The sequence below is a fragment of the Pleurodeles waltl genome, chromosome 1_1 (assembly GCF_031143425.1).
Source record: "Pleurodeles waltl isolate 20211129_DDA chromosome 1_1, aPleWal1.hap1.20221129, whole genome shotgun sequence".
NCBI classification, from domain to species: Eukaryota; Metazoa; Chordata; class Amphibia; order Caudata; family Salamandridae; genus Pleurodeles; species Pleurodeles waltl.
Window position 1 is genome coordinate 675,242,228 of NC_090436.1, and position 72,089 is coordinate 675,314,316.

The following is a 72,089-nucleotide window of genomic DNA, read 5'->3' on the forward strand; positions in this document are numbered from 1 at the left end:
CCCCTTTGCACAGGAACCCTGTGATCCACGGACAGTGGTTGGACTACATTTAGTAGCTGTATATATTTTGTATATAGTTTATTTATTTATTGGGATTACTGGTGTCCATATTTCAATATATCTGCCCGTTTATGATCTCTTCTTTTGGTCTTTGCATTATTTCGGAGGGGGGTGGTTTGTGGGTTGTGACAGTGATCTGTGGGAATGCATTGATGTGTGTGTTGTAGTGGGTGTGGGTGGGTGGGTGTGTGCCGGTAATCTTTTCCCTCCCCTGTGTCGTAGGTGCAGTACTCACCGATGTCTTCCGCGCCGCCGGGCGTGCTCCTGGTATATGAGCAGGAATAGGAGTGCGGGGATGACCTGCAACTCTGGTTCCATGCTGCCGAAATCTCGCGTGGAGTGCGTAGAGGTGAGCGTTTTCCCGTTCGTAGTCTGTTTCCGCCGTGTTCTTATCGGCGGTGCTCCCGCCCTGGAAAAGGTGGCAGATTGGTGGGTCGTAATAGGGTGGGCGGTACATTGTCTGCCGCCTGGCTGTTGGCGGGAACCGCCGCGCTGTTTGTTTGGACCGCTGTGGCGGGCGGAGTGTTAAGTTGGCGGGCTGTGTTGGCGGTTCCCGCCAGGGTCAGAATTGCATATTTAAGACCGCCGGCCTGTTGGCGGCTTGGCCGCCGCTTTATCACCGACCGCCAGGGTCAGAATGAGGGCCATTGTTACTTTAGCACTACTTTCCATCGCAAATTATCATTTTGAAGTGGTAGGCAAATCTCATATAAGCATTTTGCGCTGATTTCTGTCACATTCGTAAACCAAACCTTGTGCAAATGCACACTTTACCCCAAAATTACAGTAATTCAGAGTTTACGTCATTAACTTTTACTGCTCTAAAATTGTTAAATCATAAACCGAATGAGCATTGTCACGAAAATACATCGTCAACACTTAAGGAATCGGTTTAAATGTGTGTTTTAACTTTCTTTTACCGTTCCGTGTTTAACTAGCATTTTAAATAATGATTAGAGATTGCCAACTTTTTTGAACTCCTAAAGTGATGAACCTTCAGTTGTTTTAAAGCTTGAGTGAAGTCTTTCGTTCAGATTTAGCAGAATAAGCACACACATTTCTGATTATGCATCTTTAGCATGTTTTGCTGTAACTAATACAAATTTTAAGAACCTACATTAGGCAATGAAAATTCTTTATGTTCACATTTCATTGAAAGCATTTAATTACAAAGGATTTAAGGGTGCAAATTGGATGGGGGCAGTATGGTGAAATACAAAAAAAAATGCATGCCTTGAGGCAGACTGAAAGTAATCAGTTTATATGTATCAGTTACTAGATTATGGGGGTCATTATAAGTTTGGTGGACGGAAACATCCGCCCACCAAACTCCCGACAAGGAGACTGTCCTGGTGCTGGCAGTCTCCCCACCGGCCCCATTACAACTGGGCTGACTGCGGGAAACAAAGGTCAGCCCAATGGGAAAGGTATGGCAGCGTTGTTCCCAGCTCGTAATTAAGCCGGCGGCAATGCTTCTGCATGCAGCATGCACCAGCACCCTTGAAATGCACATTGTCTGCACAGGGGCCATTGGCCTAGGCAGTGCAGGGGCCCCTGTGTGGCCCACTTCACTTGTTCTCCACCAGCCTTTTCATGGAGGTCAGACCGCCATGAAAAGGCTGGATGAGAACAAGGTTGTAATCAGCCGTGCTGCGCTGACTTCTGCTTCTAACTAAACCAAAATCAAATCATCGAAACTATGTGGCAGGTTAAATAGACGCCCCCTTATCAGCCAAAGTGAAAAATACGCTTGTAAACATGCCCCTTAGTGTGTTCTGAGGAACATGCTTCCTGCACATTGTACCAACCCAGCCATTAATCTTCTAGCAGCAGGGCAATGGGCAGGAATGCTTCTTCTTTGGCAGGCCTCAACAAGGAGACCACGAGCTGCAACTGAAAAGCAATTATTATGCTGCCGTTAGTGGCTCGGGTACTTTTTACTGCCTCTTTTTTTTTTTTTTTTTACTTTGCCAACTCTGCCATTTTGAGACTATGGAAAAGGTATTTAAAAATGTGCAAAGTTGTGAAGCACTTATCTTAAGAATGGGGTGCTACCAAAGAAGGTGTTTAACAATTCTAAAAGATAGAAAGAATAAACAATATTTGTCATTGTCTCTAACATTTTCTGAGCCTGGTGAGCCATCAAGGGGTTATGGTCATCCTAAAAAGAGGGAAAAGGCTCCAGGTAATAGTACTAATCGTCAAAGCTAGCATAAATAGAAAATAGTCAATAAATCCCTATACCTGATTGTTATTTTAGGAAAGGTTCCTTACACTGCAGATGTTAGAGCCAATCTTTGACCACCCAGGAAATGGGAAGACGAGTCATATGCTGGCCTCCCATATCCCTAGGCTCTTTCTCCTCTCACTCCCTGCCCCTCTTCCTCATCCTCAGCCACTGCCTCTATGAATATTCAACTGTTGATTAAAACACAGGAAGTGAAATCCTGACACCCTCCCTATCACATTTTAAACCCTACTTCAAGCTCTTTCCGAATATGAAGAAAAGATATGTAAGAGCTCCTCTTCCCCTTTCCTGTGGTCTCTAAGAGGTGCACTCCACTTCCACATACATATATTTAAATAAATACGCTTGATGACGACCTTACCTAATGGGGGATTCTAACCTCATTTCTTTTCTTCCAACTTTCAATAATGAGGTAATATAACCTATCCTTGAATGATGTTCTCATAATTTCAATTGGGCCTGATTTAGAGTTTGGCAGAGGGGTTACTCCATCACAAATGTGACAAATATTCCATCTGACATATTACAAGTTCCAGAAGCTATAATGGAATTGTAATATGGCAGGTGGGATATCCGTCATGTTTGTGTCAGAGTAACCGCCTCTTGCCAAACTCTAAATCACGCCCTTAGTTAGTGTGATAGGGGGCAACTATCATAATTGTTTGTTTTTACCTAAAGATACAGAGATAATGGAGCAAAATGATGAAATAATCAGTGATTTCCCAGAGAGCATAAGGTTTTCTCTTAGGATATTGCTGCTATTTTTCATCTTAAAGGTGGAAATACCTAACCCTCAGCATGTTTCCTATAGTTACTTTGTCAAGTTTAATTTGGTAGCTGCAGGATTATTCCAATTTAATTGGATTGGTTGTATCCTGTTTCTTCTCTTCTTAAAGACATGGTAACATGGATATCAAGTAACTTGTTAAGTGATCTCACTAGACTGCTCTAAGGTTCGGTATCTCACAGCATTCACCTCAAACTTGTTTTCATACATGTATTGTTTCTGTCATGTGATCTTTTGATTGTGAAGATTAGAGGTTCATTACAAGTTTGGTGGTCGAACGAGCTGACCACCAAACTCGCAGGGATGAGGCGGCGTCAACCCCTCTACCTTAGCCCCATCGTATTGCAATGTTCCCACTGGGCTGACCAGTGGGAACATTGTATTGCAAAATTTCCGCTGGTCAGCCCAGCGGGAACAGTGCTACGGTGTTTGTCTCTGCTCCCTTAAGGGAGCCAAGGCAAACAGTGTAATACAACACCCCTGTTATGCATACTGCCTGATTTGCATAGAGTGCGCATTCTGAGGGTATTGAACCGGGGAGCCCCTGCATAGCCCAGGTCTCATGCAGCTCCCAGCACTGTGTTTCTGCCAGCCTTTCCATGGCGGGGTCCCTACCATGGAAAGGCTGGTGAAAACAGGAGTCCTGATCAGCACAGCGGCACTGAGTTCAGCGCTGCCGTGGCTGACCACAAGTTGGACAGGCGTAGCCTGTCAGGAGCCATGTTCCTGGTGGTGATAGCGGTCCCCTGATGGTCCAACTGCCAGGGTCGTAATGTGGCGGTCAGATCACCTGGAGTGCACCGGTCCAACTGCCACCACAGTTCTGGTGGTCCTTGGACCTCTAAACCCATAATGAGGCCCTTAGCATTGCCCACTTGGGCTTTGTTCCTCATGCTCTTCGTGTGTTTCTTTAGCTGATCCTTGCATTAGTGATACTTTTCAATGTACAATTATTGAGCCTCTATGAACCATGACTGAGCTGTAATGGACTGCAGTGAGTTAAATCTGAAATGCCCACTATGCGCTATAAGGCTGAACATTGCTGTATTGTACCCAATTAAATGTTACCATTGATTAATAACAAACTTAAAAAACACATTTGAAATAAGAGAATTATCAAAGTAGTCGTAGAAGTATTATGAGAAAAAAGAAACTCAGAAACGGTATTTCATTTATTGTTATTTTCATTTTAAATACATGATAGTATCAAGATCGTTGCTACCTTGAGCAAGGCTTAGCCAGGAAGCAGAATGTGTTGGTTCCGCTATGCCATCTATTGTGTTATAAATAAACCACATGTATGATCATACACATTCATAGCTTCTCTGTTTTGAGTTTTTATTGGTTGGAAATTAGTGAAGTGTTCTACAATAGAAAACGTATCAGATTAAACAGTCCTTTAAAGGAGATTAACACCTTCCTGATCACCCTGAGTATTTCTTTAAATGCAAATTCCTTGAAAACTGATAAATGGATTTACACTAATTTACACTAAATAATAAAAACATGATTTCTGATTAGAGTTGTAGTATTCTGATAAATGTGTTGCAATTCCATTCAGTCCTGTTTTTCTGTTTTGGAAAGCTAAGTTTTGTATGGGAATTAACATGGGAAATCAATGTTTTGGGACTCCCTTTTTTCTCGCCCTCACCTTCCCCTTTGATGAATCAGCACACACCTTTCCAGAACGGAGCTGAAGTGAGTGAACTTTTTTTGGAAAATCTGAATACAGATTTGTCAAAAAGTGCCAAAGTTATATAAATGTTAAAATTAGGGAACCGTTAATTGATTGAGATGATGAGTAGGGCTAGTAAACAGATGTTTAAAGGGGATGCTGCACTAATGCAGACATCTGTCCTTTCAACTATTTTTAGCCCTTTTAAAAATACATTGTCTCAAATTAATAAAAACCCATATCTTCCCTCACATTTTAATTCCCTGGTGTCATATCTGCATTAAAATATCAGTGCTGGTGTACATCATTCTGCTCCTCTGGGATGTCTTGAAAATCAACAGCTCCTGTTACAAAAATGGCATTCAGGAGATCCTCACTTTTGTCTTGAAAACAACATGTTAATACTCTAGTTTTGCAATAGAAGACCGTGGCAAAGCTGCAGTTTAATAATAGTGATAGAGTGCTGCAGATGTTGAAAGAACATGTTTATCTCTCAGCACTTCCGAATTATTTACTGACATGCATGAGAATGCTGATTAAAAACCTATTGAAAATGTGTACTAATTTCTGCTTTTAAAAGCACTAGCCATCATTTTTTTGACAAATTCAACCTCCCCATTTAATTAATTTCAGAACAAACTGCTTTAAGTTTCACAGTTTTTATTCCATGAAGATGGTGTTCAGGTGGGCCATACGTTTGTCATAAACACAGAATGTCACTCTAGGTGTTCATTAGAAAACTGTGGGGAGGCTCCTGTAGAACATTGGCAAATCAACGGGCAAGTTGTTGCTGCTGTTCGAACTAAATATTGGGCTCAGAATATCAGAATTTATTTTCATATTGCTGAGGAATAGTGTGAACATTTAGAAAATGTATACTCTTTTTAACTTCTGAGGCACATTTGATAACCTCTAACAGAAAATTATGAGATAACCCAGTTTTCTCTCATACAAGGTTCATCAAATCACAGCAGAGGGTCAGCATTTTTTACAGGGTTGATTCACCTGACAACTAACCGGAATTCCTGAAATGAGTGCAAAATCACTAACAATTTATTTATATTGACACCAAAATCAATTATCGACTTTTATAGGTAATTCACTCAAAACATTGCATTTATTACAATGCATTTCAATGGGAAACGTACCCAAATCCTGTAATGGCTGCCACAACATGTTGTACATGTTGTGGCCAGTCAATCAAAAGTGGGGTCCATTTAGGCCCCGAGATGGTGATTAGGATGCGCCCACCATGTCCCCTTATGTTATTTTAATTCATTTTCTAGACACAGGAACCATGTTCTTGAGTCTGTAAAAGCTGCCACAACATATTCATGTTTTGATCAGCCAATCAGGATTGACTAGTCCCCTTTTAATTGGTCAATCAGTGCATATCTGGACATCAACTGTGCGGATATATCTACCTTTTAAACCCCTTCACACCTAAACTGCACCCTCTTTAAACACTACTTTTTCAGAAACACCTGAAACAGATGTATATAAAATCTCAAAAGGCAAGCTTTCTGAGTAAAATACTAACTTTGTTTCTGAATTTGGTGTAATCCTGTTCAGTCATTGTTTATGTAGTGGACAACAAAGTTTCCAATGAGAACTTACATGGGATGCTGTACTTTATGGTTGCGCCACCCCCCCTTTTTTCTTGGCCACCACTTGATGGATCAGTGTGAAATTTTACTCCAAAATTATTTGCAAAGCAAAAAAATGCTCTTCCTATGGAAACTCTGACCTAACTATAATTGCACTGAGGCAACCGCCATTTTGTAATATATGTAAATGTATAATATATATATATACAGTTGCCACTAGGTAGTTATATTTAGGCCTGCTGGTCCATAGGAAAAGCGTTTTTTGTGTTGCCAATAAGTTTGGCAACGTTTGACAAATCTCCACAAAACTTTCCAAAAAGGTGCTACTTTTTGACTAGTTTGCACATGGAAAGTTTTGGGGTGATCTCAGGGGCTGAGAATAAATGGGGGATCCCAAAATACAAAATACCCATTTTCCATAGACTTGTTCAGGCAGGGCTACAGCCAAACTGCTAAACAGAATCAAACCAAATTCTGCAGAACGTTAGATCATGGACCACATATTGTGCTTTTTGTGATTTTGTGTTAATCCGTTCAGGAGTTTTTGAGAAATTAATTGACAAAAATAATGGAATATCCTGGCCGTTGGGTCTGCAAGAGTCTTCAGAGACTCTTGCAGGATCGGCTATTAAAAAATAAAAAAAGAGCATTCTGATTGGCCCAGGGAGCTTTATTTCCCTTGGGATACCTTGCTCCTGTGGGAGTCAGACACCCACAGGAGTGAGTGCTGTGACTGGCTCCTATCAACATGAGAAAAATCTTGCTGGCAGCTATTACCGGACTCGGGGCCTTAGTCCCCTATCCTAAAGTTAGAGAAAAATAATAATGTAAGGGTCGGGGTAGGGACACCGTGACCCCTTAGGCTCCATGGGAGGGACGATGAAGGACCCCCCAGAACCAAAAAAAAAATTCTTCAAAAGATGCTGCAGTCCCACAGAATAGGGAAAAATGGTGGCCAGCCTGCATTCCCTATGTTTCTGCCACTGTGAGCCAATCACTGGGGCTGTATTCATAAAGGGAAGTCTGCATTGCCCCCCTCCCGAGCCTTCAGAGGTTTCAGTGAGCCCACCCCAAAGGCTGAAATTTGTTTATATGGGTAAGGGGAGTGCGACCCCACCTCCATGAGCCTCTAGAGGACCCAGGGAGTCCACCGCAGGGCCAAAACTACATTATATGGGGAGAGGGGCTACACAGTTCCCTTCCCCAAGCCTCCAAAGGCCCTGGAAGCCCATCCCAGCATCGTCAATACTTTTTATGGGGAGGGGGATATGCAGTCCTTCTCCCTGTGCCTCCAGAGGTCCCAGGGAGCCAACCCCAGGGCCTAAGTTACTTTATACGCAAAGTGGGGCAGCACAGCCCCCCTCATTGAGACTCAAAAGGACGTAGAGAGTTCAACCCCATGGTCGAAATTTAACAAAATGGGAAGGGGGCTGAATACTTTAAGGGAGGAGGTCCTCTTCCCTGAGCCAATAATGGCCCCAGGGACCCCATCCCCCAGGGCCAGCTCACTAGCTATGACCCAGGGACACTACCCCTGGGTCATAGTGGATCTCCTACCCACAATTTCACCAGCTGGAAGACCTATGTTTGCTCTCGCTTGGTGGGTGCATTTTGAATTTCCCATCAAGTGGGAGCAAACACCAAGTCCTCTCCCAACCTCACAGCCCTAGGGGATGTGGTCACCAGGGCCTTATTTTGGTTTGGGAGTGGGGCCGTGTGGCACCATTTCCCTTAATTTTTAGAAATAGCCCCAGAGATAGAGTCCCAAGAGCCATACATGGCTCAGAGAGAGAGGCCGCATGGACCCCTACCCTTTAAGTAAATGAGTCATCTTGAGGAATGGGGTACCCAGTGCGTTATCAAGGCTTGGGGAGGTGGGCCACATGGTCTCCTACTCTTTATGTAAATGAGTGGCCCTGGAGGATGGGATCCCTAGGGCCTAAGACGTCTTGTGAGGAGGACCGCACTGCCCCTCCTCACAAGGAGGGACCCCCTCCCCTTTACATTTAGCAATGGCCCTGGGAAATAGGATACCCAGAGCCCTTACAAGGCTCGGAGAGGGGGCCATGCACCCTCTCTCCCTCCCCTTTAAAGTAAATAAGGCCCAGGGGATTGGGGTCCCCAGGAAACATAAGGTTTGGGTAGGGGGGCAAGCATCCCCTGCCCCTTTAAAATCTATATGGCTCAGGGGGATGGGGTCACCAGGGCCATAATAGGTTCAGGGAAGGGGCCCACATGCCTCACCCTTCGAAAAAACGGTCCTGGGGGAAACTGCCACTTTATTATTGGCATACAAGCAAATTACATATTTCAATCAGGTGTAAGCCAATTCTACCATGTTTTAAGGAGAGAGCGCATGTACTTTAGCACTGGTTAGCAGTAGTAATGTGTGCAGAGTCCTAAGGCCAGCAAAAACGAAGTCAGCAAAATAGGAGGGTTAAAGGCAAAATGTTAGGGGAAAAACCATGCCGAGGGTGCCAGGTCTGTGTTCACCACACCAGCTGGACGAGGGGAGAACTACTCAATCCCTTGGGAGTCCTCATCAGTAAGGTGGAAAAACCTGGAGAGACCATCAGCATTGGTGTGGCCTGTTCAAGGATGTTGTTCCATCATAAAGTCCATTCCCTGTAGGGAGCTAGACCACCTCAACAGTTTGGGATTCTCACCCCTCATCTGCATTAGCCATCTGAGGGGTTTGTGGTCTGAACCCAGATTTAGGCATCAAACAGGTATGGTCTCAGTATCCATACCACTGAAAAGTCTTCCCTTTCTGTTACACTCCACCTTAGTTCCCTGGAAAGTAACCTCCTGCTAATGAGGGCTACAGGTTGATCCCAGACCATGTAATTCAGCTGTGAAAGTATGGCTCCTATACTATACTCTGAGGTGTCTGCCTGCACAATGAATTGTCTAGAGATATAGTGGGGCTTGAAAATGTGTGCTGTGCACATGGCCTTCTTCAGGATGTCAAAAGCATTCTGGCAAACCTCCGTCCAAATCACCTTTCTGGGCTTCTTCCAAGAAGTCAGCTCTATCAAGGGAGGAACAAAGGTGCCATACCTTTTGACAAATCTCCATGAGTACCGGTGAGGCCTAGGAAGGCTATCACCTCTGCCTGGGTCTTTGGGGGTTCCCAAGCCAGAATGTATGGATTTTGGCAAGAAGGGGCTACACCTTGCCTCTTCCCACTTGGAGGCATATTTATGAGCCACTAGCGCCACTGGAGCATCACTTTTTGCGATGTTCCAGTGGCGCTCTGACCTGTGCCGCATTCATTTACAAGGTGGTGTTAAGCAACTTTCTGTGGCTTAACACCACCTTGTAAATACGACCCCTCCGCATGCAGCCCTTTCCGTGGAAGAGGCATGCAATGGGTGTTGCTGTGGGTGTGCCACAGCAACACCCATTGCATTTTGATGCTGCTCAGATTTATGAGTTTTCGTAAACCTGAGGAAGTGCCAAAATCTATGCCACCCCAGTATTCCTCCTCGTTTTTTGCTTTTTCTATGTGTGCTACATTCTGCAGCATGCATAGAAAGACCAAAATGCCAGGCAGGATTGTTTATGTGTGGGAAGGTGTCCCTTCCTGGACATAAATGCAACAAGGCACACATAAACAATCACACCCCTCAACGCAGGCATCCTTGCACAATGGTGCAAGGATGCCTGCGTTGGTGCTGGCAGCTAAATTTAGCGCCAGTGCAGGGAACAACACTGAGTTGAGCCGTATTCACTTAAATACAGCGCATCCCTGTTTTGTGAAAATGATGGCTCACAGCACTGCCAATTTTGACACAGCATCGCTCTCCATCATTTTCCTTTAAATGTGAGCCGTGGTGTCTCAAGTAGACCGGGAAACGTGCCCCATCTGGCATCTACTGGCCTTGAGAGTCAGCCCTGCCCTACGCAGAGCCTGAAGCACTTTCCTGAGGCGGTACAAATGATCCCCCCAGCTGGAGCTGAAGAACACAATGTCGTTTAGTAGGCGGAAGTGAAGTTCTCCAACACAACAGGGGCCTGATTGACCAACCTCTGTAAGGTAGTAGGGGCACTTACCTGAAGGGATTGACCTAGAACCAAAAGTGTCCTTGTGGAATAGAGAACGCAGACCTCTCGCCAGTCAAGGTTCAGATGTTAAATCAAACACGCTGAGGAACTTGGCAGCTCCCAACCAATCTATGAGCTCATCAGCTCAGGGAATGGAGTGTTCTTCAGTCTTGGTGATGGCATTGAGCCCCTGGTAATCCATGCAGAATTTAAAATCTGAGGTGGTATCTGTAAGAGCAGCCTTGGGGACAAACACCGCTGGGCTGGACCAAGGACTGTTTGAGAGCTCAATGACCCTTAGCTCCAGTATTTTGGAGACTTCCTCCTTCACACTAGCTCTAACCTTATCAGGTAGCCGGTAGGTTGTACTTTTCACTGGCATACTGTCCCAGTGTAATTATCATGGGTGCGCCATGTAGTAAGTCCTGGGGTTAGAGAGAAAAGAGAGCCAAACTGCCCCAGTGGCAGGCAGCAGTCCCACTGTTGCTATGGGGTCAGGGTAGAGCAGAAACTGACACCCTCCAGTGACCATTCTTACCCTTTGGAAGAAAGGAGGTCTAGGAGAGGTCACTATCCTCCTCACTCCATCATCCATGACCAGAGGTATGGTTACCTTGAACCTCTCGGGTTGGGGATTGAGGCAATTGACATGTAAAAACCTCAAAGGGTTCCTGTGAGTCCTGAGGTCCACCAGTGATCCTGTAGGGCCCTGGGCTCCATAAGCTCCATCACATACACTTTTTGGCCCGGCTGAAACATGTCCAGAATGGCGTTCCGGTCATACCACTATTTAATGACCTCCTGGCTGGCTTCTAGACTATCTTTAGCCTTTTTCCATAAGTGCTTCATCTGGGTACGGAGTGCCTGCATGTAGCTGACCACATCCTGTGGGGATTTCCTGGGAGCTTGCTTCTAACCCTCCCTCACCAGACTGAGAGGCCCTTGCACAGGTGCCCATACAGAAGCTCAAGGAGGCTGAATCCACTCCTGTTCTGTGGCACCTCCCTGTATGCAATTGACATGCATGGCAAAAGGACACCCCACTTCCATCTTAAGGCACAATCACTACCCTCAGAGGCTTAGCCTCTGGGTACTGGGTAGCATCGTCCACCAGGATGAGAAAGAACATTTTGCTTAGGGTTGTTTTTGGGTGCAGGGGTCCAACAATGTCAATGCCCAATTTCGAAGGGGGTACCAATGACAAGAAATAGCTGCAATGGGTCTTGCGCTTCCCTCCTGACGTGTCTCTGGCCTGGCAGGTAGGACAAGACCTGCAGAATGCATCTGCGACCATCCTCATCTAGGACCGATAGAAGTGGGTGATAAGCCTTTCAAAGGTTTTGTCCTGATTTAGATGTCCTGCCAGTGAAACAACATGAGCCAGCTCCGATAACAAGGCCCCGTAGTATTAGGGACCACCAACATATTGGTTTGCACCAGGTTAAAAAATCTTGGCTCCCTGTACAGGAGACCACTCTTCCAATAGATCAGGTGATCACCAGAGGTGTCACCAGTAGGGTTGGGTGGTGAACTCTACTCCGCTTGAGGAGTTTGCAGAGTTTTTCCCACTCTGCGCTCCGCTTAGAGCACGGAGTTCCGAAAAACTCTACGTAGAAGAGTTGAGCAGAGTTTTATTCCTTGTTGGCACTTGCCAATGTTAAGTTGGTGAGCGCACGCGAGGAAAACCTTACCCCAGACCACCTCCCAGCAAGATTTCTCAACGCAAGCGGTTGCGGAGGGTCGCTACCTCTCACATTAAGAAACCTTCTGTTCGCATTGAGGAAGCTGCCATTTGAGTAGAAGACCTACTCGAGTGGCACAAAAGACACAGTACCCTCTTGCGCTGCACATGGTACCATTTGCGCTAATTTTTCAGTGCAGGACAAACACCTGGCGCTAAAAATCAGCATGAACAGCATGAACAGCACAACCTAACTCACTCCGCTGCTTGCAGAACTCCGCGTAGCATGGCAGAGTTTTCTGGTCACTCTGCGAACTCTACCCAGGACTAGTCACCAGCTGCCTGGGCCTCAGCCTGCACCGTAGGCCCTCCAGAGTAAGGCAATCCATCTGCACATTGCAGAACACCTCCCTGATGGGACCCCCACACTCCTTCTGGTAATTGGTCAGTTCAGGTATACTTCCTTGGGTGGAAATGTCTTCCCCAGTGCCTTTGTTGACAGGCACCTGGGCCATTCTTATAGGCTCCAGGTCCTCCTGACTACCCTCTTTGGCAGTCATGGAACCTATTGTCAGGCACACCCACTCAGACAACTCTAACATCTCCAGGTGTGACCTGAGCTCCACCTCTTGCTAGATACTGTGTTCTAGGTCATTGCCAAGCAGACAGTTCACAGGCATGGATTGGCTCACAGCTACCCTCAAGGAACCTAGGGCTCCCCCACTCAAAGGAAACCAGAGCAACTGGATGGTGACTCTCATGGTTGTCAGCTATAATAACCTGATGGACTGCACTAGGGACTACCTGTTCTGACGTCTCCATTTGACATTTAACAGTTGTCATGCTGGCTCAGTGTCTCCCAAAGCCTCCACCTTCTGCCCATAGATGGTGACCCACTGCATGTGTTTCTTAGTATTATCAGGCATGTGAGCCCTGGGCACCATCTCAGTCAGCCAGGGACACTAGGGTAACCTATAAACTGTCCCCCATAATATGTTGGCAGTCTCCCCCCCCACGTACTACACAAGCCAGCCCCATTGGCTGCCTACCAGTAGGGGGCAGTACCCAATTGGGACACTTGGCATCCCTTTTGTAGTGCTCAACGTGCTGGCACTCACAACACTTAGGGGTGACTTCCTTGAGGGAAGCATTTCATTTTCTGCTCAAATAGGGATTTGGAGTCCTGACCTATAGAACACATTTGGGGACATTTAGACAACTCCTTGTTTTATGTTCATTTCCATCCTCCTTCTGGTTGGGACCCTGCCCACCCTTGTGGTGATCCAATCCAAAATACTTTTTTGCGGACCCTGGTGCTGAGGCAGCATTCCACCTCCTTAAGAAGCTCCCTGGGGTCCGTGAGCTTACCATCAATCAAGTGTTGGTGCAGCCCTGGAAAACAAGTACTGAGCATGTGGTTTCTTGCAAATAGATCATACAGCCCTTTGAAATCATTTACCTCACTGCTCTTCTTCGAACCATTAAGGGAATTGTAAAATAATTCCACAAGAGACCTCTGGGGTAGCTTTCGGCTGTCCCTAAACTGCTGTCCCTACTTTACCAAGGCCAAGGGCACATTTCCTGACAATGGTTTCCTTCATTGGACAATAACTTATCCTATCTTTCTTCTTGGGGGCCAGTCCCTCCTGTCACTATGGATGTGCTTCCAAAGGCTAGCCCCCCTCAGGAATCCATTGCATCTGTAAAGCTACTTCATAAGTTTCAAACCACTTGTCAATGTCATCCCCCACAACAAAGTCAGGCACCAGACCTTTAGGAATGTGGACCTTCTTGTCTCCAGAGTGCGCTATAGGTACACTGCCACCATCACTGCTGAACCCTCCCTGTCTGGCCTTGAGGTCCAGCTCCTTCAGACTTAGTACGTGAGCCAACAGCATTTTTCTCTCCTCCAAGGCTTTCTCTGCCTCCATGGCAATTTTTTACCTCCATCCTAAATGTGGCCACCTCCAGCCTGAACCTCATTTCTGCTTTCCTCTCTACCACTGTAGGAGGCTGGCCCTCTATGTAGTGTGCAAAGCAAGGCACACTGTGCAGGGGCCCAGGCAACCACATGTTGATTTACATGGGTAAAAACGAGATCACCAAATGCTCTGCTTTTTAAGGGAGCTTGTTTGAACAGTTAGGCCAATCTTGGAGAAGTGCAAAGCATTTGTTGCACTTACAATATTAATCTTGCAACTCACACACTTAAGGGAATACCTCAAGACAAATTTATAAAAATACTTCAGATTTGTATGTAATTTTTAAGACCAACATTATCACAATTGCTTAAGTACCTTTTGAGATATTAATTTTTCAAGTTCAATAAAAATAGTCTAATTGTGCGTAATTATGCACCATAGGAATCAAAGGAAGACCACCTTTAAAAATGCATATAAAATCGTACAGTTGGTTTACCAAGTTCTTCTTTTGCAGGCTTGTCAAGGTTATCGGTGGGCACACTGTGCCAGCTAGAGAAGTTCAGACCACTGTTGCAGGGCCACTGCAGGGGACCACTTGGAAAAGCACAGCACAGGTAAGTTTAAAGATGGTCCTTGGGGTCCCCTTAGAGTTTTGAGGTTTTAAGGGGTGGGGGATCCTTACGGCACAACAGGTACTTTGTTGCAGGGCACAGGGTGGCATAGTGCAGAGCGAATTGGTGAGCAAGGAGCTGTGCACAAGGATGCTCTCTGGGGCAGGAGGTAAGTTGGTTCAAGGGTCGTTTGCAGAACAACGGGGGCATTCTGGTGGGAGGTCAAGGGTGTTCCTGAAGTCCCTTGACTGGGCCTTCTCCCTGGTCCTTTTTCAGCATATTTCATATTAGATTAGAATATGTTGCACCCCTGCGTTTCCCTCCGTGCTGCCAATAAAGTGAGCTGCCTAGCGCCAAAGCAGGCCTCCTTGCACCATTGTGACAGAATGTCTGCGTTGAGAGGTTTGGTTGATTATGTGCAGGAAGGTGTTCCTTCCTGCACATAAACAATCACTAATGGCAATTTGGCACTTCTGTGTGTGCTGCAGCATGCAGCACTCACAGTAGTGCCAAAGCGTCATTTTGAATGATTGTTTATGCGCGGGAAGGGATACCTTCCTGCACATAAACAATCATTTCTGGCATTTTGCTCTTTCTGTGTGTGCTGTAGAATACAGTACACATAGAAAAAGCAAAAAACGAGGCGGAATAAAAGTATTTCTCCTCGTTATGCAACTCTAACGCCACCCCTGGAGTGGCGTTAGATTTTGGCGCTGCCTCAGGCTTATGAAAACATGTAAATCTGGGGCAGTATCAAAATGCAATGGGTGTTGCCGTGGCACATACCCACAACACCCATTGCATGCCCCTTCCACGCAAAGTACTGCGTGTGAAGGGGCTGCATTTACAAGTTGGCGTTACGCCACAAAAAGTGGCTCAATGCCACCTGGTAAATAAAGTGCAGGGCATAGTGCCACCGGAGCGTCACGTAACGTGATGCTCCAGTGGCGCTAGGGGCTCATAAATATGCCCCACTGTATTTAGTGGTTGTTTTAGGAGTAACCTGGTAGTGACCAATGAGTCGCCTACTTTTGGGTGGCTACTCCCAGTACAGTGACCATTTTCCTGTGGAAAGGGTCTATTCCCTGTCCCTGGTTGGCTATTTTCCTTCCATCTCGCAGGCAAAACCTTAGGGGGTGTGCATGCCAAGTGCGACCACTCTCCCTAATCTTCGTTTGAGTTTCCCACCGTTGCTCCCACCAAAAGTGGGGATTTGCATGGGAATTAACATCTGCTGCTAGCAGGAGGCCTGGGGGTCGAGTTTCAAAGTCAGTTAGCTCTTCGAAGCTCGCCACCAGGGCAGTGCACATTACTGAGGGACGAAGTGTTGGCACATCCACCCGGAAAGGGATTTGTTCCACAAACCAGAGAGACGGATTTCTCCCCAAGGTTTGTAGATTAGGTGTCTGGAGGTGACAGGCTGGATAGAACCAGTTAGCAACCATGCCAGGGTAGTTAGCTTTTGCAGGGGCACCTCTAAGGTGACCCCTGGGCACATTTAGGGATAAATCCAATACTTTACCAGTTTGGAAGCATAATTCTGAGTTGTTTGATACCAAACAACCTAGGGTTCAGAGTGGTCATCATGTAGCTGGGAAACTCGTATTGACCAGTGCCCAGCACATGTATAAAAATGGCTGCTCTGTTCACTCAGGTTTGGCAAGGAAACAGTGGGGGCATATTGCTCATGCAGCTATGCCCTCACATATACTATGGTGCACCCTGACTTAGGGCTGGAAGGCCTGCCAGAGGGGTGTCTTATCCATAGTGTATGCAGTGTATGGGGGACAGCGCACACAGGCAGTGTGCCATGTCGAGTTTGTGTTTTACGTTTGCACCAGGACACCCAGCCTGCAATGGAAGTGCTGAGGGCATCTGAATGCATGGCCCTGGAGCAAGGGTCTTCAAACTGGGGGGCGGGCCCCCCTAGGGGGGCCTCAAGTGATTCCTGGCGGGCGCCAGGCTCTGGCCAAAAGAGGCATTATGCAGATAACACTGCTTTTAATAAGCAGAAAACCATGTATTGCATTTTTTAAAAGGTTACAGAACTTAATTGCAATGTCTAAATAAATCTAGACATATTTAAACATTGCCAAATAGACATATTTAAACATTGGCAACTTAATAGAATTATCGTGAAAATTTTTGAGGGGGGGCCCGATGATTTTATTTTCCCCACTGGGGGGGGGCACGGCATTAAAAAGTTTGAGAACTACTGTCCTATAGGGTGGCACAATCAATGCTGCTGCCTTCAGGGGCCTACCCTTAGTACCCCATGCCCTGGGTACCTAAGTACCTTTTACTAGGGACTTATAATTGTACCAATGCATCACAGCAGTTTTAGGGAAAGAACTCTGGCCCAGGGAACGTACTTAACAGGGGCCCTGGGCACTACAATTTCTAGGCTACATCATACATCAGGCAAACAGTGGGGGTCTGACCGTGTCAAAAAGAGGCCTTTTCTCACAACCAGCCCCTCTGGTGACAGGTCTCGAGATGACACACGACTCTCTGCTCCGGCAGGAAGTGGCAACTTAGGAAACATATCATCTCTCTCTGCAGAAAAATGTTAACTTTCTAAATGTTGCATTTTCACAATTGTGACTTGAAATCTGACTTTACCATAAGAGACTGTTTTTCAATACAATTTCAAAGACAACAAACATTACCTGGTTACCTGTTCCCATTTACAAGTTACAGGCTATTAAATGTAATAAGGTAACTCCAGCGTTATCTTATGGGGAAAGTAGGCCAGCAGTAGTGAAAAATAAAGTAGGAGGTTATCATTACTAGGACATGTAAAACTGAAAGGTATGTGTCCAGCTTTTTAAATAAACTTCATCATGCCCACTGGGTTGTGCAGGGCCTACCCTAGGGGTGACATATGTATTAAAAAGGAAGATTGGGTTTGGTTTCTTTTATCAGGTCAAAATGGCAGTTTTAAATCTACATATTAGGCTGCAATAGCAGACCTGAGACATGTTTAAAGGGCTATTTAAGTGGATGGACCAATCAGATCTGCAGGCCCATTACTGGCATTTAAATTGCAGACCATGGGCACGGTATTGCAAATTTACTGTGGATGTATAAGTAAATTAAATATGCCAATTTGGTAAAAGCCAACTCTACCATGTTTTAAGGAGAGAGCACAAGCACTTTAGAACTGGTCAGCAGTGGTAAAGTGTGCAGTGTCCTAAGGCCAGCAAAAATGAAGTCAGCAAAACAGGAGGGGTGAAAGCAAAAAGTTAGGCGCGGAAAAGGATGCTAAGTATATGTACTATGACTCTCACCCAGAAAGTAATCTGGACATCTGTGTCATATGCAACATAGACATATTAAACATTGTTGCATCTTCACCAATAAAAGCGTAGAGAGTACAAAAGCCTGGCAACTATTTGTGATGTTTCTTTATATAAATCTGTTAGCTGTGCTACTTATCTTTCATGTAGGCCACAAATCCTAGTACATTTACACATTCAATTAAGAAGAAGGAGAATTCGACTGACCAGCACTTTTGCACAGTTAGCCTCAAAAAGCGTCACATCAATGAATGCTGTTCAACACTATTGGCTGTTCGCAGTGTTTAAACTTCACTCGTCTCTAGAAATGCTGCAACTCTTTAATTGTGGCTTTATTCAAATTAGCCTTAGTGTCAAATCAATATGCAGTCCTGGCTGTCAAATCCTCACATCAGTGCGTTTGGAGATTTTCAAGGCTGTTTATATTTTAAAGTAATCCAGAGGTAACACAAAGGCTTTAATGACACTGCAGTCTTTTTGACTGGAGCACGCTTTTGCTTTGAAGCTACCTTAGAAAATCCAGCACCCCCACCTCGCAAAAAAAGAGAAAGCTCAATCATTTCCATAGGAATGGCTGTGCTATAGTGTCATGCCAATTTTCTTTACAGCTGCTTAAAATAAATTCACTCAACTGGTCATATAGTTATAGTACTGGACTACACTGATTTTAAATTCTCCCGGAATGTTTTGTGTTTTTTACAGGTTTACTGAATATGGTTATGAATCGCTGTAAAAGTTTTCAGACAGCAGAGGATTCATTCAACGCTGCTTTATTGTCCCTCAATAAAGTGGTTCTAGGGGCCTGATTAACAAAATCACTTTAGAGCACAAATAAGGTTGTACAGGTCTTTTCCATTTTTGGGGAAGCTTTGAAAAAAAAGTGCCTCTTCAGCTGTTTGTTTAGCACTCCCTGTATTATGCATAATACTGACACGGAGTTGGTGCACCCACAATGGAAGTTCTGCACAGTCATATCCCCATGCAAATGAGCGATTCGTTTCTACCAGGCACGTTTAATCTTATTGATGTTTCCATAAATGAAAAAAAGGCCTTGGGTATAGTCTGAGCCCGTGGCTCCCAAAAAGATAGGTGTCTAAACTTTGCACGCTAGCTTGGACGTCTGGAACAGTGGGGTCTAAAACACAGAAAACGGCCCTGGGAGGTTAGGCTTGGGAAGGAATTAATTGAAGCAAAATGGTAGTGGGGAGAGGATGTGGCAATATGGCAAGCTGCCCACTTTGGAACTGGAGAACTCTGTTCTGGGCTCGGGGTCGGATCAACATCTTATGATTTGGGGTAAATCACTTAAACTACCCCTGCCTAAAAAATGAACATGACCTCGTGTAATACCTTCATGCCGCGTTCGCTCTATATAAAACTGTAAGAAAAAAAGTACTACTGCTCATAGACCAAGATGATTTCTGTGAATCACAGAGAACCATGAGAAAGGTGTCTCTCGTTCAATTCGGCATTTACAAAAATTATTTGTTAAAAACAGCTAATTATCTGATTTTAAAAATGCTTAATTCTTTACAAAGTGCAATTATTTAATGAACCACTTGTTCATACGAGTAAAATGCTGCTACATACACAGAAAAAATACATTTAAAGTAGACAAAACACCACTGAACATAAGTGAAATCAGTGACAAAACAATCATTATATAGTGTGTTTTATATTATAATCAAATGACGATGAACAACATATAGGCAAAATATGACCATGCAGGTATTTTTTTTTTATTTTGGCAAAATGCCAGTTATAATTTTTTTTTCGAAAGGTGAAGGGACTGAGATGCTACTCAATCACGACTGGATAAACCGTACATGTAGCTAATCACAAATTGACAATGGGAGATGTGCATGGGTCTTCTGCTGGCGTGAGAACCTGGGCGTTCTGTCACAGGAACATCTGGACCTGACGTAAGGCCCTGGACATAATGGTGCTTGGCCTGTGATGGTGTTTTTCTAAATGGGGTTGTGGCTTCCATTTGATGCCAATGGATATCGATTAAAAAGAGACAAGTACCCGTCATAGGTGGTAAGTGATGATATTATTTATGTAGTTTCTTTGACTCTGTTGGCTGGTGCTTGAGCCCTTCTTGTGACTATTTTTAACTGGGTCCCTTTACCTGCTTTTATGGGAATTCAAGAAGGCATCTGGCTAGTCCTTGTGGGTTTGTTTAAAAAGAGCTTAGATCTCCTGTAAAGACATGGGACAGATTTCTCAAGCCCTTGCATCTCCCTTGCGTCAAACAGGGCCACGCAAGAAATGCAAGGGCCCAACTCAGATTCATGAAGTGATACAAGAGCCTTTCTGTGTCGTTTTTAGGGACTTTTGTCATGCAGGTGCTGCACTATGTTGGTCTGCATCAGGCAGGAACAAATGTATGCAAGGTAGGTGTTCCAGTGCAAAACCTAATACAACTGTAGCACAGTGGGATTTATCAAGATATCACTGCATGACACATCATCAGGCAGTGTATTGCTGCAATGGAAATGTGTCAGAATGATGCACATTGGTAACGCTGGAGTAGGGAATGACACAAGGGCATTAATTTAAGAGTTAAACCATCACAGAATTCCCTGGCAAGCTCATCTACGCCATCGAGTTGTCATCCTACAGTTCGGAATACATACAAGACAAGAATAGCAAAGGAGGATAGAACACATTCCGCCAATAGATCAACCTCATACATCTCAGGAAGAAGGAGGTGATCCAGTTATATAGCCTGAAGAAGGAGAGCATCCTGGATTTGCTGGAGAAGGTTTCTCAAAGTCTTCAACCAGCAACAAGACAGATTAATGCTATCCTGACACATGAGAAATTGATGACAGTCTAACATTTTGACCTCTGGCTTATTCAAGAGGGCATCTACAAAGGGTGCCTTCTCTGCATTCCTACCACCTGTGTTGGATATCGTCATCAGACTAACACCACAGCACCTGGCATTCCATAAAAACTAGTCAACAGCAACTAGCCACCAAGCAGGGATTTTATACCATTGCAGGATTTGCTCATGTGCTTGGTGCAATAGTTTGAACTCATGTGCAGCTGGTGCCAACCCCAGATACTGCAAATATTTACAGAAATCACAAGCACAATTACTCAATTAATGTCCGGGCTCTTGTGGATCACAATAGCCTTTTCACAAATATTCTGGTAAAGTATCCTGGCAGTGCTCACAATGCCTATATATTGATGCACAGTACCATCAATGTGCGTTTCAGGATGTCAGATGTGGAAATTGCCTACTCATCAGTAAGTTATTCAAAAGAGACAACTTCACCTTCTCCATATGCTTAACTGCTAGATTTATAGTAAAAGCACTGAATTAAAAAATTGTAGAATGAACACATAGGAACTCATGAACAAATTGTTTTTCATGTTTTACAACTGATCAATACCACTAGCTGTGCTGTGTTTCAGAGACTGAAGAAACAGTGATGTATTGTGCCAAATACATCAAGAGTTGATGCATTTCTGTTCTCACTTATCGTTGGTGCACTCACTCCAGTCTTGCACCAATCCAGACATTCTTGCAGCATGCAGTAAGGGTGACTGTGTGGCATGGAGGATTGGGTGTGTGCTGTAAAGGACACCTCCCTGCACAGAATATGTCTGATATCCTTTAGCCTCTCATTGACAGTTCTGGATAATGCATGTGCATGAGCATGATCCACCTTTGTTACAAATATCAACTATAGATGGTATGTAATTCCACAAACGGATGCTGGCGTGTGTGAATGTGAACAAAGAAAATAGTACAGCCAGTGTAAACAGGGAGTTTTGTTGGAATATTAAGTCATATTTAACTGTTTGTAATATAGCCCAGTCATCTGACTTAACTAAATGACAACAAATATGTACACAACTCACATATCAAGGACTTACAGTTGATGTAGGGTTACTACATATCCGGATAACAATCAGTCATACAAACTGTGCCATGTCAAGTTATGTATCAGCCTAAATGTTGTGTAACACATATATAATGACACATTAACAAACTATGCATGAGTGCATGTTCATCGAGCTATAACAATCATACATGATATATGGTTTGACAATGTTAAGTTTCACCTAAATTGTAACTGTTCCTCAGTTTACACAACATACAATAACATGTTCATGCTGAAGCAAAATGAAGAAGTAGCATGTGTACGAATGGGTTGTCAAAAGCTAGACAGCTGAATATAAAATGTGTGAAAAACCTAGTATAACAAGATAATAAGTATCAGTGGAGTAACAAAACTTGAGAGGGTTCCTCCCGGCCCACTGCCTACCACTTTACCCACCACCAAACATTCGAGCATATATAAGTATTACTAACTGGTCCAAGACCCAGTCAGTGGCTAATGTTACGCCGCTGGTAAGTATTGTGTTAGATTGTTTGCATTTGGCTGTTTCAAATGTATATGGAATGTATGTGTGAGTCATCTAATATCAGTTATTTAAAAAAAATAAAAACTGTCATATATGATGGGAGTAAGTACTACTAAAGACAACTCCACAACTCATACTGTACAATTAGACATTGTCTGTCAGGTCATGTTATCACTAAGAGTATTCAGATCAACTGTCTGTCATGATCTGTGATTTGGGATCTGAAAGGAGGTCTCAAGATTAACATGATCACAAGGCTTCCAGAAAAATACATATTTGTCAAACAAGAAAATCTGTTGTTAGACAACTATAAATACACTTGTATCTTACTTAGTCTGCATAGAAAGTTTGCTTAGAGATATAAGTACCCTACTAAGTCTAAAATGTTAATCTCCGTTTCCTTTCAGGAGGTCAAGGCTATGGTCTCCAGTCATAGATGACTGTGAGAACCGGTCTCTTTCTGCATGATTTGCCCCCAACTTTGTGCCTGGAAAATTATATGGTTTAAAAAATTGTAAGTGCCATGGGCCCCTGCTAAACATGTTCCCAGGGCCAGATCTCTCCCCCCCAAAACTTTACTATGTATTGGCACTTTCGCTACCCTTGTAAGTCCCTAGTAAGTGGTACCCCCGGTACCCAGGGCTTAGGTACTGAGGAGGGGAAGCCCTGAGCTGCAGCACTAATTGTGCCATCCTGAGAGGCCCCACACCAGCCTCATGCAGACTGCCATTGCAAGTGCATGACAAGGTGTAGTTAAAGTTGCAAACAACATAGCACTCACCAAGAGTACCCTGTCCCCTAACACTGCATGCACTATAGGTAAGTCACACCTCTGGCAGTCCTTACAGCCGTAAGGCAGGGTGCACTATAATGCACGTGAGGGCACATGTTTGCATGAGCAGATTATACCCCTACTGAGTCTTTACAAACCCTTAGGACTTAGTAAGTATAACGGGGAAACCATAGCAAGTAATGCACTGGACACTGGTCATTACGAGTTCCCCAGCTACACGATAGACTCTCTGAATACTGGGTTGTTTGGTATCAAACAACTCGGAATAACAAACCCAGATTAATACCAGTGTTGGATTTATTATAACATGTACCCAGAGGGCACCTTAGAGGTGCCTCCTGCAAATTCTACCAGCCTTGGCATGGTTGCTGAACTGGTTTTGACCAGCCTGTCACCACCAGACAGTCTTCACTCCTGAGGTGAGAGCCTCTGCTCTCAGAGCCAGAACACAAAGCCTTTCCTTGGTAGAGGTGGTACACCTCCTCCCCTAGGCAGGCACCCAGGCCCAGCGGTCAGCTATCAGTCACATAGTCACATAGTGGGTGTAGCCACTCTAAGGTAAATGGCCCATTGGCCTGACCATGTACTCCCATAAACACCCACTAAATGCAGAATTTAGAGGACATCCCTAGACCTGCAGATCAGATTTGATGGACACAGGAATGCCAGCAACAAAGAAGCCTCAAGGCTTGAGGACAGAAGTCCTGCTGCAAGAAGAAAAAGGTGCCAAACCCTGCCTGCTGCACCGAGGACTCAACAATCGCCACTGAGGGTTCGATTGGACATCAGACAGACTCTAAAAAAAAAACAGAGGACCTCTAATCTTTTAACAATTGCCAGGAACCTCCTTCCAGAGTGAAGGCATCACTCCCTGCACCCAGCAAGCAAGATCCAATAAAGTCCAGTTCACTGACCATCTGCTGACCAACAAATTGGACACAGCGGCCAAACCAAATTCCACCCAACAGACCTAGAGAACATACCCTGCCAGTGTGTTAGGTTTAGTGGCACTGCAATCTCCAGTGGCTGAAACGTGCCATAGCTTAGGGGACTGGACCCCCAATGTCAGACGCCCAGAAGAAAAGTCCACTCGGGACTCTCTGAGGGCCAGAAGGAAGCACCAGTCGAGGGACTTCAGGTCATCCAAGAACCACCCCCAGAGTGGCCCTGCTGTTCTGCAATCCACCCTCCAATTGACCTGCATCAGAAAAACAGCTGTGCTCTAAGGATCCCTAAACCCTTTGTAATCTCTAAACTCCAAGGGGACCCACCAGACTTACCTTTAAGCCTTCCTGTGCTGTGTATTTCCAAGTGGTTTTCTTCTCCATTCTGCACCAGCTCTAAGACTTTCAGCCACTGTTCCACTTGAACCGGGAACCACCTGATCTTCTCACACTGGCCCACAGGACATCTCGACAAACCAGACCTTAAAAACAGAAGGTAACACTTGTGAGAGCATTGCCTGATTTTATTTGCATTTTTTAAATTTTTGCCCATTGATTCCTATGGTGCATAACTACCCACAAAAAGACTATTTTTGCTAAATTTGAAAAATCAAGGTGGGGTTGCTTGGACTCTCTAAATAGTGCACATCATGTTTTTATACTATATAGATAGACAGCCTCCTACATTACTATTAGAAATGGGGTCTTTGGTTGGCAGTCAGGTTACCCCCTGTCCAAGCAAGGACCCTCACTCTAGTCAGGGTAAAGGAGAATCACCCTTGGTTAACCCCCGCTCACCCCTTTTGTAGCTTGGCAAGAACAGACAGTCTTAACTTCAGAAGCAATGTGTAAAGTATATGTACCAACACACACAGTAACTCAGTGAAAACACTACAAAATGACACAACACAGGTTTAAAGAAATAGGTATTATTTATCTAAACAAAACAAGACCAAAACGACAAAACTCCAACATATACAAGTCAAGTTATGAATTATTGAAGAATAAGAGTCTTAGGCCCTCTTAATGAACACAGCGGGATTTCCCGCCGTGTTCAGGCTGGCGGTCTAAACACAGACCGACAGCCCATTGAGGATCCCACCGGCCTTATAATCAACATTCCCCTGGGCCGGCGGGCTGAAACAGTGTTTCCTCCAGCCGGCCCAGTGGAATGCTGGGCTTGGACATTGCCGACGGCTCCACATGGAGCCGTCGTCAATGTAGCAGTGCGGCGGGTGCAGCAGTACCTGTCGTGCATACCACTGCCCGTAAATCGGGCAGTGACATGCGCGAGGGGACTATGCACGGGGTCCCCCATTCTACCCGCCTTTTCCTGGTGGGGGAAACCTCCAGTGAAAGGCTGGTAGACACAGGTTCTTTATCCGGCGGGCAGTGCTGCTTGCAGCGCTGCCCTGTCGGATAAGGAACTCGGCCTGGAACTCGGCCAGGCCGCAGTAGCCTGGCGGTGGCGGAGTTCCGCCTGTGGCGGTCCCGCCATAAACATAATATGGCGGTCCGGACCACCTATGTTCATAATTACCACCTTAATCCTTAGAAAACAGTGAGAATGCTGTTAGCACACAAAAGTATCTGGTTAGCATCAAAATAAAGCTGCCTGGGCTAGTGTGCGTCAGAAAAGGCCAGCGATGTGTCGATTTCTCACTCACAAATAAGACCGTGCATCATTCCCCCCTCCGTGCGTCATTTCTTCTCTTCCGCAAGAGAGCGATGCATCGATTCGGACGGGCATCTCGGGCCCGGGCAGGCTTTGCGTTGATTTTCCGTGCCCAGCGATATTGTGTTGAAAATCCTGTCGCACAGTATCACAAAACCACGCTGCGTGGGCTTTGCATTGTTATCAGCCTCTGTTAGTGCGTGTTGTGTGTTGTTTCTCCAGCTGCGTTACGTCGATCCTCCAGCCGTGATGCAGGTGGAGCATTGATTTCAGCCGTGAAGCCGGTGGGGCGTCATTTATCAGCCACATTACGGAAGGTGTGTCGAAAATTTCCCTGCACTGCGGTCTTTGCGTGGATTTTCAGTTCTTAACTGCCAGCTTCACCTCTCAAGGGCCCAGGGACTGGATAGGGCACCAGTTGGCAGGGCTGGAGTCTCAGCAGAGAGTCCAGGTCCTGGCAGGGAAAGTCTCTGGTGGCCCTGAGATTTCAACAACAGGAGGCAAGCTCAGCTCAGGCCCTTGGAGATTCTTCTCAAGCAGGAATGCACAATAAAGTCCAGTCTTTGCCCCCTTTCACAGACAGAAGCAGCAACTGCAGGATAGCCCAACAAAGCACAGTCGCAGGCAGGGGCAGCACTTCTCCTCAGCTCTTCAGCTCTTCTCCTTGGCAGAGGTTCCTCTTGATTCCAGAAGTGATCTAATTTTCAGGGGGTTTGGGTCCCCTTCTTATATTCCTTTCTGCCTTTGAAGTAGGCCTACTTCAAAGAGAAGTCTCTGTTGTTTTTAAGATCCTACCTTGGCCAAGCCAGGCCCCAGACACACCCCAGGGGGTTGGAGACTGCATTGTGTGAGGGCAGGCACAGCCCTTTTAGGTGTGAGTGACCACTCCTCCCCTCCCTCCTAGCACAGATGGCTCATTAGGATATGCAGGTTACACTCCATCTCCCCTCCCTTTGTGTCACTGTCTAGAAAGAGGTCCAAACAGCCCTACTGTCACACTGACCCAGACAGAGAATCCTCAAACAGACAGAGTCACAGAATGGTTTAAGCAAGAAAATGCCTACTTTCTAAAAGTGGCACTTTCAAACTCACATTCTAAAAACCAACTTCACTAAAAGATGTATTTTTAAATTGTGAATTCAGAGACCCCAAACGCCAAATGTCTGTCTGCTCCCAAGGGGAATCTCGCTTTAATAAGTTTTAAAGGCAGCCCCCATGTTGCCCTGTGAGAGAGATAGGCCTTGCAACATGTAAAACACATAAGGACATGTCCCACCTTTAACAAAGTGTGCATCAAAAGGTTGATCCTGGGCACTTATCAGCTCAGTCTCTCTCCTTCTGAGATGTGTACAGGCCCCTTCCTTGTGATCTATCACTGAATCAAAAACACTTAGGAATGCACATAGAGAGCCTGGGTCTCTCATCCTCCAGTGTATTCACCACCCATCTTACAGGTTTGCAGGAGCATCAAACTCAGCCTGTGGGGGATATCTGTACTCTTTGTGTTTTCACCAGGTAGGCTTGGTCTTACCCAAAGGGAAACCCAAGGCCTTCCATGTTATATAGCAGTGCAGACACTTCTGGGTTCATTGTACATTAACAGCACTGTCCAGTACTGTATTCCATATGTATTATGCTAGTACCAGGATACTCACATGCAGCACACACACTCAGGTGGCACACACTGTTCAGTATTACAGCCCCCCTGTGCTGTACCAGAGTGTGACACTTTGAACAAGCACTACCAGCACACACACATTTACGATGTACACATTGTAGCACACTTCACCCTTTGTGCAGTGTGTGTTTTGCACAGGCACATACATTCAGCACATGGTTTTATCACACAAACACTTCCACCTCAACCTGATGCTGGGCAGGGGTGAGTTGAACACACAGCAGCAGAACTTTAGAAAAGGTGAATGAGCCTGCAGGCCTCACTCCAGTGAGCCAGGGTAGAATGGTCATGTTCCCTACTACTGGTTACTACGTGGTATGCTGCCACCACCTGACTTGTGCTATTTTCCTTCTGGTTAAGACAGTAGCATGTGGGTGGCTCTTCTCATCCAACAAGACCATAAGCCATGAGACAGGCCTATGTTGTGGCACACATGCATAATCCATTGAAAACAAAAAAAACAGCATTAGAGATCGAGACAACAGTACAGTTGGGCATGCAGGGGTGCACATCTCTTACCAGGTAGGAGACGTTTTCGTCCCAAAACCATCATCATGCCATACTTCGCAAGATTAGTTTATGTCTACAAGCATTTGTGCTTGCATGTTGTTAACCATGCTTTACACATTGCACATCTTTATATTCCTGAAGTGATGTGATGCTTTGCAAACATCTCCCTGTCTTACTTTTCAGAGCAATGCTACTTTAGCAGTTTAATATGTTTTGATATGGGCCTTTGAGCTTCCTTGCATTGCTCCGCAAAGCATGCAAAATGTGTATTGTAGCATGTATGGCAAATGTGGACCTTACGTTAATCAGTCCTGAGAAGGTGTTACATGTGTGGTTTTTGTAGATCCCCATACATGCATTAATGCTAATCTGCCAAGTGATATGTTGACATCAATACCTGAGACTAGGTGTTTGGCCATGACAGAAGCCTCCCAAGGCCTGAGATGGTATCTGTTGCAATATTGGTTCCATTGAAGTGCTGTCACTTTTCCTGCATGCTCAAATCTGCAACACACATCATTATGCAGACTGCCGCAGGGACTGACTTAAGAGAATTGTGATCCATCATGCACAGATAGCTGCAACGAGCACACTTTTATGCAGCAGAGTACAGCAAGATAGCTTGCTGTGCTATACTCGACTGCTTAAGAGAGGTAGGACAGAAATGCCCCATACCTTTATAGTTAAGGATCTGTGGGAATGTATGAGTTTATTCTCAACATCACACGAATATGTATATAAAGAAAAGGGTATTTAATGATATGATACGCTCATATATGACAATGTTGAATTAACTGATGGTACTACTGGGAGGTAATGATTGACTCCAAGGGGAGTTCAGTTCATTGTGCCCTGGGGGTATTAAGAATGTGTGTGACATCTTGCTAAAAATCTGTGCCACATGGCTAATGCAGAAGTTGGTACAGACACTCGTGCAACCCCTTATGTAGACATCATGGGGCATATTTTTGATGGTTTAGCAGTCAACTTGTGCCATGCAAGAGGGCCAAAGTGTTATGTGTAGGAGGCTGGCCTGGCTTGTAGTGAGTACCAGTGGGTACTTACACCTTGCACTAGGTCCAGGAATCCCTTATTAGTTTAGAGGGGTGTCTAGCAGCTTAGGCTGATAGAAAATGGTAGCTTAGCAGAACAGCTTAGGCTGAACTAGGAGACGAGTGAAGCTCCTACAGTACCACTAGTGTCATATGCACAATATCATAAGAAAACACAATACACAGATATACTAAAAATAAAGGTACTTTATTTTTATGACAATATGCCAAAGTATCTCAGTGGGTACCCTCAGTATGAGGATAGCAAATATACACGAGATATATGTACACAATACCAAAATATGCAGTAATAGCAATAGAAAACAGTGCAAACAATGTATAGTCACAATAGAATGCAATAGGAGCACATAGGGATAGGGGCAACACAAACCATATACTCTAGAAGTGGAATGCGAACCACGAATGGACCTCAAACAATGTGAGCTCGTAGAGGGTCGCTGGGACTGTAAGAAAACAGTGAGGGTTAGAAAAATAGCCCACCCCAAGACCCTGAAAAGTGGGTGCAAAGTGCACCTAAGTTCCCCAGAGAGCACAGAAGTCGTGATAGGGGAATTCTGCAAGAAAGACCAATACCAGCAATGCAACACCGATGGATTTCCAGACGAGAGTACCTGTGGAACAAGGGGACCAAGTCCAAGAGTCACGATCAAGTCGGGAGTGGGCAGATGCCCAGGAAATGCCAGCTATGGGTGCAAATAAGCTGCCACCGGATGATAGAAGCTGTGGATTCTGCAAGAACAACAAGGGCTAGAAACTTTCCCTTTGGAGGATGGATGTCACACGTTATGGAAAGTCGTGCAGAGGTGTTTCCGTGCAGAAAGACTGCAAACAAGCCTTGCTAGCTGCAAGGGTTGAGGTTAGGGTTTTTGGATGCTGCTGTGGCCCAGGAGGGACCAGGATGTCGCCAATTGCGTGAGGAGACAGAGGGGGCGTCCAGCAAGAAAAGGAGCCCACTCAGAAGCAAGCAGCACCTGCAGAAGTGCCTGAACAGGCACTACAAAGTGGAGTGAACCGGAGCTCACCCGAAGTCACAAAGGAAGGTCCCACGACGCCGGAGGACAACTCAGGAGGTCGTGCACTGCAGGTTAGAGTGCCGGGGACCCAGGCTTGGCTCTGCATGAAGGAAATCCTGGAAGAGGGCACAGGAGCCGGAGCAGCTGCAAAACAAGCGGTTCCCAGCAATGCAGTCTAGCGTGGGGAGGCAAGGACTTACCTCCACCAATCTTGGACTGAAGAGTCACTGGACTGTGGGAGTCACTTGGACAGAGTTGCTGAGTTCAAGGGACCTCGCTCGACGTGCTGAGAGGAGACCCAGAGGACCAGTGAAGCAGTTCTTTGGTGCCTGCGGTTGCAGGGGGAAGATTCCATCGACCAACGGGAGATTTCTTTGGAGATTCTAGTGTAGAGAGGAGGCAGACTACCCCCACAGCATGCACCACCAGGAAAACAGTCGAGAAGGTGGCAGGATCAGCGTTACAATATCGCAGTAGTCGTCTTTGCTACTTTGTTGCAGTTTTGCAGGCTTCCAGCGCGGTCAGCAGTCGATTCCTTGGCAGAAGGTGAAGAGAGAGATGCAGAGGAACTCTGATGAGCTCTTGCATTCATTATCTAAAGAATTCCCCAAAGCAGAGACCCTAAATAGCCAGAAAAGGAGGTTTGGCTACCTAGGAGAGAGGATAGGCTAGCAACACCTGGAGGAGCCTATCAGAAGGAGTCTCTGACATCACCTGCTGGCCCTGGCCTCTCAGAGCAGTCCAGTGTGCCAGCAGCACCTCTGTTTCCAAGATGGCAGAGGTCTGGAGCACACTGGAGGAGCTCTGGGCACCTCCCAGGGGAGGTGCAGGTCAGGGGAGTGGTCACTCCCCTTTCCTTTGTCCAGTTTCGCGCCAGAGCAGGGCTGGGGGATCCCTGAACCGGTGTAGACTGGCTTATGCAGAAATGGGCACCATCTGTGCCCATGAAAGCATTTCCAGAGGCTGGGGGAGGCTACTCCTCCCCAGCCCTAACACCTTTTTCCAAAGGGAGAGGGTGTAACACCCTCTCTCTGAGGAAGTCCTTTGTTCTGCCTTCCTGGGCCAAGCCTGGCTGGACCCCAGGAGGGCAGAAACCTGTCTGAGGGGTTGGCAGCAGCTGCAGTGAAACCCCAGGAAAGGCAGTTTGGCAGTACCAGGGTCTGTGCTAGAGACCCGGGCAATCATGGGATTTTCTCCCCAATACCAGGATGGCATTGGGGGGGCAATTCCATTATCTTAGACATGTTACATGGCCATGTTCGGAGTTACCATGGTGAAGCTACACATAGGTAGTGACCTATGTGTAGTGCACGCGTGTAATGGTGTCCCCACACTCACAAAGTCCGGGGAATTTGCCCTGAACAATGTGGGGGCACCTTGGCTAGTGCCAGGGTGCCCACACACTTAGTAACTTAGCACCCAACCTTTACCAGGTAAAGGTTAGACATATAGGTGACTTATAAGTTGCTTAAGTGCAGTGGTAAATGGCTGTGAAATAACGTGGACGTTATTTCACTCAGGCTGCAGTGGCAGGCCTGTGTAAGAATTGTCAGAGCTCCCTATGGGTGGCACAAGAAATGCTGCAGCCCATAGGGATCTCCTGAAACCCCAATACCCTGGGTACCTCAGTACCATATAGTAGGGAATTATAAGGGTGTTCCAGTATGCCAATGTAAATTGGTAAAATTGGTCACTAGCCTGTTAGTGACAATTTGGAAAGAAATGAGAGAGCATAACCTCTGAGGTTCTGATTAGCAGAGCCTCAGGGAGACAGTTAGTCATAACACAGGTAACACATACAGGACACACTTATGCTCACTGGGGCCCTGGCTGGCAGGGTCCCAGTGACACATACAACTAAAACAACATATATACAGTGAAATATGGGGGTAACATGCCAGGCAAGATGGTACTTTCCTACACAACCCCCCCCAAACGAAGGACAATAAGACTAGCCATGACCTGATGAGTCTTCATTGTCTAAGTGGAAATATCTGGAGAGTCCATCTGCATTGGAGTGGGTACTCCCAGGTCTATGTTCCACTGTATAATCCATTCCCTGTAGGGATATGGACCACCTCAACAATTTAGGATTTTCACCTTTCATTTGTTTTAGCCAAAGTAGAGGTTTGTGGTCTGTCTGAACAATGAAGTGGGTGCCAAACAGGTATGGCCTCAACTTCTTCAATGCCCAGACCACAGCAAAGGCCTCCCTCTCTATGGCAGACCAACGCTTTTCTCTAGGGGTCAACCTCCTGCTGATAAAAGCAACAGGTTGATCCTGGCCCTCAGAATTAAGTTGTGATAAGACTGCCCCTACCCTAATTCAGATGCATCAGTTTGGACAATTAATTTTTGGGAGTAACAGGGGCTTTTTAGGACAGGTGCAGAGCACATGGCCTGCTTAAGCTCCTCAAAAGCTTTCTGACAGCTAGCTGTCCACAATACCTTTTTAGGCATTTTCTTAGATGTGAGGTCATTAAGAGGGGCTGCAATGGAGCCATAGTTCTTTCTGAACCTCCTGTAATACCCAGTGAGGCCTAAAAAGGCTCTCACCTGGGTCTGAGTTGTAGGGGGAACCCAATCTATAATAGTTTGGATTTTCCCCTGAAGTGGTGCAATCTATTCTCCACCTACCAGGTGTCCCAGATAAACCACATTCCCCTGCCCTATCTGGCATTTTGAAGCCTTGATAGTGAGGTCTGCCTTTTGCAGGGCCTCCAAAAATTTCCATAGGTGGACCAGGTGATCATCCTAGGTGGAGCTTATGACAGCTATATCATCTAGATATGCTGCACTAAAAGCCTCCAACCCTTGCAGGACTGTATTCACCAACCTTTGAAAAGTGGCAGGTGCATTTTTTAACCCAAAAGGCATTACTGTGAATTGGTAGTGCCCTCCAATGGTTGAAAATGCAGTTTTTGCTTTTGCATCCTCTGATAACTTGATCTGCCAATACTCTGCAGTCAAATCAAAGGTGCTTAGATACTTGGCAGATGCCAGTGTATCTATTAGCTCATCTGCCCTGGGTATAGGGTGAGCATCAGTTTTGGTTACCTGGTTGAGACCTCTATAGTCTACACAAAACTGCATTTCCTTCTTTCCATCTTTGGAATGAGGTTTTGGTACAAGTACCACAGGAGAGGCCCATGGACTTTCAGAGTGCTCAACCACTCCCAGTTCAAGCATTTTCTGCACCTCTTGTTTTATGCAGTCTCTAACATGGTCAGGCTGCCTATAGATCTTACTTTTGACAGGCAAGCTGTCTCCAGTATCTATAGTGTGCTCACACCAAGAAGTGGTGCCTGGCACAGTAGAAAAGAGTTCAGAAAACTGACCCAGGAGATTTATGCAGTGGTCTTTCTGCTCAGCAGTAAGACAATCTGCCAAAACTACACCTTCCACTAGAGCATCTTGTTCTGTGGAAGAGAAGAGATCAGGGAGAGGGTCACTCTCTTCTTCCTGTCCTTCATCTGTTGCCATGAGCAGGGTGAGATCAGCCCTGTCATAGTAGGGTTTTAGGTGATTGACATGGAGCACCCTAAGGGGACTCCTGGCAGTGCCCAAGTCAACCAAGTAGGTGACTTCTCCCTTTTTCTCAACAATAATGTGGAGTCCACTCCATTTGTCTTGGAGTGCTCTTGGGGCCACAGGCTCCAAGACCCACACTTTCTGCCCTGGTTGGTACTGAATCAGAACAGCCTTCTGGGCATGCCATTGCTTTTGGAGCTCTTGGCTGGCCTGAAGGTTTTTTCTGGCCTTTTTCATGTACTCAGCCATCCTAGATCTTAGGCCAAGTACATAGTCCACTATGTCTTGCTTAGGAGCTTTTAAAGGTTGTTCCCAACCCTCCTTAACAAGTGTTAGAGGACCTCTCACAGGGTGTCCAAATAGGAGTTCAAAGGGGCTGAAGCCCACTCCTTTTTGGGGTACCTCCCTGTAAGCAAAAAGGAGGCAAGGTAACAGGATATCCCATCTCCTGCAGAGTTTTTCAGGGAGTCCCATTATCATTCCTTTGAGAGTTTTATTAAACCTCTCAACCAGTCCATTTGTTTGTGGATGATAGGGTGTGGTGAACTTGTATGTAACACCACATTCCTTCCACATGGCCTTTAAGTAAGCAGACATGAAATTGCTTCCCCTGTCTGATACCACCTCTCTTGGGAAGCCCACCCTGGAAAAGATTCCCAGGAGGGCCTTTGCCACTGCAGGAGCTGTAGTGGTCCTTAGAGGAATTGCCTCAGGATATCTGGTGGCATGGCCCACTACCACCAAAATAAACCTATTGCCTGAAGCAGTAGGAGGGTCAAGGGGGCCAACTATGTCAACCCCTACCCTTTCAAAGGGAACCCCAACCACAGGCAGTGGAATAAGGGGTGCCTTTGGGGTGCCACCTGTTTTGCCACTGGCTTGACAGGTTTCACAGGACTTACAAAATTCCTTTGTGTCCTCTGACATTCTAGGCCAATGAAACAAGGGGACAAGCCTGTCCCAAGTTTTAATTTGCCCCAAATGTCCAGCTAAGGGAATGTTGTGGGCTAGAGTTAGGAGGAACTCTCTGTATTGCTGAGGGATCACCAATCTCCTGGCAGCTCCAGGTTTTGGATCCCTTGCTTCAGTATACAAGAGGTTGTCCTCCCAGTAAACTCTGTGAGAGTCACTGACATCCCCATTTGCTTGTTTGACAGCTTGCTGTCTTAGACCCTCTAGTGTGGGACAGGTATGCTGTGCCACACTCAGCTCCTCCCTGGCAGGCCCCCCTTCACCCAAAAGCTCAGCAGTGTCTGCTTCCAGCTCCTCTGATGTAGGTTCTGCACAGGGTGGAAATTCTTCTTCCTCAGAAGTTGAATCCACTGTAGAGGGAGGGATAGTAGGTAGTGTTTTACCTTTACTAACCCTAGCCTTAGGGAGCACTTGGTCCATTCTTCCAGGATCCAAGTCACCCTGTCCTTTTTGCTTTTTGGCCTGAGCCCTTGTTAAAGCAAAAATGTGCCCTGGAATGCCCAGCATTGCTGCATGAGCCTCCAACTCCACATCTGACCAAGCTGATGTCTCTAAATCGTTCCCTAGTAGACAGTCTACAGGTAAATCTGAGGCAACCACAACTTTCTTTGGACCAGTAACCCCCCCCAGTTGAGATTTACAACAGCCATGGGGTGGCTAAGTGTGTTGTTATGAGCATCAGTCTCTTGGTACTGGTAACCAAGTAGGTGTTGTTCAGGGTGGACCAGTTTCTCTATTACCATTGTAACACTGGCACCTGTGTCCCTGTAGGCCTGAACCTCAATACCATTTATTAGGGGCAGTTGCTTGTACTTATCCATATTAAGGGGACAAGCAACCAAGGTGGCCAAATCAATGGCACCTTCAGAGACTAACACAGTCTCTGTGGTCTCCCTAACAAGACCAACCCCAATTAAATTACCAAAAGTGAGCCCAGCTACTCCCTTGGATTGGCTATTAGTAGGTTTGCTCCCACCACCACTGTTATTACTAGGGGCACTAGGTGTAGCAGTAGGGGTTGTGGTAGTGGGAGGCTTGGTGCTTTTCTTTGGACAACTGGGATCTGTTGTCCAATGGCTTTTTATTTTACATAAATAGCACCATGGTTTCTTTTCTTTGTTTTGATTTGAAGAGGATTTGGGGCCACCACCCCCACCAGAGTGTTTTTGTGGGCCTGATGAAGACTCATTTTTAGATTTGTCCCCACTCTTGTCAGAAGACTTACCATCCTTCTTCTTGCCATCCTTGTCACCCCCTGTTTGAACTTTTCTGTTCACCCTTTTTCTGACCCATTTGTCTGCCTCCTTTCCCAATTCTTGGGGAGAGGTCAGATCAGAGTCTACCAGGTACTGGTGCAACAAATCAGACACACAATTATTAAGTATATGCTCTCTCAGGATTAAGTTATACAGGCTTTCATAGTCAGAAACTTTACTGCCATGTAACCACCCCTCCAAAGGCCTTCACTGAATGGTGAACAAAGTCTACCCAGTCTTGTGAAGACTCCTTTTTGGTTTCTCTGAACTTGATCCTGTACTGTTCAGTGGTTAAGCCATAACCATCTAGGAGTGCATTCTTAAGAACTGTAAAATTATTATCATCACTTTCCTTTACAGTAAGGAGCCTATCCCTACCCTTTCCACTGAAAGATAGCTATAGGATAGCAGCCCACTGCCTTTGAGGGACCTCCTGTACAACACAGGCCCTCTCAAGTGCAGCAAACCACTTGTTAATGTCATCCCCCTGCTTGTAAGGGGGAACTATCTTGTGCAGATTCCTAGAATCATGCTCTTTTACAGGATGACTATTTGGAATACTGCTGCTGCCACCATGGGGTCCAAACCCCAACCTCTGTCTTTCTTTTTCTAAGTCAAATGCTTCCCTGTCTAGATCCAGCTGTTGCTTTTTAAACTTCAGCCTGGACTCTTCCACTCTCAATCTATTGAGTTCCCTTTCTAACACTCTGTCTTCAGGGAGGGTGGGTTGGGCATGCCTTGACACAGAAGAATGGTGTGAATGAACAGAGGGAGACCTGTCCCTAACAGATGGCACTCTAACACTCTGGCCTACAGAAGTAACACTCCTACTGTGATGGGAACTCACATTAGTACCAGCCATGCTAGGTGGCATGCTAGGGGGCAGGCTGGGAAGGGTCCCTTCTAACACTTTTACTTGGGGATTCCCAGACTCAGAGTGTGAACCATCAGCTAATTTCTCTACAGATGTGCCAACTAAGGTCTTATCGTGTTCAATGAGCATATTAACTAACAGTTCTCTTGAGGGATTCTTCCCTACCCCTAAACCTCTTTCAATGCAGAGACTCCTTGCTCCTTTCCAGCTAAGGTGACCATAAGCAAGTTTAGTCAGATCAACAGTTTGACCTGTACCAGACATTATAGAAAAGGTTTAAGGGATAGAAAAAGATAGAAAAAGTTTCAGAACCTTTTAAAGAACAGAAAAAAACTTTAAAAACTTTTAAAGAACTTTTTGAAAGTTTTAGAGGTACTTTTCAGCACTTAGCAAAAAGAGTAAGAAAAGAAAAGCAAAACTTTTTGGTTAGGTGTACATACACTGAACTTGTTTTGTATATTTTTCTCTTATGAAAAGTACAATATGACAAAGTGGTAAGTAGTTGCAAGTACTTATCCCACCGCTGCACAACCAATGTAAGAGGCTGGCCTGGCTTGTAGTGAGTACCAAGGGGTACTTACACCTTGCACTAGGTCCAGGTATCCCTTATTAGTGTAGAGGGGTGTCTAGCAGCTTAGGCTGATAGAAAATGGTAGCTTAGCAGAGCAGCTTAGGCTGAACTAGGAGACGAGTGAAGCTCCTAAAGCACCACTAGTGTCATATGCACAATATCATAAGAAAACACAATACACAGATTTACTAAAAATAAAGGTACTTTATTTTTATGACAATATGCCAAAGTATCTCAGTGGGTACCCTCAGTATGAGGATAGCAAATATACACAAGATATATGTACACAATACCAAAATATGCAGTAATAGCAATAGAAAACAGTGCAAACAATGTATCGTCACAATAGAATGCAATGGGAGCACATAGGGATAGGGGCAACACAAACCATATACTCTAGAAGTGGAATGCGAACCACGAATGGACCCCAGACCTATGTGAGCTCGTAGAGGGTCGCTGGGACTGTAAGAAAACAGTGAGGGTTAGAAAAATAGCCCACCCCAAGACCCTGAAAAGTGGGTGCAAAGTGCACCTAAGTTCCCCAGAGAGCACAGAAGTCGTGATAGGGGAATTCTGCAAGAAAGACCAACACCAGCAATGCAACACAATGGATTTCCAGACTAGAGTACCTGTGGAACAAGGGGACCAAGTCCAAGAGTCACGATCAAGTCAGGAGTGGGCAGATGCCCAGGAAATGCCAGCTGTGGGTGCAAAGAAGCTGCCACCGGATGGTAGAAGCTGTGGATTCTGCAAGAACGACAAGGGCTAGAAACTTCCCCTTTGGAGGATGGATGTCCCACGTCGTGAAGAGTCGTGCAGAGGTATTTCCGTGCAGAAAGACGAAACAAGCCTTGCTAGCTGCAAGGGTCGCGGTTAGGGTTTTTGGATGCTGCTGTGGCCCAGGAGGGACCAGGATGTCGCCAATTGCGTGAGGAGACAGAGGGGGCGTCCAGCAAGACAAGGAGCCCACTCAGAAGCAAGCAGCACCTGCAGAAGTGCCAGAACAGGCACTACGAAGTGGAGTGAACCGGAGCTCACCCGAAGTCACAAAGGAAGGTCCCACGACGCCGGAGGACAACTCAGGAGGTCGTGCACTGCAGGTTAGAGTGCCGGGGACCCAGGCTTGGCTGTGCACAAAGGAAATCCTGGAAGAGTGCACAGGAGCCGGAGCAGCTGCAAAACACGCGGTTTCCAGCAATGCAGTCTAGCGTGTGGAGGCAAGGACTTACCTCCACCAAACTTGGACTAAAGAGTCACTGGACTGTAGGAGTCACTTGGACAGAGTTGCTGAGTTCAAGGAGTTCAAGGGACCTCGCTCGTCGTGCTGAGAGGAGACCCAGAGGACCGGTGAACCAGTTCTTTGGTGCCTGCGGTTGCAGGGGGAAGATTCCGTCGACCCACAGGAGATTTCTTCTGAGCTTCTAGTGTAGAGAGGAGGCAGACTACCCCCACAGCATGCACCACCAAGAAAACAGTCGAGAAGGCGGCAGGATCAGCGTTACAAGGTCACAGTAGTCGTCTTTGCTACTTTGTTGCAGTTTTGCAGGCTTCCAGCGTGGTCAGCAGTCGATTCCTTGGCAGAAGGTGAAGAGAGAGATGCAGAGGAACTCTGATGAGCTCTTGCATTCGTTATCTAAAGAATTCCCCAAAGCAGAGACCCTAAATAGCCAGAAAAGGAGGTTTGGCTACCTAGGAGAGAGGATAGGCTAGCAACACCTGGAGGAGCCTATCAGAAGTAACTCTGACGTCACCTGCTGGCCCTGGCCACTCAGAGCAGTCCAGTGTGCCAGCAGCACCTCTGTTTCCAAGATGGCAGAGGTCTGGAGCACACTGGAGGAGCTCTGGGCACCTCCCAGGGGAGGTGCAGGTCAGGGGAGTGGTCACTCCCCTTTCCTTTGTCCAGTTCCGCGCCAGAGCAGGGCTGAGGGATCCCTGAACCGGTGCAGACTGGCTTATGCAGAGATGGGCACCATCTGTGCCCATCAAAGCATTTCCAGAGGCTGGGGGAGGCTACTCCTCCCCAGCCCTGACACCTTTTTCCAAAGGGAGAGGGTGTAACACCCTCTCTCTGAGGAAGTCCTTTGTTCTGTCTTCCTGGGCCAAGCCTGGATGGACCCCAGGAGGGCAGAAACCTGTCTGAGGGGTTGGCAGCAGCAGCAGCTGCAGTGAAACCCCGGGAAAGGTAGTTTGGCAGTGCCTGGGTCTGAGCTAGAGACTCGGGGGATCATGCAATTGTCTCCCCAATTCCAGAATGGCATTGGGGTGACAATTCCATGATCCTAGACATGTTACATGGCCATGTTCGGAGTTACCATTGTGACGCTATACATATGTCGTGACATATGTATGGTGCACGCATGTAATGGTGTCCCCGCACTCACAAAGTCCGGGGAATTTGCCCTGAACAATGTGGGAGCACCTTGGCTAGTGCCAGGGTGCCCACACACTAAGTAACTTAGCACCCAACCTTTACCAGGTAAAGGTTAGACATATAGGTGACTTATAAGTTACTTAAGTGCAGTGGTAAATGGCTGTGAAATAACGTGGACGTTATTTCACTCAGGCTGCAGTGGCAGGCCTGTGTAAGAATTGTCAGATCTCCCTATGGGTGGCACAAGAAATGCTGCAGCCCATAGGGATCTCCTGGAACCCCAATACCCTGGGTACCTCAGTACCATATACTAGGGAATTATAAGGGTGTTCCAGTATGCCAATTTAAATTGGTAAAATTGGTCACTAGCCTGTTAGTGACAATTTGGAAAGAAATGAGAGAGCATAACCACTGAGGTTCTGATTAGTAGAGCCTCAGTGAGACAGTTAGTCATAACACAGGTAACACATACAGGGCACACTTATGAGCACTGGGGCCCTGGCTGGCAGGGTCCCAGTGACACATACAACTAAAACAACATATATACAGTGAAATATGGGGGTAACATGCCAGGCAAGATGGTACTTTCCTACATTATGCAAAAAATGTATTTAATTCATCAAGCTGTGCAAGGCCACCTTGAATGGCCCTGCATAGCTTGATAAATCTGGAGTAATGTAAGGGTGCACAAATCTCTGCTGTGCGTTACTCTGCAGCACAGAGGTGTTCCATGGGTGATGCATGGTTGTTCACACCCATCCACCCATGGGCTTTGTCACATTTCCAGATTTACCAATAGGTCTGTGAATGCATCAAACTGCTGTGGCTCCCCAGATGAGGAGTAATGAGGAGAAATAACTTTTTGCCCCCTTGTTTTTTTATATTTCAATGTAGAATGCAGTACACGTAGAGATGCAAATGCCATTGAGAATGGTTTTAGTGCAGGAAGGTATCCCTTCCGGCACAAAACCATTCCAACCTACAACGCATACACACCTGCAGTTTGGCACAAGTCTGCCCGCATTGGTGCCAGCCTGCTGAAAGTGCACCAGTGCTAGGAAAGGACAGGAATGCAGTGTTTGCTATTACGTACAGCGCCTTCCTGCCCTTTCCCTTTTCTGCAGCGCAGCACTACAAGTTGGCTTGCTGCATTGCCCTGTGTGAAAAAAGGATGTATTTGGGCCCTATTTTGTGTACATTTATGTGCATCATCCCTATGTTATAAGGGTCTTCCTTGCATTCCATTTGTGCTAGGTCCCATGGGAATTAGGGAATCATGTTGACTATGCACCTGAGATGTAAAATGGAACTGTGTGCAGTGTCAAACATGCCTTTAGAATGCATATTGAATGCACAAATGCTAATAACTCAGGGCCAGATGTAGGAAAATTGCAAATTGCGACTTGCAATTTGCGAGTCCTTCCGACTCGCAAATTGCAAGTCGCAATTTGCAATGCAGAACGGTGTCTCAGACACCGTCTGCGAGTCGGTATGGGGTCGCAGTGACCCACCTCATTAATAATAATGAGGTGGGTCGCAAATTGCGGCCCCATACCGACTATAGGCACTCGCAAACATGGAGTCCTGCTGTAATCAGCAGACCTCCATGTTCGTGACTGCTTTTAAATAAAGCAGTTTTTTTTTTTTAAGTGTAGCCCGTTTTCCTTAAAGGAAAACGAGCTGCACTTAAAAAAAAATCCGGGGTCCATTCACAAAGAGGAAGGGGTCCCATGCGAGTGGGTTACCATCCATTTGAAGTGGATGGTAACTGCGACACCATTTGCGACCGCATATGCGGTCGCACATGGTATTGCATACCACTAGGAATCGCAAATAGGAAGGGAACACCCCTTCCTATTTGCGATTCTGAAATGCATTTTGCGAGTCGGTCCCGACTCGCAGAATGCATTTATGCATTGGAAACACGCATTTGCGAGTCGCAAACGGCAGATTTTGCCGTTTGCGATTCGCAAAGTGTTTCCTGCATCTGGCCCTCAGCACTTTGTGTGTGTATTCTACAGGCAGATCTTTGGAGTGCTCAAAGGGGTCCCATGGACTGCACAAACATCACCCTGAAAACAGGAATGCTCAGTCATTTTACCCACCTGCAAGTGGGTCTCTCTCCCCACCTCAAATGACAGGCATTTTGCTGTGTGCAGTGTAAAATGCTGTCTGCCACACAAGCAGGCAATCCCTAATTCCAGGTGATTGTCCTTCAGGATGATTATTAAATATTTTGCAGCTCCGGGAAAATGTAAAATCATTGTTCATAAGGTACAAGGCCCCTGCCAGTGCAAGACATACTTCTTGAAAAAGGGGTTACGTGCAGCAACCAGCCACACTGGGAAATAAGATTGTTACTTATACTTTATGGCACAGATAGGCAACATAAAAATCTGTACTCCATACAATCACTTGGATGTCAACAGTATTCTAAAATTGGGACTTCACTTCTAATCATAGTCAGATCAGGTATCGGCCATAGAAACTTGTGTATGTGTTACAGACATTTTCAGAACCATCAAGCAGCCGTCAATACCTAGTACTTTAGCAGCTTTTTGTTGCCTGACATAGTTGCAATTGCTCATGAATTCATGCAACTGACAATGGAGAAATATTGGAAAAAGTATTGACACAGTGTAGTTTAAGATGTATCTACCTACTGTGTAGATTGTATATTCAGGCAATATGTAACGTTTTATGCATATCATGTCTTTCATGCAGACACAAACCCTTTGATGATGCTGAAATTGTGAGTTTCTCTGACCAAAATACTGAAGGCATTTGTTATGCATACGGAAGTCGATGAGTATCCTACATAGTGATGCCGCCTGTGTGGAACTATCTATGGACTTTGTGCACAACATCTGTTTCTTAGTTACTGAATGCTACGCATCAAGGGTAATATATGGGTGTAGTCTTGTCACAGAGCAAGTCCTGGATTGGCCAATACCAGAGTACATATGTAGCAGTTATGTCTGCAAATGACACTGTTGGTGTGCATGGATGTGATGATCAAGCCAAGCATCACATCGCCACGGTGCACCCCTGAAACATGTTGAGTGATTGGACATGTTGGTGCAAGGCAGGTCAGTAAGCATGTTTTAGCTAACATACTCAATGTAGCTCATATGTGTCGACATTAAGGTTATGGTGCATTGATAGGGAAAATTTGTAATGCCTCACTATCACCTACAAAGCACCAGCGTCCAGTATTATTTAGGCTTTTTTGGTTCCCCTTGCACCACAGAAGGGGACTCAAGAGCAACACAAACACTAAATGATAATCATCAACCCATGCAAGGCTACCTTGCGTGGCCCTGCCTGGCTCAATAACTCTAGAGTAACGCAAGAAAGCGCAGATTGCTGCCTTGCATGACTCTGGGGCCAGGCAGTGTGCCATGGGTGGAGCATGGGTATTCTCATGCATCCAAACATGGTTTTGGGTGCATTCCCAGATTTACCATTAGTGGTAGACCTTGGAATGTGTCATAGTGCTATGCCTCCCCAGGTGAGACGTATTAAGGACAAACGTGTTTATGTTTGTGTGTGTTCATATTTCTGTGTGTTCTGCATTCTGGAGCACACATAGAAAGAGGCAAATGCTCCTGAATATCATTGCAGGAATATGTCCCTTTATGTACTTAAATATAGTTCCTGCATACAATGCAGGCTCCCTTTCACCATGCCGCAAGTGGGCCTGCCTTTGCACTAGGCAGCCTAACGTGCAGCAGCACTAAGATAGGAAAAGTACCCACCATATAATGGTACAGACAGTGCATTCATGCCCTTTCCCACACAGAGAAGCAACATGGCTCGCTACATTGTGCTGTGTGAAAGAATGATTTACCTGCCCCATCCCCATTTATAGTCTGACTTTCTTACGTATGGTTCACTTCTAACTTGTTTGAAGCAGAGTGGCACAAGGGCAAGGCAAGGCTCGCTCATGTCTAATATAGCAACCCACTCCAACACAAATACAATGATCTTGCTTAGGATACTAAGGGGCGTATTTATACTCTGTTTGCGCCGAATGTGCGTCAAAAATTTTGACGCACATTCAGCGCAAACCTTGCCCCATATTTATACTTTGACTCCCGACCCTGCGGACATCAAAAATCCTCCGTGTGCGTCATTTTTTGGATGCGGAAAACCGCCTTGTGTTAATGAACTGCAAGGTAGGCGTTCCCGCCCAAAAAATTGCATTAAGGCCTGTGCACCTTATTTATACTCCTGCGTCATTTTGACGCACAGGAGGGAGCGGGGCTTAAAAAATGGCACACAGCCTGATGTGCGCCGTTTTATAACGCCTGGGTGAGGACAGGTGTTAAGGGACCTGTGTGCTCACTTCCATGGTCTCTGACCATGGAAGCAGTCCAGAGGTGCCCTTCCCTGCCCCCAGGGACACCCCTGCCAGCCTCTCCCACCACTGGAGGACACCAATGGATGGGGGCACCCATCCCAGGTAGGTACAGGTAAGTTGGGTTAAGTAATTTTTTAAAAAAAAATTAAAGTGGCATAGGGGGGCCTAACTTGGGCCTCCCTACATGCCACTGTGCCCAATGACCATGCCCAGGGGACAGAAGTCCCCTGGGCATGGCCATTGGCAAGGGGGCATGACTCCTGTCTTTGCTAAGACAGTAGTCATGTCAACGGGGGTTGTGCGTTAAAAAATGGCGCAAGTCCGGTTTGAGCGATGATTTTTGACCTGACTTGCACCATTTTTTGATGCACAACCCCCATTTTCCCCTACGCCGGCGCTGCATGGTTTGCTTTAGTTAGCACAAAGGATGCCTGATATGGCTGCTACTTGGGTGTTATAAGGCAGCCACACCTTCAGAGCTTTTACCATGTACAAATGTCAGTAGAATGTTACATGTCGACATGGTACAACACCCTGAGAGCCATGTGACACATTCAGATGTAGGAATTATTATCGCTGTTGACCACCCACACTTGCAACATGCCACAGGGGTGTTGTCACTTGTCACCAGATTGTGCAACTGCACAGGCCTACAACATGCATGCACCATCATACACTACACAGAGTTCTTTCAACCACTCTCTCTTTACACAGCACATTGCAGCCATGTATCTTGCTGTATGGCATTGCTTCAAAAGATTTGCAGCCTGAACCTTCATGTCAATATGTGTTTCAGACCAGGCCACATTATAGTGTAGTTAGATAGTTCAGTGTCTGTGATATGTGTATGTATTGGCCACTTAATACAAAATATTTACTGTGGATGCAGCAAGAGTTGATGCACCCCAGAGGATTGTAAGCATTTTGGATGGATAGTGTATGTCAGTTACAATGTTTTACAATGATGTATGTGTTGTGGATTGTATGCCAATCGAAAATGATGACATAGACGTGCTCATATCATATAATGCCGGAAATCCATGTTGAGCCATACCATAACATGGGGTAGAGTTATTTGTAGATCAAACCTTCTTTTCTGTATTCTTCATGATTTTATATTCTTGTTCCTCATGTGTAGCCAGTATGACAGCAGATAAGAAGATTAAGTTGGCATCACTGAAGGCCTGTTATATGAAGATCAAGAAGGTTGGGAAAGAATTTAGATGGATGGGCAAATATTATGAAGAAAAGGCTAAGGGCAAATGAACTGGACGCCGGCACCCAGAATACCAAGTATGTCCGCTGGCACAACCACACCTCAGACCACAAAGAAAAGCATTTGGATAAGGAGCCACACAGCTGCCAAAAACCATTCATTGTGACTAAGAGGCATATTTAACATTCTTTCATGCAACGCAGCAAGCTACAATGAGATGCAAGGTAAGCGTTCCCTTCCAAAAAATTACGCTAGCGCTCCAATGCCATAATACCTACCGATGCAAAAACAACGCTAACCAAGGGAGTGGACTTAAAAAATGGTGCTGGTCAGATCCGGCAACAAAAAGAGGCCCACACACCACCACTTAAGGAAAACACAGAGAAGGAGCTTTGGAAACCTCCAGGAGAATATGGAAGTGGTATTGCTCCAGCTTGGCACACACCACAGACGTCAGCGAAGACAGCAGGTCCCTCCACCACCACTGCAGCAAACCCAAACACCACCACAGCAGCCACAAAGGCAGCGCAGAAGGAGGGAGAGGATCTTCAGACAGCGCACAACCATCCTTGGACTGAAGGAACAAGATGTGATGCGGATGTACAGACTCAACCGGGAGGCAATTGTACATCTGCTGCACCATTTGCACCACACATCACAGCAAGGGTGCAAACTCCCACAAACATTCCACCCATGACCAAACTCCTCTCTGTCCTCCATATGCTGGCATCTAGATCATTTCAAATAACGGGTGCACAAGTGGCTGGTATCTCCCAGTCATCCTTCTCTGTCTTTCTACCTAAGGTCCTGGGCGCTATCCTATGCCTCACACCTCACCACATCTGCTTCTCAAACACCCATCATCTGCAGCAGGAGACCAAGCAAGGTTTCTATCAAATTGCTGTGTTTCCGCATGTGCTGGGTGCAATGGACTGCTCCCATGTCCAAATGGTACCACCTGCAGCAACGGAACACCTATATAGTAACCGCAAGCACACACATTCTAATTGTGCATGTGTCTGTCTGCTGGGGAGTGTGCATAGTTCTGCTAAATAGCAATCATGAAGAGTCTAGATCTCTGCTCAGTAAACCCACAAACCTCTGCTCTGGCTACATCAATGTTTGACATTGTCAGGGGCCTGATGCATGTGCACAGGGGCCTAAGTAAACTGGAGCACCTTTACCTGCCCCTTCTCATGCAACCATGGGTTTGTGTTGCCGAACAAACTCACACAGTGGTGATGATCAGTAGGCTGGCTTCTATGCAAGACTGCAACACTGTTACACAGTGGTATGCCATTGAACGTGACAGTCATAACAAACATGAGGTTGAAAAATGTGAGTGCCCAGTTGGAGGCATGCACACATATACCACATATCTGAGTACACATGTACCACTATAACGGCTCAGGAATGGTAATGTGTATGGATTCTGAACAAAAGGCAAACTAGCACAAAAATAAGGACATAGGTATCACAAGATCAGTGACAGAAAGAAACTGTGTTCTGACATATGGCATTATAGGTGGCATTGAAGCATGCATTTGTAAAATGCCAACATGTGTCTATGCAGGAAGATAGTAATTTGAGGTTTCACATCCCTTGAACACACCACTGTCATCATATGTTACAGAAATTACACAACACATGTCTTTCCACACGCATGGCATATACCACCATCTCCTGCAACTAAGATGCATGGGGAACCAAATGGCATAAGTGTAGCAGAGCAACATAGAGTACACCACAGTGGACACACGTGCACACGCAAATTGCCAGGGGTATATAATGTAAATGCAGTCCAAGTCCACTGAATATTCTGAGTACAAATTGTCATGATTCTCACATGCCTTACCATGTGTTGGACATAGGCCACCACATATATTGTGTTGTAGGTATGTGTACATTTGTAACTCAGACATAACAATGTAGTCCACCCACATAGTAAGATACATACACATATTTACATACAGAGCACACATGTGCCAACATGAATGTGGACACATTGTAGCTACATATGCACAAGGTATGAGTAATCACACGCAGCAGACTCATAAATAAACCTAAAGGTTCAACATACCAATGTCACCGTAATGACATTACTGGACAGTCACGCAAATGAAGCCATACCATATATAGAATGTTGTAGCACAGCCAATGTGACATGTTAAGTGAATCAGGGTGCACTCAAGGCCTAAAATGCAAAAATCCACATAATTGTGTCATGCATCAAAAAAATTATGGAAACGCATCAACTCCACACTGCAATGTAAGTAAAATGTCACCTGGGCTCTGAGCAGCAATTACGCGTTCACAAGCCTCTTAACGCACCATGGTGAAAAATCGACGTATGAATACCTTACAATTCCCCTAAGCTAAAAGGTGCTCAGCCCCTGAATGGCTATTGCATGTCCACAGGCAATTTCACGCTAAAGGTGAGAAAAACGATGCATGACCATCATGCGTAAAAAAAAAACACATGACTGAAAACATGACACACATGCCCAGGAAGTGATGAAACAGGACATACTGCCTACAAACATGGTACAGTGAGTTCACTTTCACTTTCACTTCACTGTCTTTTTGTCTGTGACTGTGTGAGGGTGTGTGGAGCAGGTGCTGTAGGAATTTTGGAGTGTTTGTTTATTGTGCTGTGTCCTGTAGGCGTTGTTTTTTATTTGACTTTAAACTTGTCTTTTGTATTATAAGTGTACTGTTTTTGTCTCCGTATTGTGAGGTGTTGTCTGGGTAGTATAGTTGTTGGGTTAGTTGGGTTAGGTGTTAGGCATTTTTTTTATTTGTTTTGGGTGAACTGCATTTGCAGTCCTGTTTATCTGGGAAAGGAAAGATGGTGCGGATGTCGGCCGATGAGCTGGGGTCTTTATCTGGCTTGTTCAGCACTACCTCCCCATGATGCTACAACTGGGTGGCTGTGTCATTCTTATCTACCCCACAGAGGCAAGGTGGCAGTAGTGGGGCAGGGTGCTCCACCACCTCATACGGATCTTTGGGACAGGAAGGAACGACTACCAACTTAAGCATCGCTGAGCAGATCTTATGACAAGGGATCAGGATCTGCTGGATCATCTGGGCATATGGATTGGTGGAGTAGTTGGTACGTTTCTCATTTCCATACAAAGTCCTTTCTTTTGCATGTGTATGACAGATGCAGATACGGTTGAGTGCTGCATGTAATGGTTGTGGATCTGTACATGCCGTAAGCTACCTGTATGAAGTGTGCCGGTGCCACCTTAGGTCTGCAATTAAAATGTACAAAAATGAAGCCAATGCTGAGCAGATGTACCATTTGCCTGCACATTTGCCTGTACATTGAAAAGTGTTGTAATGCATACATAGGGCAACTCAGTAATGACCAACACCAAATGAGGCCTGTGCCATGCATCATTTATGGAAGGGGGTCCCAAAACCTGTTTGGGAAGCAAATGTATAAACCACTGACTAAAATGAGGATTCCCTTATGTCAATTTTTCATGCACTCTGAGTGGCTGCTGAGAGCAGGTGTGATGTGGGGGTATAAAATGTATGAGATGGTCCCCCATGTACTCAGCAGAAGTTGTGATGATCTGTTGCAACTCCTGCTGAGTGCATCACTTATCTACACATAAACAGATGCAGTTGGACCCTACCTGCATCATGCTGTGCCTGAATTCTCATTAGGCGCACACATGGCAGGGGTGAAGGGTGCACTGAGAGCCACACGGACTAAATAGATGCAATTAGTGCTACACCCCTGTTGTTCTAGTGGCCCCTTCGTGTCATTGGCCAAAGCCATGTAAGGGAGCTTGACCATGCACTGGGTGGAGACTACTAGCACTTCCCTGTTCCAGTTCATTGTGTATCACATACACCCTATGCTATGTCTATTACCACACACATGTGCAGAGTCAGTTCCACAGGCCTGCCATTTCTCACTGACAGTATGGGGCTGCCTTGCATCTGTTCCAACACTGGCACAACACTCAGTAACCTGCACCAACAATGCATTCTTGGACCACACATCAAGTGTGACTATATTGAGGCACATTTCTATGCGCATGTTCTTCTCCCTCCCTGGACAAATAATGGTATACCATGGCAACCATGGCTGGCCACACACTATTGGCAAGACATCTATGATTTCAATCAGTCAATCTGCAGGTAGGAATAACTATCTTCACATGAGCATACTCCCATAGCATTATTGCTCATGTGTGTGTCTTGTGATGGCACACACATATCACTTACTTCAATGAAGGATGTATCACATCAATCCTCAACACCTTGGAATACCCACACAACCCCTGGGCAGTAGTTTGCCAGTTTGTTGTGACAATGAGGTAGATGTCCACAACATCGGAGGCAGGCTCAAATGCTATGAGTGTCACAATGGGACAGCCACTGCAACAACCATCGCATGCCCCTCAGATGCAATATACAGTGTCAAGCAGTCCCATATGGTCATGGAGGTGTAGAGCTAACAGACACCTCCATGACAATGCCATGTATAAATAGTGCAGTGAGAAGCAAGTGTCAGGAACAGTGATGGTTTGTTGGTGCGTTACATTACATTATCTGAGACTATGGGGGTCATTATGAACATAGAGGGATTTCCCATCGTGTTCATGCTGGCGGTCTAAACACAGACCGCCAGCCCGTTGAAGACACCGCCGGCCCAATAAATAACATTCCACTGGGCCGGAGGGTGGAAACAATGTTTCCGCCAGCCGGCCCAGCAGAATGCAGGGCCTAAACATCCACTTGGAGCCATCAACAATGTCGAAGTGCGGCGGGTGCAGCAGCACCCGTCGCGCATATCACTGCCCGTAAATCGGGCAGTGACATGCGTGACGGGGCTGTGCACGGGGGCCCCTGCAATGCCCATGCCAAGTGCATGGGCCCCTGAGCACCCCTTCTGCCAGTCTTTCCCTGGCGGGGTAAACCGCCAGGGAAAGGCGGGGGGAACACAGGTTCTTTATCCGGTGGGCAGAGCTGCTTGCAGCGCTGCCCTGTCAGATAAGGAACTCCGCCATCGTCAGGCTGCCTGGCAGCGGCGGAGTTTCGCCTGTGGCAGTCTCCTGTGTGAACAATGTATAGTGGTCCAGACAGCCATCCCAGTGGCGGTATTTTCTGCCACCGCCGGCATGGTGGTCTGGACCGCCATGTTCATAATGACCCCCTATGTGTGATTGACTGATCATAGATGTTTGTCAGTTGCTCTGATCTACCACTAGGATGACTTGCTCACTCAACCTAACAAGTTAACAGTGAACACTTTTGTCAATTAACTGATATGTACAAATTACACTAAGCAATGTTTTCCATTCATGTCTTGCAGGTGGACCTGTGCCCTACACCGTAGGAGAGGTTGCCCGATTTGAAGACACCGATGCATCCAGTAAGGGCCTTCTTATGCATCATGTGTGCTATTCCAGGGTTTGGTGTGAGTCAGTTTGAAGTGTGGAATGCTATGAAAGATGGTTTTGCATGAACAATGATATGATATCATTGGAGAATGGATGGTGGCACGATGTATTTTGAATGTTGTGCAATGAGAATGGCTTGCTTGTAGTTCAAGGTTCAATGTGTACTGGCATGGAATTGTGTGAAATAGGAATTCTAATGGCTGGCCACTTATTCATTGCTGTCTACCATGATAGGTCTCAGGGCAGCAGTTTCTTTACATAGCATCCCTGATGACAACCACTTTGTCACAGCACCATTGTCAGCACTGTGTGCCACACATAGCTTACACTTACTGACAAGACAGTACAGATGTGGGTAATATCTTCAGAAGTCTCTAGGGGGCTTATGTAGGAGGCACATACACCACAGGTGCCTCAGTACCCTTCAGATATAATGAGTCTGTAGTACTGCAAGGAGCCCTATTGTGCTGCACAACAGTCAGTAGTGTACACAAGTAGTAGACAACTAAGCTCCAGATGGTTGTGTGAAAATTCTATAATTCTTCCTACGCCAGATCTCAGCAGTTTTCATAACATGGTCCTGCCACCATGATATTTGTGAGTTATGTAGGCCACATCACATATGCATATGATGTGAATGCTGTGTGCGTACCTGGTACTTTGGTGATGTCTGATATGCATGTGCAAATGATGTAAAATATTTCTGAATACTGTTGCAGTGCCAAACTCATCATGGGCATAAGAGCACCCATACAGCAACCATGTGTGCTCTGTTTAACACATGTAGCAGTACATAGCAAATGGTAGGGGGCTTGAGTTCTGTAATGTGTTGACAACTTTGATGTACAGCTCAGGCTTTGGCAAAACTTTCTGCGGACATTGGATCAGTTGTATATGTGGGCATCATGGGCAATGGCGTGCCCCCTGGTAACGTATGCTCAGGCCAGTTCTTACACCAGGACGCATTAGTGTTCATTTACCAAACTTTAGAATAGCAGGTAGGAAGTTACCAGACCCCAATCATATGGCCCCCACCATGCCTCTATGGTGACTAGGCAAGTCTTGATATTTCACCAGGGATGTTGAGGTGATGGACTGCATGCACCGGACCCCACTCCTTATGCACAGGGGCACAGGAAATCCATACTTGTTGGGGCACGTGAACCTCACAAGTTAGTAGACACAAATGTTGATCATGGACAAATTTCTCCAGTCAGCTCTGGGCCCTGTTGGTTAACAATGGATTGCCGTCATCCCAGTGACATGTGCATGATACGGTTGATGGCTGGTAGGAAATAGTCATAGATGAGCAGTAAGTCATTGTTCAGGAATGTGTGTTGGACTGAATGTGTTATCTGCAGTTGAAGTGTGCACTATGGCCCTCATTACAACCCTGGCAGTCGGTAATAAAGCGGCGGTAACACCACCAACAGCCCGGCGGTAAGAAAAATTTGAATCATGACCACAGCGGAAACCGCCAACACAAACAGCCACTTTAACACTCCCACCGCCACGGCGGTAGCAACAAACACTGCAGTGGTAACCGCCAACAGCCAGGCGGAAGACAATGTACCGCCCACTGCATTACAACACGCCTATCCGCCACCTTTTCCTGGGTGGTACCAACACCATCAAAAGCACGGCAGAAACAGTACTCTGAAGGGAAACGACTCACCTCTTGACACTGAAGGAAGAACCACGACGCCATAGAGCCCGAATTGCAGGTGTTCCCCATGCTGGTGTACCTTCTCATACACCAAGAACACGAACGACGGCGAAGACGACCACGGTGAGTACTGCACCTAGCACACAAGGGAGGGGAGGAGGAAAAAGAGAGTGACACACACACGCAACACCCCACACCCCCAACACCATACATACAAACACATGCAACAACATTACATATACACCCCGTAACCCTCAGGAATAATGCAAAGACAAAAGGAATGGTGTAAAATGAGTGTAATAATATAACATTTGCAAAAATACGTTGTTAAAGCAATAAACAGTATGTACAATATATAAAATATATACAAAAGGAGGGACAATGCCCACTCCAAAATGTCCGTGGCCCGCTGGGCCAAAACACATAGGCCAAGACCACACTTGACTCCTGCCTCAATACGCTGCAGGGGCATCAGGTCTAAAATACACACGGGAACCTCAGGGGGACGGGGAATGGGGGGGGGGGCACCTCAGCTGGAAGATGGTACAAAGCCACTGGCCTGGAGAGGGCTCCATGTCCACTGCTTGGTCCAGGGGAGTGCAAGGCCACAGTCTCTCAAGTGGGTGGTTTGCCCACTGCTTGGTCTTGGGGAATGCAAGGCCACAGTCTCTCAAGTGGGTGGTTTGCCCACTACTTGGTCCTGTGGAGTGCAAGGCCACAGTCTCTCTAGTGGATGTTTTCTTCCACTGGTTCTGGAGGGAGCCTTGTGCCCAGTGTGCTTCATCCTGGCAAGGAGGGGCTGAGTGGATGGCTTCTTCCACTGGTTCTGGAGGGGGCCTTGTGCCCAGTGTGCTTCACCCTGGCAAGGAGGGGGTGAGTGGAGTGCTTCTTCCACTGGTTCTGGAGGGTACCTTGTGCCCAGTGTGCTTCATCCTGGCAAGGAGGGGGTGAGTGGATGGCTTTTTCCACTGGTTCTGGAGGGGACCTTGTGCCAAGTGTGCTTCATCCTGGCAAGGATGCTGTGAGAGGATGGCTTCTTCCACTGGTTCTGGAGGGGCCTTTGTGCCCAGTTTGCTTCATCCTGGATGGGGCAAGGTCACAGTCTCTCACCTGTGTGTCACATAGACAGGTGTTGCAGGGGCCGGGACGCACTACAGCCCATGTAGTCAACACTACACACTGCTCGCCGGCGGTGACGGCTGCTCAGTGGATGCCAGTTGCCATGCAGGTGGCGGTGCAGCTGGTGGTGCAGGTGGCAGTGCTAGCGGCAGTGCATGTGGCAGTGCTGGCTGCGTTGCAGGTGGCGGTGCTGGCAGTGGTGATGGTAGCCTCCAGGCCTTCACCTGCAGCCTCAAAACGGCTCCCCACTGGGGCTGCTACTGCTGGCAGTGGTGCTGCTGGCAGCGGGGCATGTGGCGGTACTGGCGGCGGTGCATGTAGCGGTGCTGGCTGCGGTGCAGGTGGAGGTGCTGGCAGTGGTGGTGGTAGCCTCCAGGCCTTCACCTGCAGCCTCAGACAGCTGAAGTGCCATGGCTAGTGTTGTGTGCCCCTTTCTGCCCTTGGCAGATGGTGGTGCCTCCTTGCTTCTGCCAGCTGGTGTCTTTTTCTTGCTGGCTGGTTGTGCCTCCTTCCCCTTACTGGCTGGTGCCCCCTTCTTGCCCTTGCTAGGTGGCGGACTCTTCTTGGCCTTGGCAGGTGGTGCTGGCACACTGGCTGTGCTGACGGGTGCCTCCTTGGATCCTCTCACACCTCCAGTAGCTGCAGAAACCACAGTGGCCGTGGACTGGGTGGTTGAGGTGCTGGACTGGGTTCTGGCCACCCTGGCCTGAAGTGAAGGACGGGGTGGGGGAGGGGTAGTGAATAGATCAATGTTGGCGAAGAAAAGCTTCTTAGGGACACTGGGGCGGGAAGAGGGTAAAGGTTTGGGAGTGGAGGAAGAAGGAGTGGTTGTAGGAGGTATCAGTCTGCTGTGTTTGGGTGCAGGTGCATGGGCTGGATGCTGTTGTGAGGTGGATGGCTGTTGGGTGTCTGTGTGCTTGCGTTTGTGTATTTTGGGAGGAGGGGGCACAGACACAGTGGGAGAGGACACAGGTAACATGTGCATGGATGGGGGGGTGGTGACTGCCAGTGAGGGGCATGTAGTGATAGGCGTGCTGGTGATGGAGGTAGTGGATGAGGATGTAGTGCATGCAGGTGTGAGTGGAGATGCTACTGGGAGGGAGGTGGACGATGAGGGGTAGGGGAACACAGCGGAGGCAGTGGATGTTGGTGTGTCTGCATGTGGATGGTGCTTGTGTGAGTGCATGTGTGATGAAGTGTGGTACTTGTATTTGCCTGAGACACTTCTGTGTGTTGATTTGGGTGATTGCTGGTCTGAAGGTGTGCTTGGGATAGGCTGGGGTTGAGGGAATTGGGACTGGGTAGAGGAAGTTAGAGGGGGAGGCTGGGCACAGAGACAATGGCTGCCATCAGTGCATTGGCCAGAGCCTGGAATGCTCTCTGTTGGGCCGCCACACCGGAGTGAATGCCCTCCAGGTATGAATTTGTTTGTTGCAAATGCCCTGCTACACCCTGGATGGCATTCAGTATGGTTGGCTGCCCAACAGAGAGGAATTTCAGGAGGTCAGTAGCCTCCTCACTGAGGGCATCAGGGCTGACTGGGGCAGAGCCTGAGGTGCCTGGGGTGAAAGAGATGCCAACCTCCTGGGTGAGCGGGCACGGGTAATTCACTGAGGAGCTACTGGGAGAGGGTGGTGATACGGGCGTGGCAGCTGTACCTGTAGTTGGGGTGGGCACATCGGAGAAGGTGTCGCTGTCAGAACTGTCCCCTCCTGTCTCTGTCGTGGTGCTCCCCTCACCCTCCTTCCCACTGGTGCCCTCACCGTCGGTAGATTTGGCCTCCAGGCCCATGTGGGATGCAGCTCCCTCCATTGCCGGTGCTTCTGCTCCTCCACCAGATGATGCTAATGCACATAAGGACAGGGTGACAAAACAGAAAGGGTGGGAGAGACATAGGATACGCTTGGTCAATGCCAGCAACAACACTACCCTTGGTGTACACAACTCACAGGGAACAGCCCTATGCACTAGGCCATGAACTACCAGTTACACTGCTAGTCATCAGCCCATGCGGAACAATGCCTAATGCCATTAGCTGCACACCTGAAACCCACAGGACCCTGCCCAGTAGTAGATGCCCACGAACAATATTGGGGTTGGAGTGCATCTGAGCTTGCCCATCATTGAACAAACCCTGCCATGTTCGCCCTGGCCTAGGGGCACCCACAGCCCACATCCCCCACCCAGGGAATACCTTAACGCGTGCAAAGTCATGATTCTGAATCTGTACTCATCCCCTTGTGGCTGCTGTGATGCCGTCAAGTGCCCATCCAATTCCGGATAGGCCACCACCAGGATGCGGAACATCAGGGGGTCAGGCTACGACGGGCACCCCTTCCTCGTTGGGAGGCCAGCCCCAGCTGGGCCTCTGCCATCTTCCTTGCCCAGCGGAACAGCTCCTCCCACCGTTTGCAGCAGTGGGTGCTCTGCCTGTCAAAGAACCCCTGGGTCCGCACCTCCTTGGCGATGGCACGCTAAATGCCTTTTTTCTGATGGGCGCTGACCTGCAGGAAAAAAACAGCAGAAAAGGTATTAGTCATACTGTCCGGACTGTTATACTCATGGCCCACCATATCCCCCATCCACTTATGCACATACAGTGCCCACCATATATGCAGCACTCTGCCCAGGACCCCTCAGCCCCCCCTACACGGGGCTTACACACACAGCAATCATACATTCATGGCCCACGCACCATGCTCACAGCACAGTGTACTCACCTGTTTGTCTGGAGGACCATAGAGTAAAGTGCACTGGGGTAGGACCCCATCCACCAGTCTCTCCAACTACTCGGAAGCGAAGGCAGGGGCCCTTTCCCCAGACACTCGAGCCATTGTCACTTCCAGACACAGGTCACAGCAGGTATCCCTCGAATATTTGCAGGTGACTCTGGTTACTCCAACCTCTCATGGCTACTGACCCCAGTGAGGAATGCCAGGACAAGGGCAGAGGAACGTTACAATGAGGCACATTGGCGAACAAGGAGGATCATTGAGAGAACCTTTGGCCTCCTGAAGGCCAGATTCCGGTGCCTCCATCTGAAAGGTGGATCCCTGTACTTCTCACCAAAGAAGGTATGCCAGATCATCGTTCCATGTTGCGTGTTGCACAACCTGGCCTTGAGACGCCAGGTGCCTTTTCTGCAGGAGGATGAGCCTGGGGATGGTCGTGTGGTAGCGGTGGAGCCTGTGGACAGTGACGAAGAGGAGGCAGAGGAAGAAGATGTGGACAACAGAACTATACTAATTCAACAGTACTTCCAGTGGCACACAGCTAAGACACTGTAACTTCATCTTCCGTTGCAGTTTTGTGTTTGACTTTGAACATGGCAGCCTGATTTCCCTATTCTATGGCCACTTACTATACCCTTTGGCATCTCTATTTTCAGATCTCTGTGCCCCACTCTGGCTCCTGGTGTGTTTACTGCTGCCCACTACAGGTCATTACAGTACATTTGAATTGCAATGTTCACAGTTTGTGAAACTAATACATTTGTCAAACAATTGACAGACTCCATATTTGATTTTGTTCCAAAGGTGTTTATTTCTGTGATAATAAGTGTAGGGGTATTGCAATGGGCTGGGTTGCTGATGGAGGAAAGTACAGGGCAGAGTCAATTCTCTTTGTATCACAGGTGCATTGTCCAAGGGTGCATAGGGTGGAGCAATGGCAGTTCAAAGTAGACAGGGTGACAGAGTGGGACAGAAGTGTGACAATCAGGAGAGTCTTATTTCCTGGCGTGGGTCTTGGCAATATTCTCTGGCTTCTGCCTGGATCGCAGGGACCGTTTGCGGGGTGGTTCTCCTTCTGTAGGGGGTGGGGTGCTGGTGGCCTGTTGTTCCTGTGGCGGGGCCTCCTGTCCACTAGCGTCGACGGAGGTGTAGGGCTGTTTTTCGGTTTGGCTAGTGTCAGGGGCCCGTTGGTGCGCCACTGCCTCCCTCATGGTGTTGGCCATGTCAGCCAGCACCCCTGCAATGGTGACCAGGGTGGTGTGGTTGTCCCTCAGGTCCTCCCTGATCCCCAGATACTGTCTCTCCTGCAGCTGCTGGCTGTCCTGCAGCTTGGCCATTATCTGGCCCATGGTCTCCTGGGAATGGTGGTATGCTCCCAGAATGTTGGTGAGTGCTCCTGGAGAGTCGGTTCCCTGGGCCTGTCCTCTCCCTGTCACACAGCAGTCCTCCCAGCTTCCCTATTGTCGTGGTCCTCTGTCCCCTGAACCGTGTGCCCACTGCCACTGACCCCAGGTCCCTGATCGTCCTGTGTTTGTGGGCTTGCCTGGGGTCCCTGTAGTGGTGGACACACTGCTGATTGACGTGTCCTGGGGACAGAAGGATGAGCCCGCTGGGTGGGTGCTGAGCTGGTGTTTCCTGAGGGGGGAGGCTCTGTGGTGGGTTGGGACTGTGCATGGGTCACCGACTGTCCAGAGGTCCCTGTTGGGCCAGGTTTGTCATCATGATCCAGGCATGCAGAGCTGCTGTCAACACTATGGGCCTCTTCGAGGGGGGGGACAGTATGTGGCTGGCACCTCCTCTCCAGTGACGTTGAGTGGGGGTCCTGTGGGGATGTAAATGCAGTGTTTTTGTATCTGCGTGTGCCATCTTGTGCATGGATATGTTTCCCTTTATGGTTGTTATTAGCAAGGCAGCTTTGGCTTGTGTGAGTTGTGCTTGATTTGGCTAAGTGATTGTCATTAGAGTGCATGCTGTGGTGATGGGTGTCCATGCAGGTCTGTGATGGGGGTCCATGCATTGGTGTTGCATGCAGGGCTTGGTTTTGGGATGGGTGGGTTGTGATGGTGGGGTATATGTGAGGTGGTGGGGGTAGGGGTTGTTGTTTGTGATGGCATGCAAGTAGGGTGTGGGATAAAGTAGTAAAGATTTGACTTACCAAAGTCCAGTCCTCCTGCTACTCCTGCCAGGCCCTCAGAATGCATGATTGCCAAGACTTGCTCCTCCCATGTTGTTAGTTGTGGGGGAGGAGGTGGGGGTCCACCACCAGTCCTCTGTACTGCTATATGGAGTCTTGCTACCATGGAACGTACCTTTTCCCGTAGGTCATCCCACCTCTTCCTGATGTCATCCCTTGTTCTTGGGTGCTGTCCCACAGCGTTGACCTTGTCCACAACTCTCCGCCATAGCTCCATCTTCCTTGCAATAGATGTCTGCTGCACCTGTGATCCAAATAGCTGTGGCTCTACCTGGATGATTTCCTCCACCATGACCCCTAGCTCCTCCTCTGAGAACCTGGGGTCTTTGTGGTGCCATGGGTATAGTGTGAGTGGTATGTGTGAGGGTGTGTGGGGTGATGTGTTGGGGTATGTGCTGTGAGGTGCGTAGTTCGTGTATGGGTGATGGTGTTTTGTGGCTCAGATTCAGTGGGTGCTCCTGGCTTGTCTCTCTCTCTCACTTGCCAAAATATTTGGGTCGTAAAGGGTTGTGGGTATTGTGGGTGTGCGTTATATATTTGTGTGGGTGTGTGGGTGTGGTGTGTGTATGTGTATCAGGTGTGTATATTTTGAATTGTCCAATATGGTGTTGTTTTGTTAGTGTGTGTATATTTCGTGCGGCGGTGTGTACCGCCAATGGTTTACCGTGGTTTAATGATCACTGCAGTGATTTGTGGGTCATGACGCTGTGGGCGTATGTCTGTTGGTTCAACAGTGTGGGTTTTGATACCACCATTTTATCACTGACCTTTGGTGTGGCGGACTTGTGTGTGTGTCTGTAAGTGAAGGATTCCTATGTGTGGGTCATAATACGTGTAGCGGTATACCGCTGCGGTCACTGTATGTTGGCGGCAGTCAGCATGGCAGTAAGCGGCACTTACCGCCAATGTTGTAATGAGGGCCTACATGTCTGTACAATCTCCACCCAATGCTGATATTGATGCTTGCTTCTCCTGTGCCAATATGACACAAGAACAAAGGCAAGCATTCCACAAGACGGCTGAACGCTACCGCCACATATTGGATGTTGAGGCTGGAGACTGCTGAGTGGGCAGGAGGTTCAGGAGTGAAAAAGCATCAGGGCAGTGGCGTGTGTTTGACCATGGTGGACTTCCACTGCAGTCACACAAGAACATTGGAGCTAAATCATCAGGAGTACAGGGGTCCACAGATGGTCCAAGGCCCTCCAAGTCAGCTGCACCAGTCATCATGCAACCATCAGTTCAACTACCTGCAGCAGTAGTCCCGATCCAGTTCAAACAGGACATGAGAAGGGACATTGGCAAGATTTTAGCCAGTCTGAAAAAAATGGAGGAGGAATCAGAAGAGAACTGGAGGATGTTGTGATGCATCAAGAAAAGATTAAGAAAAGCAGGAAGTGAACTTTTCAGTACCGTACAAACTCCCAGTTCCTTCCCCTCCTTTTTACTGTTTAACTTAGCTTCATATTGGGTTTTAGATGTGTAGTTTTACGTTAGTGTAGGGTAGGCATAGGTTAGGTTAAGTATAGTAGGGGTGGGTTTTTCTAGATTATTTTATTGTTGGGGATTGGGTGGGGGTATTGATGGAATATTTGTGTATTTAAAAAATAAAAATAATAAAACATTTAAAAAAATACCCCCAAAAAATATATTAGTTTAGGCCATAGGTTAGCTTAGTACATGTGTAGTCATAGTTTATATTGTCCTACTTGTATCTTGTCTCTTAAGGAAGGTGGGGGCCAATGTTTAGAGTGTGGTGGTACATGTGTAAGATACGTTTAGGATAGGTTAGATAGGTATAATTGTTAATTAAGTATAGTTAGTATAGGTTAGTTTAGCATAGGGTAGGTTTTAAATATTCTTTTGGTATTTGGTTTTCAAATCAATCATGTTCATCTTAGCCTAATAAGTTTTGTAATTTGATTGAGTGTCTGGGGCTTCTCATAAGTGCACTGGCCAAATTGGGGGAATGGCCTGGGGCATGTTTACTGTCTTGATTTCCCAGGTTTCCCACATGCATCCCCTATGACCAATGAGCTGTCAGAATGGCTGCTACTTACTGTCCACTAGTGCATACGTTTGCCATCCAGTGTTCCAGAAATTCACAATGTGTATGTATTCTTTATCTTTATTCTTGGACATGAAATTATGGTACTGTCGCATAGGTTCTCATTATCCTAATGAGAATGACTTGTGTATGTTGAATCTTTGTCATTTTGGTCTTGTTTTGTTTAGCGAAGTATTACCTATTTTTCTAAACCTATGTACTTTACACATTGCTTCTGAAGTTAAGCCTGCCTGCTTGTGCCAAACTACCAAGGTGGTGAGCGGGGGTTAATTGAGGGTGATTCTCCTTTACCCTGTCTAGAGTGAGGGTCATTACTTGGACAGGGGGTAACCTGGCTGCCAACCAAAGACCCCATTTCTAACAGAACATTTCCTTGTGTGTAGCATTTGGTGACAGATGCTGCATCTTGTGTCACATTACCATGTGTATTTTTGTGTTTGTCTTTGTGGCACATAGACGTAGGCATAATGAACCCGCTCAAACTTCATAATCGGGAAGAAGTGTGACCTAACTCACTTGCACATTACATGCACTTCCTGAGCTGAGTCTCAAAGGAATGGAGAACAGTCTATTGTCACCCGGACAAGCTGAGTCTGGGGCAGGCTGGCATGATGACCACAACACATAGGGGAGGTCAATTACCTTATCACATTTTTGCACCAAAGAGTTCACATAGGTATCTCATGGCCAACTGTTAATTCTATCCCTGGAGATTTAGAAGACTCTGAAACGCTGCTGTGAGCCATGGCAAAAAGGTCTGCTGATGTGCTACCAGATTGAAAGTAGTGAACATGATTCTTCAACCTGAAACAAAAGATTAGCCTCATAGGTTAGTTGACTTGCCTCTTGATCAGGGCCTCAGGGACATAGATGGGTCAAAACACATTTCTCCGAGCACCTGACCTATGTTTGCTGTGAGTAATAGGCCCCAAGTGGTGTCACCACAATTCTGGACCTTGAAAAGTGGTCCTGCAGGCGACCATCTATGGGTCAGCTCCACACATCTCCTCACATCCACATCCGGAACACAGCAGCACTTCACATACCCAAACAGGGTCTTCCTATACCCATCAAACCAAGATTTACCTTCATACTTAAAGTTGTGCAGGTCTAATTCTTTCCTGTATGGGTCCATGATCCATTACAGTTGTCCTTGAGTTTTTATTTGTTCACACTCCTGCACTAATAAATTATGACAGTTGTGACTTTTTGCTATTTCCTCCTTTTTGTCCAGGACACTTTAGAGTTGCATGTATGTGGTTCTCAAGATTGGTTATTTACACCTTCGGTACTCTAGTAATTGTTTGGCTTCTCTCTATTAACAAAAATTGTTTGATTGTTATTGTGTTGTGGTTTGAGTTATTTACTGATTGAAGAAATTTATAACCTATTTATGGAGTAATCAAATTTCAGGCCTGATTATTTTCTGGAACAACAGCATAGTGTTTGGCACAGGTCTGTTACTCTTCTAACAAGGCATGCACGTGTTTCCGTACCTTTTTATACATGTGCCACTATGTTTTACATATGCTGTAATACCAAATTGTGTCAACATTTGATACACGTTGATTTAGACTCACCCTGTGCATCTTCTTGGTCCCCTATGACAGCACTGTCCTGCCCCTCAACTCCAGCAACCAACTTCATTGGTAAGAGTGAAACCACCTGCTCCTTCAATGGATTCAAATCCTCCTTGGCAAACGTTTCTTCTCTGGTCATCATTGCAGCCCTAAGGTTCCTCGCTACTTTTTCTTTGGTCCTACGTTTGTGGCCAAAATTTTTACATTCCACAACAGTCCTTCTTTTTGGTGCCACACAGCCGATCTTGTCAACTATTGCTTGCTATAAAGCATCCTTTTTTGCTAATAGTAATTCTGAGGTTACAAATAATAAATGTTTATTTTTGGTGACCTCACTTATGAGTATTTCACTTTCTTCCTCAGTGAAGTTGGACTTCCTCTTCCTTTTTCCACATACTTCTTGTCCATTTGTGGATTGGTGATGTCCTGTCACTCCTTCTATGGTCCAAAATGTAGGTGAACAAAAGCAGTTCAACAGAGATTTGTGTCATGCAGTAAGACTTTTTGTAGCTTTCACAATGCATTGAATTCTTGTGTGACACAATGTTGAGTTGCATGTAAAGGTGTCTTGAGGCATACAATTCAGCTTTGCATTATGTAGGGTGAAGTTGAGTTATACCGCATTGTAACAAAACTACAACTTTGCATTGTGTGATGCATTTCTCAGCCCTGTGCTGTGGTGCACCATATGGTAAATACAGTGCATCCATGATGCAGGATTCTGCTACAGCACGGCACAACACATTCTCATGCAATGCTGTACAATGTGGGTTGCTTGAGGAATGATAAGTCTCCACTGTTGTGTTTCCAGTTAAATATGATCAAGTACACCCATAAATCACACAGCATCTCTCCTTCTCCATGCAGGGGCAGAGAGGGGTGAAAGGAGTTATAGACATTATAGCTCATATCATTCTCCTCTACCCCTTTCTGTGCATTAATAGCAAACAATCATCAAGCTCTGTCTGTAGATTTGGACAAATGGCAAAGGGACATCCTGGAACATCCTTCTGCTACAAATCCATTAGTTCTATACATGTGTATGCTAACATGTATTTTTCTTACATTTGTACTTCATCTATGCATTCTCCAGACTGTACTGATGATTAGATTGACATATTTAGTAACAGCAAGCCTTCCGAGGGTAAATACAAATAGAAGCAGGATATACAGGAGATCATCAACCAATATTTATCTTCTAATCTTCAGTTGCAACTTGGTGATTAACCAAGTCAAAATAGCGAATTATTCTGCAAATGTGGTAGACCCCCATTCCCGAAGCAACCAGTGGTACATGACTTTGTGCTCCAGGAATGGAAGAATTCTGAGATTACATCTGTTGTAATATTCAGGGATCATCATAATCTATTAGTCAAGGGTGACATGGGCCTCCTACATTCCTTTATACTTGATCTCACGGCAGTACACTTGACGGGTCGTGCAGTAGAATTTATGGAGGATGTGATATGTTATTGATTAGAAAACAGAGATGGCCTTAAAAATCAAATAGGGAGAGTATGGCTTTGCATGCTGGGACCTATCGGGTCTGTGCATCACTATCATTGATGAAAGTCTTTTAAACATTATCCTCTGCAATGGACAAGGACTAGAATTGTTTTAAGTTACAGGCTATTATGTAAACCACTACAACATTTTTGTCAGATTTACCCTTTGATGACCTGATGTTGTCAGCAATGGCTACAGAAGTATTGATATTAACCTGTTGCCATCTACATTTATGGGGATAGCAGAATGGATGAATCACATGCCATATAAACACATAAGGGTAAGATACCATATGAAAATCTTCATCAGCAAAGGTTCAAACCTAATTCCAACAATTCTCCTTTTCAATGAAAAGGGCACCATGTTCTACTCTTAAGACATCAAGAAGAACCCCCGCAGCAGAACTGGCAGCAATACTGACTATGCCAATTTCTAGTGGAAAGAAGTTCTGGTGGAAGCTTGACGGGATCTCTTCCATCAACAATTCCATTGTTCAGTTGCTGACCGGTGGCTTTTGGAAGAAGTGACATCAGTACATCTCATCAACATCTCCTTTAAGCTTCCCAACTCCACCATCATATCAATTCCTTGGATAAAGGATTAGAGGAAATGTCAAGCCATAGCAAACAACATCAGAATTCCTGTGCTCATTAATGATGCTTCTCTGATCGGAGCTGAGAAGGAAGGTGAGGATGATATTCCCTTATTTTGTAGAAATGAAGTCATTGTGGATATACACAATGGATACCAATATGAAGAAGTTCAACCATTTTTAAAGAGTGCACACTTCAAGGTGGAAATGCTACAACACATTCTTCCACTGTTTATAAAGGGGACTTTTTTGCATACCTAAATGTATAGTCCATCTCACTCATCAGCAATTCTTGAGATTGTGTGTAAGGAATCACTAGACTGTGGCCATATTGAGAGGTGTTCTTGACTAGGAGGAGAAAAAGATTATTCTTATTTAGAGGATCTTCAGGCTCATGCACCGTCTCAAGAACAAACCTTCACCACACATGGTAGACTGACCACTTTATTCAACATCAGTTGTGAATCAGCTGATCCAAATCCCATCTTGATTCAAGTCAGAATGAGGTGTACATCTAGATGTACATCCCACCAACTATGAGGTGACTTTTCTATCTCCAGCTTAAGCTGGCAAACTGAGGTTCCATTTATTGTTCTTGCTTTGGTGGAAGGACCTGGAAACAGCTAGAGATTGGCTCTTGGTGCAGGGTGACATGATAAGAACCTCCCTGTGAGGATTATACTTCCTACAGTTGTTCTTTCATTTTTGATCAATTTGGTTTGTATTCTGTTAGTCTATCTGTGTGTTCCTGCTACCCTATGCTCATCTACACTTTAGACCCCTGGTCCAGTACATTATACACTTATGGAATATTGCCACAAGTGGTACTCAAGGTCTCCTGCAGGTGTCAGAGAATCCTCCCAGTAAATGGTAGTGGTGACTATTACTTTCCTTCCTTGTAAAAGACATTCCACGTTGTCCTCCAACACCATTGATGTCAGTAGGCTGGGTTGGTGCAATGTTATGATAAGACTCAGTTCAGGCACACTCGACACCCCATACACATATCCATTCCATCAATTGGAGGAACAATGACAGTCTAGAAAGCATATACTTGCTCAAGCGATCCAAGATAACGAAGGGCAGAACAGGTGGTGCTCTCCATCCATGCAGATCACATTCCATTTCCTCTACTCATATTTGACATGAGACATCACAGTACCAAAATACACTAATTGGGAGTGTTACATAGGTTGTGGAATGCAAATGTGAGCATGTGGCCATGTATGACAAATGATGTGAAACTACAGTAGAACAGTTGTGAGAGAAGTTGGAAGACTTGGAGTGCTGGCCCTGCAGAAATAATGTATGGATACTAGTGGCACCTCTAAATACCAAGGGTCCTGCCATGGACCTGTTTGTGGACAATCTCATCCTGAAACCACTGCAACCATGTGGACTTTCAAAATCTTTTAGGTGGAGGGAGCTAACCGCATCCCAGGTGTACCATGAAAGACTGGAGCACACCCTTGTCGAATCATAGCAAGACTTATAAACGTCCAATACCGGGACGTGATTTTCCAAGCAGCTTGCAGTGCATCTCTATTGCATATAGATAATCCTCGGGGTACCTTCTTCCCCAATTTCATTCTTTGGATCCAGAGGCTGTGTTGCAGTTACTTCTAGGTAAAAAGGCTCTGAGGGAACAGGACCACAAGTAAACAAAGACATATCTGGTACATCTATGATAAGCTGCAACATGCCAAACACACTTTTTATCAAGCCTAGAAGCTGGTGGTGATTGACTAGATTGATTGTCAGGTGTCAGGTAGCAGGTGGGTCAAGACACTGCGACGATCCTAAGAGGGATGGCAAAGGAGAACAGTGAAACACTTGAAGTGGAGGTGCAGGTCAAAACAAATTACGCCTGGGGTATCATCCTGACCACCCGAATGGATCTTGGGACCCATGGGGATACAAGAGGAGCTCATGGGATAGTAAATGCGCCACAAGAGATTTACCCAGGGCATCAAGCGGGTGGGCTGGTAGCAGCCTACGATGGACCTAAATCAGTGATTGGGGCAAGATTGAGACAGAGGATATAAGACACCAACTTGGTAAAGACATTCCAGTAAGGGGCTGGGTGGGGGCCTGAATGTGGTAATGACGCTTACTAGTTAGCATCATGTTTGGTTGGAAGAACAGGTGCTATGCACAGTTGGGGAGGTGGGCAGTTTGGATTCTGCAGCGCAGTGTGACAGGGAGGGGGGAGTGATGAATGAAGAGGGGTAATTAGACAGTTGTTGTAGTTAATGTTCAGGCAATAAACATATGGCCAGTCAATGTAGCAGTGACACACAGGATATCCACTCTCACAGTCTGAAGCTCAACCAGCTTTGCCCCCCTCGTGTGTGGTCCATTAACTATACAGTGGAATGTCCAAAGTTAGTATGTCAACCCTAAGGATAGTATCTGGCAGTGTCAATGGCCTAGGCAACAAAGTCAAACAGGGAGTGGTGCTACAGGACATCAAACCAGACTCCCCTGATATGGTGCTCCTACAAGAGACTCAACTCCTAGGTAATAGGTGTCATGCTCTTGGCCATTGGGGAAATAAAAAAGGCTGCTACTGTGGCCCATACCACCTCCTCTAGAGGAGTAGTGGTCTCTGTGAGGAGAACGTTGCCCCTGGTCATTTGGATAATATGACCCGATCCACAGGGTCCCTATGTGGTGCTCTGTGGGACCTGGGAAGGGGGAAATCTTAAACATACCTTCATTCGATATCACAATATGACTTCACAACTCATTACTACCAGCCCTGACCTCCCTGCTACACAGTCTTCCAGATGGGGAAGTGATCATGTGAGGGAACCTCAACACAACACTGAGTGGTAGTATTCATCAACATCCCCCCAGGCACCTGGACTCAGTCTTATGACCATTAGCAGACTACCTTACTGCCCAGGGACTGGCAGATGTATGTTGTACCCTTAACCCAGCACTTAATCCTTATACTTGGGGATACATGATAGTCTCTCCTGAATTAATCACTTTCTCATGCCTACTCCCCAGCTGTTAAAAGTCAGTAAAGCCACAAACATAACCTGGGGAATTTATGACCATTCTCCCCTGTGGCTGGCGTATGGTCGTGTCAAGAAGCCAAACACTACCCACATCATATTGAGCGCTTGGTAGCTTAAAGAGCCATGAATTAGAGAATTAATGTTAGCTGCAAAAGACCTTTATATTGAGGTAATCAGCACTTTAGTCGAGTCTCCACTCACGTTGTGGGTGGCCTATAACACTGTAGGCAAGGGGGAGGGTCTCACCATGATGGCGCAATAAAAAAAGCTCAAAAGTGCCAAGATGAAGGCACTTGAATGTGAGTTAATGTCCATTGAGGTCAGCTTACCTGATGAGGAGGGATCTGAGGGAGCCCACATCCTAGCTCTGTAGCAAAATGGATACTGAGATGTGGCCCGGGAAGCTGTGAATATGCACCAAAGGGCAACACAGCACCACATCAATATAATGGGGCCAAGACAGTTAAAATTATTGGCTGGGCCGGACAGGTATGAGGCAGCGGAGAGATGGGTTCCTTGGATCCAGAAGGAGTCATTAGAACTTCCTAGTAAGAGACAAACCATAGCCCAAATGTTTAACCACTACTATGGGAAATTTGATTATGAAAGGTATTTCACTACAAAATGCAACGCAGGTGAGTCCTGGGTGACATCCCCTACCCAAGACTCACCACAGAGGATAGGGAAGCTTTAGAAGATGCACTTTCCCTGGAGGAAATAGTAAGAGCCATCAGGGATGTGAAGGCTGACAAGGATCAGGGCACAACAATGGAACCCAATAGGTTGATAGCCACATAGCTTGCCTCACATCTGAAGCAGATGTATGAGAAGAGCCAGAAGGGGTGGGTACTCCCGTTAGACCAATGCCAGGCTTCCACAGTGGTCTTCCACAAAGAAGGGAAGCCAAGGGAGGACCGTATCTGTACCCTGGGTCTACGGACAAGACCCAATACCATAAACTATCAATCACCTAACCAAGCATCCTAATAATAACTATATGGATTCATGTCAAATCATGTGTTACCATGGAAACTGATGAGACATGTCCTACACAAACAATCTGCCAGTCCACAGTATGTGATAGGACAAGTCTGATATCAAGTACTGCAAAGGTAACTACAAACACTTGGCCATGGGATCACAAATGTGCGGGTGTATATCTGCATGGAACTGTGCATTGAAGTGCTGGTGATCCATCATGAGGATGATAGATCACTACCCAATGAACTCTCAAATCCCTGAGTAGGCTACGTTGACCCTTGTCACACTCAGGGGCCTAATGATTGCGCACAGTGAACTGAGCTGAGGTGACCACAATCAAGCTGTGTTCATACATGCAACAATGGCCCTGTATGGCCATTCAAATTGCCACTGGAGCAATGGTGACTAGGGTGCCATCACTGCATGAAAGCACCCCTGCCATACAGATTGAATATAATTTCATCTATCTGCCAATAACATCAAAGTTTGCGTAATTGAACATTGAAAATGGATGTTGTTCGCACATAATTCCTAAATGTATCCACACATTTCCCAGCTAGGTGGACCAGGATTGGTGCTGTCAATTTGCAGATGGACAAATGAGTACAATTGACATGCTAATATGTGTATGTTTCACATGAATACTTACAACTTATCATGACCAGTACAAATGTTCCCCCATTGTGAAACATGTTCTACACAGATCTGAGTACGCAGCTTTGGAACAATGGCCTACATATAAGATAGCTGGAATAGAGATTTGGGGCCAGATGTATCAAGATTCCAGGTAGCGATTTCCAAATTGCGATTTTTAAGAAATCGCAATTTTAGAAATGCAAAACGCGATGTATCAAATTTGAAAATCACAAATAGCGATTTCTTCAAAATCGCAAACGCTATTTGCAAGATGTAAATACCGAATCGCAAAAAATATTGTGAAAAAACTGAAAATCGCAAATAGCGAAAACTGAAAACCGGAACAGCCTGAGGACATCACAACCAGGAAGTGAGTCAGCCCATGCTGTTTCCAGCCCCCCCCCATAGGAGCAGTGAGAGAGACACAGCCCAGCACCAGGGAGTCAGTATTGTGAGGAAGCCAGGATCAAACTGCAACATGGCCAATGCTGACAATGGAAGGAGAAGGGAGACAGGAAGAGGAAGCTGAAATTCAGTGAGAAAGAATTGGAGGTGCTCATTGAGGAGGTTGTTGGGAACAATGATAGACTCTTTGGCAAGATCTCACTCCAAGTACCTGAGAGTGAGAAGCGGAAACTCTGGTCTGACATACAGACAAAAATATGCGCAGTGAGTGTTGCACAGCGCTCTGTGGAGGAATACGCAAGCGATGGTACAACTTGCGGTCCCATGCCAAGGAAAGGATGGCCAGCAGGCTTAGAGAAGCAAGGAGTACCGGAGGCGGACCATCCACCCACACACCGTCCACCCCTATGGAAGACCTGGTGGAGTCCACATTGCTGCTAGAAGCTGTCAGTGGTGAAACTGACATTGACACCTCAGGGACACCCAGCACCAGCAAAGGTAAAGCCAGTGATTATGTGCATCCCCACATCTGCATGTACACATGCCCCTTAGGAAATAGAACATAACTTGATACACAATGAAAAGTAGACAATGTCACATCTTACATACAACACAACAGTGCCTTGTGGGAGTGGTAGTACACAACCCTAAGGTGAACACACAACATAAATAGCTAGATAGTGGTCTGCCACATAGAGAAACACCACAAATGACTCAGGGTGACACAAGTTAATTGTACATTTAAAGAAACACTGTGGGAATCTGTGACAAATGCTGGAACTGACATGCTGCACATTATCCTTACAGATGACTCGGTCCCTGCTGCTGCAGGATCAGAAAAAGTGTAGGAAGCAGAAACACAGCCACAGTCAGACTCAAATACAAGTGATTCCTAGAGTATTGTTCCGACTAGACGCAGGGCAAGGGTGTTACCACTGCCAGAGTACAACCTGGACTCAGATGAGATGCCAGAACATGAACCCACATCACTACCAGAGCCGAGTCCCACAGGAAGACAGCAGTCCCTGCACCAGCGCCAGCGTCAGTCAACTCCCCTCATGAGGATCCACGATGCAGGCAGACAGGGCACAGAAGAAGGAGTGAGCCCATCAATCTTTGGCGGCCTGAAATCTTCCATGCTGAAGGTGCAGTGCCTGCAATGCAAACATTTGAAGTCACTGCACAGACAGTTTGTGTCTCACAATAGCAATGGGGGTTACAAAACAAGCACTTGGAGACCCTAATTGAGGGACAGAAAAGAGTTGCTGAAAACACCAAGGAGCTGACACAGGCCATTGGGGAACTATGCAGTGAGATACGGCAGGAGTGCGTCAGCCAGCGCAGGTGCCATCACCAATATTTGGCTAAGTTTGACAGCTTCTGTAGATCAGTCAATCGGCTTGCAAGTTCAACAGCCCAGATATCACGTCACTCCATTGCCACACAGGTGGAGATGGCACATTGCATTCGGGATATTGCACAGGGACTGGTGCAAATTACCAACATAGTGGATGCCATGCAAACAGCACGCAGTGCCACAACCAGCGAACTGGGTGTTGGTGACAGTGAGGAGTCCTCTAGCCTCAGCAGTCTGACAGTCCCTGTGATTGATCCGAGGTGTCGCAGTGCCAGACACAGTACTGCAGGTGAACCTGCTCCTAGAGGTGCAAGCGAGGGCACTGAGCACTCAAGTGGAGTGCGTGGGCATAAGAAGTGATGTGGAGGGCTACAGGGGACCACCTCAACATGTGTAATAAAGTCATGCTATGATGCTAATAGTGTGACACTGTTAATAGATCATGTCTGCCCATTGTGAATAGCTATGTCCTACTGACACATTGTTTACCTGAAGTCAAGGTAATAAAGATACTAACTACTGAAATACATATTATTGAAGTGGATTTGTCATTACTTATATAAAAAATGGTTGCGCGTGAAGTCAGCACGTCTTTGCCTGCCTTCTGCTGCACTGGTCCTGTCTGCTGGTAGAAGGGGTGGTAAGGGATCATCATCCTCATCTGAGTCTGGCTCCATAAGTTCCACTGGTATGCCCCTGGTGGTTGCTATGTTGTGCAGGATGGCACATGTGGCCACAATTTTGCATGTTGTCTCATGGCTGTACTGTAGTGCACCTCCACTCCTATGGATGCACCTGAAACGGCTCTTCAGCAGCCCAAAAGTGCACTCCACTGCATTGTGGGTAGCCCTATGTGTAGCATTGTACCGCCTCTCTGCTGGGGTGGCAGGGCTCAGGTAGGGCGTTAGCATATAGGTGCGCACTGCGTAGGCACTGTCTCCTGAATGCACAGAGAGTAAAATGAGTACATTTGCTGTCAGACGTCATGCTTACATCAATGCATTATTCTGAACTATCAAATTACCTAGTAGATATCCTTCCCCAAACTTCCCAGCTAGCAGTTTTGTGTGTATCCTACTGTGGCAAAAGATGTAGGAGTCATGTGTGCTCCCTGGGAATCTGGCCACGAGATCGGTAATGATGTAGGAGGCATTGCATATCACACCTGTATGTTCATGGAATTATGGTTTCTACGGTTGCGATACACGTACTTGGTGGCCGATGGTGGACAGATTGGTACATGTGTCCCATCAATGGCGCCTAGCACATGTGGGAATTGTGCTATCTGGTAAAAATTTACTTTGGTTTGTTGTACTGCCTGGTGGATGTTGGGGAATCTGATGCACAGTTGTATTCTGTTCAGCTTGGCATTGAGAAATGCGTTGAATAATCTAGAAAGGGCACTCTGTGATACACCTCCAGCTGCTGCTATGACCCCTTTATAGCTACCTGAGGCTAGTAGGTGCAGGGAGCATAATACCTGCACATATGTGGGTATGCTATTGGTCCTGTGTGTTGTGTGCTGCAGCATCGGTTGTAGCTCATCTATCAGGTCAAGTATCATGGCTGAGCTTAACCTGTACTTTTCATAAATTTCCTCCTCAGTCTGGTCAAAAAGGGTCATGCGCATCCGTAAATGCG